The sequence below is a fragment of the Rhinolophus sinicus genome, linkage group LG04 (assembly GCF_036562045.2).
Source record: "Rhinolophus sinicus isolate RSC01 linkage group LG04, ASM3656204v1, whole genome shotgun sequence".
NCBI lineage: Eukaryota > Metazoa > Chordata > Mammalia > Chiroptera > Rhinolophidae > Rhinolophus > Rhinolophus sinicus.
The window spans coordinates 169,717,138-169,789,226 of record NC_133754.1 but is presented as its reverse complement, the minus strand read 5'-3'; the positions used below and the strand labels follow the sequence as shown (position 1 = coordinate 169,789,226).

General features: G+C 38.9%; 1 protein-coding gene across 1 annotated transcript; it reads right to left on the bottom strand.

The window, feature by feature from the left end:
- Window positions 1-24,034: 24,034 nt before the first annotated feature.
- On the bottom strand, window positions 24,035-58,740 carry UGCG (UDP-glucose ceramide glucosyltransferase). Its single transcript, XM_019749553.2, has 9 exons — window positions 58,217-58,740; window positions 40,288-40,429; window positions 33,294-33,396; window positions 32,502-32,603; window positions 30,266-30,378; window positions 28,690-28,868; window positions 27,619-27,705; window positions 27,146-27,335; window positions 24,035-26,679 (listed from the first exon to the last, which is right to left on the bottom strand). The coding sequence occupies exons 1-9, from the start codon at window positions 58,312-58,314 to the stop codon at window positions 26,509-26,511; spliced, it is 1,185 nt and encodes a 394-aa protein (XP_019605112.1). The 5' UTR covers window positions 58,315-58,740; the 3' UTR covers window positions 24,035-26,508.
- Window positions 58,741-72,089: the final 13,349 nt, after the last annotated feature.

The following is a 72,089-nucleotide window of genomic DNA, read 5'->3' as shown; positions in this document are numbered from 1 at the left end:
TGAAAAAGTGCTCAACCTCACTAATCATTAGAGAAATGCAAATGAAAACCACAATGAGATACCACCTCAGTCAAAATGGCTATCATCAATAAATCAACAAACAAGTGCTGGCAAGGATGTGGAGAAAAGGGAACCCTTGTGCACTGTTGGTGAGATTGCAGTTTGGTGCAGCCACTATGGAAAACAGTATGGAAGTATCTCAAAAGTCTGAAAATGGAACTACCTTATGACCCAGCAATTCCACTCCTAGGTGTTTATCCAGAGAAATCCAAAACTCTAATTCAAAAGAACTTATGCACCCCTATGTTTATTGCAGCACTATACACAATAGCCAAGACATGGGAACAACTGAAATGCCCATAGGTAGATGACTGGATTAAGAAACTGTGGTGCACACAATGGGATTTATAGATGATGTAATACAGAATTGTACACCTGAAATCTATGTAATTTTACTAACAATTGTCACCCCAATAAATTTAATAAAATAAAAAAAGAAAGAAACTGTGGTGCTTTTATACGATGGAGTATTACGCAGTCATAAAGAATAATGAAATCTTACCATTTGCAATGATATGGATGGACCTAGAGAACATTATGTTAAGTGAAATAAGTCAGACAGAGAAAGACAAATACCATATGATCTCACTTATATGTGGAATCTAAAGAATAGAATAAATGAATGAACTAATCAGAAACAGTCTCAGAGACATAGAGAAAAAACTGAGGGTTGCTAGATAGGAGGGGGGATGGGGATAAGGGGGAAGGTGAGGGAATTAGAAAGCGTAGTCGATAACCACAAGATTGCCATGGGGATATGAAAGTCAATTTGGGGAACGTAATCAATAATGTTGAAAGATTTTGTAGGGTATCCGATGGACACTTGTCTCATTGGGGAGACCACCTCAGGGATGATGTAGGTGCCTGATCACTGCACTGTACACCTGAAGCTGAAGCTGAACAATAATGAATGTCAACTGCAATTATATATATATTTACAAGAAGCAGAGCACAGCATTAGGAATAGAGACAGTGGAAATGTAATGGCTGTGTGCGATGTCAGAGGGGGGAGGGAGGTTATCACTGTGTGAGGGATATAAATGATAAATGTCTAACTATTACATTGTTTTGTGCACCTGAAACTAATTAAAAAAAAGTTAAATAAAATTATAAATAAATAGAAAAAGAAATCTATGTCAAGTTGGAAGAAATTTTCTAAGCATAGAATAAAGAGTTCCATTCCTTGTCCTATGAGTCTTGAGTAATCTTGTACCAATATGAAACAATTAATATGTTGTGTGATACAAAGACGTCTTCATCATCTGGAAGGATGAGCTGAAACTAGAAAGATGAAATTTCACTGGGACAAATGTAAAGTCCTGTTCTTGGATTAAGTGAGAACTGAAAGCATAAAACAAATCATACAAGTACAGCTTGGGGTAGGAGCAGAAGAACATAGCTTAGCTGTGTGAGATGTGAAAAGTGAGGCTTATTTTTCCAAACTGGTCAGACGGTGACTGAAAGCCCTGTGCTGAGATCCAGGCACTAGCCAGGTGAGCCTTCAGAGAAGAGTGACAGGAGATACAAAACTTGTCATGTGAGGCATGATAGAAAATATCTGGAGGTTTTTATTGGAGGAGAAAAGACTCAAAGGAGTATGAGATTGACATCAAATATTTGGATGACTATTATATAGACAGGGCCATCCATCACCCTGCCCAACTCCAAGGGGACACCATTTACACTGTAGTCTATGTGAACAGCAATACCCAGAGCTGTGCAGTGTATGTCCGTACAATCAGAAGTGCTACTACTGCATATGGACAAAGGGTTCCCATTGCAAATAGAAGCCCCTGTGAGTTGTATGTCAGCTCAATTTCAGCAAGAATCTGAGAACTCCTGAAGAGGACTTCTCTTGCCTTGGACAGATTCAAGGCAGAGGCTAGCTGACCATAGGTCTTGGGTGTGCAATAGTGGATTCTAGCAACAGAAAAGGAGGGTTTTAGTTGGATGACTTTTAACATCTTTCTCATTCTGAGACTCACTAATCCCAGCAATGGGAACTATCATTTATGGAGCTTCTATTTGTGCGACGCTTTGTGTTAGGTACTTTATATATCTATTTCATTTAATCTTCAGAACCACCCTACAAAGTGGATATTATTATCCTTAATTTATAGGTGAAGAAATCGAGACTAAGAGATTATTTGTTCATGGTCATCCAATTATTAAATAGCTTAGGCAGGATTTAAACCTGGGAGTATGTGACTTCTTGATTCTTCTTGGATCACTTGGGATTGAGAGGACAGCTAAGCTCTCCACCCAGTTCAGCACTATTGGGTGGCAGGGTGACCAGTGTCGATACCAATATTATGGCCAGGGGACTTGTGGTAGGGAGCTCACTGGAAGGAACATGGAACCAACTGTACCTGTGGGTACTATTGACTGACCAGTTTTGTAGGTAAGATTTCATACCTTGCCAGAGCTGACTTTGCTGGACCAGACTCTTACTTTGCTTTTTCCTTTGTGCTGTCATCATACATTTACAATGCCCTAATGAAAATGAAGATGCTCAGGGAAACACAGTCCCTGACTGAATCTTCCTCCTTGGATTAAAGGATGTGAGTCAGGAGTCCCTTTATCTTTCCTCTCTTGATGGTGACTCTGTGAATTCATAATCAGCCCCAGGATTGTTTGCATGGAGCCACTGATGGAGCAAGTTCCCAGGAACGACCAAGTAGCTGACAAACCAGGAAGGGTGATCTGTGACTCACCCATTCATTACACAACTCATAGGCACTACAGCACTTGGGTGTTTACCATGTGTCACCACATTCCAGAGCCACACCTCTCCATTGCTGGAATAGCTTGCCTGGCTGGCTCTTGAAGCCCTGGAAGATGTTTGTTGACTTGGAAGAATCCGTGCCTTTTCCATGACCTAATGAGCTATGCCAAGGCTGCCATTTCTATTTGTTAGTAATTCTGCAGTGTGAGAATTTGGTTGTGGGATGATGTTGTATCGTGGGCAATTACTTTGAATTTCTCTGGAGCCACCCTGTTGACATGACTTGTACTCACACCTAGGATTAAAGTCTACTTACTATCAGAGAGCAAACACCTGTCCTCACAATGAACACAACTAAAATTATAGTCAGGGACTCATATCTCATTCTTTTTTAGGCTCTCAAAAGCACAATTTATTTTTGGTGTTGGCTTTTTCTGTCTGAATTATCTCCTTACCATCCAGGCACTCTAGACCCTTCCATTATTCTGTCCCCTGCTCCCCAATTCTTTTTTTAAAAAATTTTTTTCAATTACAGTTGACATATAACATTATATTAATTTCAGGTGTACAATACAATGATTAGACATTTATATAACTCACAAAGTGATCACCCCAATAAATCCAGTACCCATCTGACACCATACAGAATTATTGTAATACTATTGACTGTATTCCCCATGCTATACTCGACACCCCCATGACTATTTTGCAACTACTGATTTGTACCTCTTAATCTCCCCTTCACCCCTACTCCCACCTCACCTCACCCACAATCTGGCTCCCAATTCTTTTCAGGTCAGTAAATTTACCACAGAGTCATACAAATTGGCACTGCAGGTAAGGAAATAAAGCACAGGAAGGCTCATCCTACATAAAACAGCAAGTCAAATACTCTTTCCATCCAATTACTATGCCCCTTTAAATGAAAAGTTGTCATAACATGGCAGGAACGATGGGAAAATAATTGGTAAATGGCAGTGAATATTTTTATTTTTCTAGAAGATTCTAATATTGCCTTGGACTTCACCAAGCTCAGAACTTTATGAATATGGCAAAATCAAATGTTGAGAGTGACTGAAGGGGGGCTATAGTACACACTGGGTAACAACCACTCCTCGTCAGAAGATTCCAGTGATGACCCAAATGCAGAGGGACAAGTGGGGTCTAGTGCTCTGCAGGTAGCCCACGTCTCTCCATCTCACACAGTGTGCCCTGTTCTGGGAGATCTGTCTCTTTCCCCAGGATCCAATTGCTATATGTCATCTTTCTGCACATGCTGAAGGTACAGTGTTTAGATGCTGAGTCTGGGAATAGCTGAGTGAGGCTGGCATGCTGAATCTCTAACCTAAGATCCCCAAGTGTGCACTCTGCTGAAACCCTACTCTTCTAGTCGCTGTATTATTTGCAGATTGTGGTGACTAAAAGGGGTATTAAAGGCTCCCTGTCTAGAGGAGTTCCTTCCTGCTTGAGGTCAGAAGTGAAAATGACCTCCGTTTGCACAATACTCTGGCATTTTCTGTGCAAGAGGGTACTAAATGCCTCTATGGCAATAGTAACTTGAGATATTGCTTTTTAATCATTTTTGCCCAATATCTCCTATTACATGGTCACAACCCTTTCATCCTCTGCATTCATCAGAAAGGTAGAATAGTTGGTGAACAGTTTGAATTCTTTAGCTGCAGTCTGTACGGGATATAGTGAGGTGCTATCTCTATCGTTCTATTGAGAAATCAGAGGAAAGTTTGATGGAGAGAGATGTTACCTGTCTATGTCCATGCTCGATCCAGTCAGGCATTTGGCTACAATGCTGGTTAGCTCATATCAGTGGCTGCTGAGAATTTCAAAGACTGCTTCTTCCTCATGAGAGCCATCCTGAATGGATATTCCCTGAAAGAGATGAAAAATAAAGTTTTCTGCACGTATGAGTATATCTGTAGAATTAATTCCTAGAAGTGGAACTATTAGGTAAAAAGCCATGTGAGTTATAATTTTCATACAGAAAATTGTACCAATTTATACTTCCACCAGCGATGTATGAAAGTACTTGTTTTCTTATACCCTTGTAAATAAGATGGGCTTTTAAACTTTGCCAGTTTTATAGGTGAGAAAATAAACTTTGCACTTAACTGTGAAAACAAATCCATGCTTTTGTCACCCAAGCTTTTTAGGGAGAGGGAGACTTGGATTTTATAGATGCTTCCTTGGGGTTTACTCTTACCACCCCTGTAGAAAGAAGGGGAGAGGAGAAAGAAGGAGAAAGTGGAAGGGGAAAGAAGTAAAGAGTGGCAGAGAGCAAAAAAGGGGTGAAGAGGGTGAGGAAGTAGAGTAGCAGCAGGTCGGGGCAAATCACAGTGAAGCTGGAGATTATAGTTCGTAGCTAATCAGCTGCATTCCCGTTCCCACCCCATCTACCTGCCTCCACAAAATGTGAATGAGCACATTTCCACCCAGCTGCTCCACTTCCTGTGAATAGGGAGTTAATGCTCTGGGTACCTACTCATCCTGACTGCTCCTGCCATTATCAGACTTTAGGACAGACACTAGACATGAATGCCCAAGAAGCCCCCGCTTAGAGTGCCAGAAAGAAAGGAACTGTTCAGGCAATACAGACAGGTTTCCAAAGCTGCACTACTGATTATTTGGGATGGAGGAAATGACCATAGTGAGTTCTGGGCTAATTAAAAATATCTCAGGTCTGGGGCGGATGGGTGGCTCAATTGGTTACAGTGTGATCTCTAGGCAACGGGGCTGCCGGTTCAATTCCCACATGGGCCAGCGAGCTGCGCCCTCTGCAACTAGAATGAAGTCAATGAGCTGCCGCTGAGCTCCCGCATGGCTCAGTTGGTTGGAGTGTGTCCTCTCAACCACAAAGTTGCCAGTTTGACTCCTGCAAGGGATGGTGGGCTGCGCCCCCTGCAACTAGCAACGGCAACTGGACCTGGAGCTGAGCTGCACCCTCCACAACTAAGATTGAAAGGACAACAAATTGACTTGGATGGAGCTGATGAGTCCTGGGAAAAACTGTTCCCCAATAAAAAGTCCTGGAAATACACACTGTTCCCCAATAAAGTCCTGTTTCCCTTCCCCCACAAAATCTTAAATAAAATAAAACAAAAAGATTTCAGGTCTTACTACTGGACAGGGAGGCTATTGGATCAAAAATTTTAATACGAATTTATATGTTTGTGCATCAGTGGAAAAGCTACCGTGTTTGTCTCTTTGGGTTGTAAGGTACAAGGAAGTTAATTCAGATTACCCTGATTTTTGGTGGTTCATGAAGCTACTAGTTTTAAGGAACAGTGATATCTTGCCATATAACCAGGTCTCAGGAAAACACTAAACAAACATCTCAAGAGCTAGCCTCCCCAGGGACTAGAACATAGCTTGGTAATTGGAAGGTACTACAGGATCCAACGTGGGCTTGGCAATTGGGTGATCTCTATCCATCCCTTAGCAGTAGGAGGGGTGATGACTACTCTAGAGCATCGCTGACATTTGGGTCAGATCCTGCATCTTTTCTTCTACTGTCCACATCTCTACCTATAAAATAGTCTTTACTCTCCACCTAACCTCACACTCTGCTCACTCATAGCTTCAGCTCATGTCTTTTTCCTGCCTGTTCTCTGTCATTTGCTCCTCCTATCAATTGCTCAATTTCCAATGTCCCATATTCAAAAATCTTCAAAGGACAGAATCTGATTGGTTTCCTTAGTCACTGGCGTCCCTACTGCTGAATTTACGTGTATGGACTGGCTATCCTTGCATCAGATGTCCGTTCAATTATAGCCAGGTTAGAAGGGTGAAAGGTGTCTGCATGGGGCCTAAAGTGAGGAAGCCTTAGAAGAGGGTCATGAGTTTGAGGCTGAGGTCATTAGAATTCTTCAGAATAACCAGACTATCTGGGTTCAAATCCCAAGTCCACAACTTCCTATGTGACCTTGACAAATATGCCTGTCAGGTGTACAGGCATTTGTTGTACCTGATCTCTTTGCAGCCCTGACAATCTAATTTGATGATTCTGCCAGAACCCAGTAACTCATCTGCTATTCCAGGCTACTAGTCCTACCTTGTATGTGATTGCAACATTTACCTACTATTCTAGCTAAGACAACAAAAGCTATTGTCTCTTTCCTCATCAGAATGGATTGCATTATTGCATCAACCGTTGGTCATTGATAGACTCAGGATGTTGCCATGTGGGAGGCACAGTATTGCGAGAGGGGAATGCTTGCTCCCCTTTCTTTATACTGTTGTGGAGGAGAAAGTATAGGCAGACACATTCTACCCCTCTATCCTTCATGCACTTCCCCCCAAGGGTGGGAGAGAGACTAACTGGAATAGTGAGGATAGGAAAATTCTTTTTTGGAGCAGCCTACTCTCTGCAAACTCAGGCTATCTGTTCCTCCATGCAGTGAACTTACCAGGACATGTTCTGCCCCTCAGAGAGGGAGGACTACAATTTGGGAGATAAATAGTAGGAAGTCTGGGGAACTCAAGTCATGGTCTCTTTTATTAGCCACAAAGCTTGTATTTTGATCTTTGTTTGTTTAACTTCTATGATTATATCTCTATCACTTTGGAAGTTGGCTTAAGAGGGAGGAGTATGGTTAATTAGCATCACCTCATTGCCTAATATATTGCCATTCCTGGGCCTGTATGTTTGAGAAAGCACACCACACAGGCTTTGAGTACAGAGTAGGGTGATTTGCCTTAAAGGTCCCAAAGAAACCAGAGGGAAGTTCACCCTGCAGGGATACTGGCTTCCTACCAAGGAGTCCCAGGCCCATGACTCTATCCAGAAAAATGTACCATCTTTCATTTTCCTCAGTGGCTCAATGCAGTGCACAATCTACTAGTTTTGGATCAGAGGATTTGAACTCAGACCTCAGCTCTGTTGGTTACTATTAGTTGCGTAACTATATACACATGAGTCGACCTCTGAGTCTCAGTGTCTCCATCTTTAAAATGGGCCTAATGATACCTACCTAAGAGCCTTGTGAAGACTTCATTCAATGAGAAAACAAGTGGGAACCGCGTTTGTGAACTCTACAGATGGGAGTGGTCGTCATCAACCCCACAGAGAATGAGCTGTCATGCAGGGCAGCATGTGGAGTCTATGGTCCTGCTCCCCACATAAGAACGCAGGATATGGTGAGGCCAAAAAGGAACACCCACGGAGCCATAGGTAGGGGAGTCACACCACTATAGTCTCGCTGGCGGCTGGGTTGGAGAAACAGGAAACAGGAGCCACGCGATCCGCAACCCTCACTCTGCCGCTTGCTGGCTCAGCCACCATCTTCTTACTAGCCCCCCATCTTTCTGCTAGCCTAGCCACGGCAGTTCTATTAGTGGCCAATGGCTCAATGGTTACAGCTGACGGCCAACTAGCCACAGCTGATGGCCATCCAATCACAGTTAATGGCCATTTACTACCTGAGCCAGCACCTTTCCACCTGAGGCTGAGAGCCTGGAAACTGCACACCTGGCTCTGTCCCCACATGAGCACACAGCTCTTCTCACCTCCCAATGTCTTTGCTTTTCCTATTAGGTCCCAGTGGTTCTAGGCTGGAAGTCAGAAAGACACAGTAGTTCTCTCCATGACCATAGCATGGCTAAGTTTTCTGTGAGCCCCTTGATGGGAGAAAAAGGAGAACTGGGGCCTCAGCCAGGCTAACAGGGGCTAAATTAGCCTGGCAGGTGGGAATTCTGAAAAGTGTGGGGAGTTCACTTACGAGAATCCCTGGCTACTCTCATCATCTGTAAAAGGAATATAATCCTTCCAACCTCATGAGAAATAAAGAAGCTCATGGATGTGGCACATGATAAGATAGTTAAATGTTATTTCTCTCCTTTTCCATTAAACACTAAGAAGCTGCTCTTCAGAAATGTTTCTTATAGAAACATGATTTGCAGAAGTGCAATTTTTGAGGACCTCACAACAAAGGAAGTTCCGGGAATGTCAAAATCAAACTTGAATCCACACCAAGAAGACAACTGTCATGTGACATCTTGACAGATTTGAGTTGGATAGTTCTTTCAAATACCATAAAAATGATTAGTGACTTTTATTAGATTAAAAATTGGGATTAGAAAACCATGTGAGTTCCTTGCCAACAGTTAAACCAGAAATGAGACTATTATCCACATCTACTATCCGTGATCTAGACCCCTGATCTAGTCCAAGCCTCGGCATCCCACCTAGATTAGTATGATGATTTATTTCATTAGCCTTGCCTTGGCCTTAATTGGAACTTGTCTCAAGTCCCTCCTTAATGTTTCATTTTCCTGAAGCACTGTTACAATTATATCAGTTCCCTGCTCAGAAACCTGCACTAGTTCCATAATCACACTTTCTAGACTTGCCTTCCATTCCTTCTTTTCATGTACCCTTCAACCCTTTCAGGTGGAAGTAGTACCCATATGGATTGGTTGGAATCACCAGGTGCAAGCAACAGAAACTGTCTCTGGATATTGGGTAGTTTGCAGACTAATTGATAAAACTGGAGGGAGAATCAGCCACAGCCTTACATTTCTAGGGGCCTGACGCCATGCCACAAAACAGGCTTTATGAAATAAACACCTTAGTCATTTCCTCTGAGCACTAACCAAATCTGTGATTTTTCCCTGCTGCCACTTCTGTCAGAAATTCAATATTATTGAAACTACTATTCCTGCCGGCATCTGTGTCATCTCTTCACCAAGAACTCGGTCTTGAGTGCTCTGAAAGCCAGATACTTCTACCCTATTCACAGAAAAATATATATATATACATATGTCGTGCGGGAGACCCTGCTCGCTGCGCCATTTGTCGTGCGGAGCGGCCTGTGGGGTCTCTGCTCCCGCTCCCCATACAAGAACGCAGGATATGGTGAGGCCAAAAAGGAACACCCACGGAGCCATAGGTAGGGGAGTCATACCACTATATTCTCTCTGGCGGCACTATACTCTCACTGGAGGCTGGATTCACACTGTCCGCAAACCGCCATCCACACTTGCCAGCCCAGCCACCATCTTCTTGCTAGCCCCCATTCTTTCTCTCTCCTTCTCTCTCCTCCACTCTCCTCGGCTCTCCTTCGTAGCTGCAGCAGTTATATTAGCGGCTAATTGGCTAACTGGCTACAGCTGACGGCCATCTACTACCCGAGCCAGCACTCCTCCACGTGAGGCCGAGAGCCTGTAAACTACTTTCTGGGGCTCTGTCCCCACAACATAGAGTCCTGCTTCCTGATATTGCTCACTCTGAAATTAGTGTCTCCATGGATAAGCCTTATTGACAGAGTCTGGATTACATGGTTATACCACAACTGACAAGAAAGCTAGGCTTTTACCTTAAGGGTCAGGAGTGCGTGTGTCTGTGTGTTTGTGTGTGTGTGGGGGAGACTTATCAGGTGGTAAATTCCTGAAACATAGTGTCATGCAGGGACTCAGCTCCCACTCCCCGCACTGGAACGCAGGATATGGTGAGGCCAAAAAGGAACAACAACGGAGCCATAGAGAGGGGAGTCATACCACTATATTCTCGATGGAGGCTGGTCAAGACACAAAAGCAAACATCCGCCAGTATCCCAACAGGGGTTCTTCTTGCACCCCAGTCTCGCTGGCAGCCAGACAAGACAACATGATCCGCAATCCGCCATCCTCTTCTCTGCCAACCAACCATCCAACCAACCAACCAACCAACCAACCATCCATCCAACCAACCAACCATCCAACCAACCAACCAACCAACCAACCAACCAACCAACCAACCAACCAACCAAACAACCCACCCACCCCTTGCTAACTGCAATCCGCGCTTGTTAGCTTAGCCACTGCCAATGGCTAACTGGTTACAGCTGATGGCCAACTAGTCACAGCTGATGGCCATCTACTACCTGAGCCAGCACCTTTCCACGTGAGGCCAAGAGCCTGAAAACTGCTCTGTGGGACTGTGTCCCCACACATAGTAAGGATGCTCAAAAATTGCTGGGCTGATGGAAAATGTGAGAGAGATTTACAGTATTGTCAACATTAACATACAGCCTTCTTGCGTACTTAGGCTTACCAGGAGCAACTTTCCTTCTTGGGATAATGCAATTATCCCCTAAATGAAAACAGGTTTATTCTCTGTCCAAAAAGGAGACAACTCAAGGTCTCATCAGTTAGGGCATTCAGCTTTAAGTCCAGGATCTCTGAATGATGTACATTCTTTCTCCAGTTCCATCTGGATTCTGTCTTTATAATCTGTAATCTATGGATCATATTGTAAAGATAACCATCCTCACTACAAACCTCCATATAAATTTCTAAGGGAATAGATAAAAGGGAAAAGGGCAATTAATTATGACACAGCAAGGAAAGAAATACATATTATTGCCTTTCTGACCACAATTGATTAAATGGTCACAGCTGGCATTTATATGTTTTCTGTCCTCCACCATTCATTCCATGTTCCTTGCCCTCAGTTAGCGTATTGGCTGGATGATTCTATGCATACTGTTTATTTAAAACATTACTGAACAAAGAAGTACCGGGACATTGTAAAAAAAAAAATTATATATATATGTGTGTGTGTGTGTGTGTGTATATATATATATCCCCGCCACTCCGGTTCCTGACACAGAGCTCCTGAAATCCTTGTAAATTCCTAAGTGACAAGAGCATGAAAAGTATCTTTAGTTCTAATGAGATGACTCTGGGTGGTCTCCTGAATGGCTCCTGCACAGGGGCTGGTCACCGAAAAGACTAAGCCATGATTAGAAGCTTGGACTTTTCAGCCCCACCCCTGTTCTCCAGAGAGGAGTGAGGGCCTGGAAATGGAGTTAATAATTGATCATGCCTTACATAAGGAAGCCTCCATACAATCCCAACAGTATGAGGTTTGGAGAGCTTCCGGGTTGGTGAACACATCCACGTACCAGGAAGGTGACTCACCCCAACTCAACTGGGACAGAAGTTCCTGAGCTTGAGACCTTCCCATACTTAACCTATGTATCTCTTCATCTGGCTGTTCAACTGTGTCCTTTATCATATCCTTTAAGAAACAGGTCAATGTAAGTAATGTGTTTCCCTGAGTTCTGTGAGCCACTCTAGCAAATTAGTCAAACCCGAGGTGGGGGTTGTGGGAACTTCAAATTTGTATTGATCGGTCGGAATCACAGGTGACAACCTGGGCCTGCGACTGGCATCTGAAGTGGGATGGGATCAGTCTTGTCGGACTGAACCCTTAACCTGTGGGATCTGACACTATCTCCTGGGAGATAGTGTCAGAATTGAGTTGAATTAAATTGAAGGACACCTAGCTGGTATTTCAGAGGATTGCTTGGTGGGGGGAAACTTTCACATGTCTGGTGCCAGAAGTGTTGTAAATATAAAAGGAGAAAGATACAGGAGGAAAAACTGATGGGTTGTTTTTGTTTTGTTTTTTCCTTAAGAGGTATAAGGCACATCCTGGGCTTCAGATATATTTCCTTCCTGCCTCCATTGGGTAACAGCAGCCCTATTTCTTTTTGATAATCAGGATACAACATTCTGGTCAACACCATAATCCCCTTTTGCCTGTTTTTCAAGTGCTATGAGGAGCCCCAAATGGCCAAGTAATTGTCTCAGCTTTTATTTCAGTGTCATCATTTTTGTGTCCCTGGTGGAAACAGTCCTTCTAAACTAGTAGAGTTCATAACTGTGGAAATGAGCATCAACATTTTTCTAAGTGGGTCATCAGATTTATATCTGATAGAGAAGGGTGCCTCACCTCCCATTTCATTTTTTTTCTTGCTATCCATCGTGCTCAATCCGGGAAGCATTTTAGGTCATGCAGCAATAGGGTCAAAACAGCATGCTTAAATGTGATATATATAGTGTCTCCCAAATCTAAAGAGGTCTGCCAAGCAATGTGCTTCTTTCTTAATGGTAGAAGTTGCACCTCCCTCTTCCTGTGAGGGTGATATTTAACTCCTCGGGCTTTATGAGGGATTGATACTTCAATGCGATAACAGCCCCTATATTTTCACGGGATACATCTCTCACTTTAGGCACGTATGTATGTCACCCAAGGTATCTAAAGCACCTGCTACATCCTGGCCTCCAAGTCCTATTAGTGTGATGTCATCAACATAATAGGCCAACATCATATCTGTGGAATAGGGAAAAAGTCCAGCATGGTGGCTCAGAGGCAGAGTTGATGTAAAGCCAATGCAAGACAGTGAAGGTGGACAGCTCTGCCTGCCAGGTGAAAGCCAATTGCAACTAATGCTTTCTCCTTATTTGAATGGACAAAAACAGTTACCACATCCACAGTTGCATACAAGATGTTAGGGACTGTGCTTATTTGCTACAGTAAAGAAACCACATCTGGAACAGCAGAGAGAATTTGAGTTACTACCTAATTAAGCCTATAATAATCCTCCTTATTTCTTTGAGATCTGACAGCTGCATAGGCAAAATAGGTATGTTTAAAAAAAGGATATGAAAAGAACCATACTTCTGCAACTTTCAACTCTTTTTTGATTGTGCACTCATTTCTGAAACTCTTCCAGGAATGTGGCATTGCTTTTGGCTTACTCTTATGGGAGGGAGGGGATGCTGTAGAGCTGTGCCGTCCACATGTGGCCAGAGAGCTCTTGAGATGTGGTTAATCCATGATAAGATGTTTTGTAAGTATAGAATATGCACCGTATTTTGAAGACTTAGTACAAAAATAAATATATTAATAAGTTGTGTATTGAGGGGGTGGCCGGATGGCTCAGTTGGTTGGAGCGCGTGCTCTTGACAACAGAGTTGCCAGTTCGATTCCTGCATGGGATGGTGGGCTGGGCCCCCTGCAACTAGATTGAAAATGGCGACTGGACTCGGAGCTGAGCTGCGCCCTCCACAACTAGATTGAAGCATAAAGACTTGACTTGGAGCTGATGGGTTCTGCAAAAAAACCCACATTGTTACAAAAATAAAAATAAAAATGTGTATTGATTACATCTTGAGATGATATTTTGGATTTATTGGATTAAATAAAAATACTATTAAAATTAATTTCAACTGTTTCTTTTTCACCTTTCTAAAAAAAATGGCCACTAGAAAATTTAAAACTAGGTAAGTGGCTCACATTATATTTTTGTCGAACAGTACAGCTTGAAGGCTTAATTTGCTTTTCTTGCCATAATAGCTGTCATGCCAGAGGCTAGGAAGCAAATTTGGAAACTATGCCAATTGCTGAATTTATCTAGTCTAGCTATACACTCAACCACAAGATGGGTTTGGAGTCACATAGGGTGCACATGAGGCTGATTAGAATTAAAGCACTTATATAATGTGATCCCCATAGGCTACCATGGACCAGTAATCCATAGTGACACTCTAGTTTCCCATTATTTCAAAACCAAAGGTTTGGGTTTTTCTTTTCCTTAAGTGTACGTTTACCCTGATAAATAGCTGTCTCTTTGGAGAAAACAAGGAGGAAGAGGCACAGTATAAATCTGTCACGTTATCACAGAATCTTTCATCAGGGGTCTGCACCCTTCATGCATTTAAGGAGCTCAGAGTTTGGAAATAAAGCCTGGGAATTGAGTGAGGAAATGGGATTCTCTGTTGCAGCGGTTCAAGTAAGTTGTCTTTCCACCAGACGTGGGGTTTTTTTGTTTTTTTTTTCTTTCCATAAATCAAGTAAATCCTTGTGGTAGGCTGCCCATCTGTTTCACTTCTGGATCTTCTGATTAATTAATTAGCTACCATCAAAGTCAGACCATTCAGATTACCACTGTACTACCTTTGCCAATTACCATACTTACAGATTCCATGCCTCTGACGGTTAAGTGTGATGCTTGGCCTTGCTCCTGTGCCCCACCCCCACCCCATCACCCTCATCGCATCCTTGGTCCACCTGTGCTTTATAAAGACTGGCTCTCCCTGAACCAATGTATTTCTCAATGGTTTGGTGAAACGAGTATATTCTAAATCTTTATTGGGGCTGACTCACATACAATAAATCCACTCCAAACTCCCTGTCTTGCTAAGTCTTTCTATTCCTTCCTTTCCATAATACCCAAGAATTTTTGACTTCGTTGCTTAATTTGGTGGTTCATCTTGGAGTCAGTTTCCAGTCAGCCAATTGAGAAAAACAGTGAGACTCGCTCCCAGATATTGGAGCTAGCATTTTCATCCAAAATCTCTGGAAAAAATATTACACTAAAGAAAAACATATTATACTGAAAAATGTAGCCTAATCTTTATTTGTGACCTTCTTTCCTTGGTGAAGCCCTTAATCTCATACACATTCTCCAGGGATTTGCTGATAAAAATCAGCAAAGACGTAAAAGTCTTTTGAAGTCTTTTTTCTAGTTTGGGTCCCCTGGGAACACGCTAGGATATAATTCTGGTTATAATAAGTTTGGAGACAATCAGAGATGATAAGAAGGAGGCATGAAGAGAATTGGCTTCCTTTTACAAGGAAACTCCTTACAGAGGATTGTGGGAGAGAAAGAAACTTTCGTCTACCCTCGAGGTTCTTTCAGCTGGTCTAATAATCAAATAGACATGAGACAGATTAGCAAGAGAGAATGACCAAATTTAATTACATACATATATATGGAAACTCTGCATGTATGAGAGAGTCAGAGATACCACATACATGAGAGGTTCAAAGACAGAAAGGAAAAATATGGTATATATGACATTCTGAGCTAAGGATCACCTTGGGGCTTCAGAAGGGAGGAAGGTCATTGCAGGACAATAAGAAGAGCAGATATTCAGTAATTAGAAGTTTGTCCTGCCCTATAGATAGGTCATAAAAGGTTATCTGTGATTATCTCTTATTATGGGCAAGCCCCCAATTCAAATTCTTCTAGGTAGTTGGAAGGGTAAGCACAAGTTTCTCTCGAGCCTGCAGGGTCTTGGTTGCCTTTAGCTGAAAACAATCCACATATCACAGAGGCACATCTTGGGGTGACTCATTCTGAACCCCTACAAAATCATTGTGATCTCCCCAATAGAAAAGGAAGAAGAGTAACTGCATGTGCTGGCAGAAGGCTCAGTACAAATCAGTAGGGACTCTGAGGACAGATACTACTTCCTACATTCACTTGGCAGTTTTGGTTCAATCTCATTAGTCAGCAGCGGTGCACGTCCACACATTCCCCCAGCTCCTCTTTGGGCTAACCCATGAAAACAAAGTGAAAAACTGAAGTTCCAGTTACCCTGGTGATAAAGGTAAAAATTGCAGTTTCTAAGAAAAAAAAAATTTCAAACCTGTTCTAAGGAAAAAAAATTGAAAAACTTTCCAACAAGTTTTCCTCTGCCTCCATTTCCCGTGTTATCAGACCTCTCATTTGCCAGTCCACATCTACTGTTCTGTAGGGCCTGCTTTGCACATTCCTGTGTGTTGTTGCAACCTGCGGTGGTTACATTTCTATTGGGCCACTATTTGTTTCCTGATCAAAATTCCAGCGTGTGGAGGGGGAGGATTCCCCTCATACCGCCAGGCATTGCTCACCAGTGGGGTGTCCAAGAATTCAACTCAGTCCTGATACTAATATCTATCTGGAGGTGGTGTCAGGTCCCACGGTGAAGGGCTCTGTCTGGCAAGACAGCCCCTTCCTCCCTTCCCTTCAGATGCCAATGCCAAGTCCAGGTTGTCATTGTGCTTCTGACCCTTGTGCTTCTGATTGAAGCAGCTATAGATTGAAGGTTCTCATACCCTCTCCTCGGGTTCAATCAGTTTGCTGGAGCAGCTCACGAAACTTAGAGAAACTTACTTACTAAATTACTGGCTTATTATAAAAGGGTATATATAACTCAGGAACAGTCGGATGGAAGAGATGCATGGGGCAAGGTATGGGGAAAGGGACACTGAGCTTCTATGCCCTCTCCAAGCCTGCAACTCTTCCCAAACCTCCATGTGTTCCCCAACCCAGAAGCTCTCTGAACCCTGTCCTTTTGGGTTTTCATGGAGGCTTCATTACACGGGCATGATTAAATCATCGGCCATTTGGGTGGTTGATTCACCCTCTAGTCCTTCTCTGGTCCCAGAGGTCGGGGTGTTGGCTCTCCAGACAATCAGCCACCATCTTAGGTGCTTTGTAAAAGTCAGCTCATGACATAAGACACTTTTACTGCTCTCATCACTTAGGAACTAAGGGTTTTAGGAGCTCTGTGCCAGAAACAGATGAAGACCAAATATATCTTTTTTTATCATAAATCACAATATCAAAAAATGATGTCCTAAGGGCTGAGCCTCAACCCTTCTGTCCCCAAAACCACCACCTCCACTCCACTGTCCTTGACGTGTGTAAAACGCCTCCCCTTGGTGACATAGCTTCACGGTAATGTTCCTCAAAGTACACTAGAAAGGACCTACATCCGAATCTTAGGAAAGCTTATAAACGTTTAGAATTCTTGGCTTCATTACGTGGTAATGGGGCACTGCAGTTGGCAATTAAAATAATTCTTATCCATACTACAGTTTGGGAACCATGGAAGCTACAAAGCCACAAGGAAAAATATTCCCTTTCAGATGGCCAGTTCTAGAAAGACCTTAACACTCACACTCAACTGTTCTCAGTGCCCCGAGTCACAGAACCCCTCGGGAACTGTCTCTGCATTATCCAGAACCAGTTGTCCATTAAATGAATCATATTTAGACATATACCTCTCAGGCAACAATTCTTTGAATGTCGCCCGTGCCATGGGTGCATCTCATTCCACATATGTATTCAATGTTCTGCTGTGAGCTCCAGGTTCTCCCAGCCTGCAGATTTTGTGGACTCTTCTTGTCCACAGGATTGCAGGCCTGTGCAATGGAGTCTTACAACTGCCTGCCAGGCTTTGCAACTCAATCTATTCGCCCTCACATTCTGGACTGTATTATATGGGCCACAATAGCATTATTTATAATAGTTCAAGTAAATCAGATTGATTTTCTCCTTAAATGCTAGAATATTTACTCTGAAGCACCAAGGGCTGAGGGTCAAGTCTCCTAGAAAATATGCAACCTTCTCCATCAGACTGTGATCAATTCTTTTCCTCAGGTTTTAAAGGAAGAAGAGCGACTTTGCCCACAGGGTAACCAAGCTTTCCTTTCCCCTTAGTGCCCACAGCCTAGCACTGGAGACCTTTATTATAGTAACACAAAGCTTTAATGTGGCTTTTCATATGCATTATCTCCTTTAATTCTCATCTTGACGCTGAGTAGATAACATTGGTACCCACTGAGGCACAGAGAGGTCCAGGAAGCCAGTGTTGATACTGGAAAACGCACCCAAGCAGTCTGGCTTCACAGCCTGCACTCCTAACCATGACGTGATTAGCTATAGGCATAAGATCAGTGATAAAGACACACTTATCTTTATTTGTTCATTAATTCATTCACTAAAATGGACTTTGTGTCAGGTCCTAAGCTAGGTGCTTGGGACACAAAGTCAAGTGTTACTGACCTCCCTGCCCTTGGCATTCCCAATCTAATAATGAACTAAAGGGGCCATTACAACAGTGTCACATGCTTGGGCAGTAGTGAGGGGTGAGGCTGTGAAGGCAGACACATGGGTACATAGCCGATGGGAAGATTAAGGCACGGAGGAGTTGGCATCTGCATTGAGTGCTAAGGGTGGGGTGGGTGTTAGAAGAATTGGAGGACCAGGTAAGGAAGCAACAAGTACAAAGGCCCAGAGCAGGAAAGGGCAGATGTCAGGGAAACTGCAGTAAGGTTACTGAAGCGAGTTTATGTGAGTGGGTTAGGGCGGTGGTGAGAAGAGGCTGAAGGGCTTGGCAGAGATCTAACCTAAACGGCCTCCCTGCCATGAGAAAAGTTTGGGCTTTATCCTGAAGTTAAGTAACATCAAGCCATTCAAGTGTTTTGAGAGTAACAGCGTCAGGTTTTCTTTATAGTAAGAAGATACTGGTGGCCCCGGAAGGGATAGCCTTGCCGGCAACTCTGCTCATAGGTCACAGGCGGCCAGCCAAGTTCAACTGGCACAGGGGCTGCAAACCTCCTGCCCAGCAGCACATGTGGCTAGAAAGAGTTTGTAAAGAATTATGAAAACTATGTTCAAATCTATGGTGTAAATGACTAAAACTAACTTAAGGAAATGTAGGACATATGAACTATTATCAATGAAATAAACTGAAAATGTTATTGGAGTGCCAGACCCCTAAACGTTTATGAATAAATCCTTTCAAAGTTTCAAGGAACAGGTAATTCCTAGCTACATAGATTTTTTCTATAGCATAGATTAAAAAAAAAAAAAAGCCTAATTGACTTTTCAGAGTTAACATAACCTCACTCCAAAACCTAGAAAATATTTAATCAAACACTAGCAAATAAAGTTCAGAAATGTATTGAAAAAACAGTACCCAAAGGCTAAGTAAGTTTTATGTCACAAATGTAAATAGATACAGACTCTGAAAATACTGTTAATTCAAAGCTGAATATGTTTTTTTGCTAAAAGAGGGTGGGGAATAACATTTGGCAAAACTCTTCTTTGATCTGGACACTTGTGTGGGCCATTTAGTTGTACAAATGCCAATCAATTATTTCCATGCCTACTTCATCTTACCTTGGGGGAACATTATCCTAAATGTAAAGATTTTAGCAGTGTTCTGTTTGTAATGTAACTTGTTTTATATGGTTAAAAAGAAATGTAGAATGAGCAATACGAAAGCATTAAGACCCTCACCTAGATTAAGAAATGGAAGAAATTTCAAATGGCTAAAAATCATACATACAGAAATATTCAATCTTCCCAGTCATAACAAAAATGCAAATATTGAAACAATGAGGTACAATATTTTCATCTGTCAAATTTAGAAAGATCTAGAAAATAGCAATTCTGAGTTCTACCAAGGATGCCAAGTGATGAGCAGAAGCTACACACACCCTCTCTGGAAAGTATTTCAGGAATGTGTCAGAACAATAGAAGGAAATACATTAACAGTGATTTTTATTTTTCCTTTATTTAAAAATCAAGATATAATTCACATACCATAAAATTCAGTGGTTTATAGTATGTTCATGAGGTTGCACTCCCTAATTGCAAAACATTTTTTTTTTCTTTAAGATTTTATTGGGGAAGGGGAAGAGGACTTTATTGGGGAACAGTGTGCACTTCTGGGACTTATTCCAAGTCAAGTTGTTGTCCTTTCAGTCTTAGTTGTGGACGGCACAGCTCAGCTCCAGGTCCAGTTGCCGTTGTTAGTTGCAGGGGGCGCAACCCACCATCCCTTGCGGGAGTCAAACTGGCAACCTTGTGGTTGAGCCTGCGCTCCAACGGAGCCATCTGGCCACCCAGGAGCCTAGCTGCAGCTCATTGACTTCATTCTAGTGGCAAAGGGTGCAGCTCGCTGGCTCATGTGGGAATCGAACTGGCAGCCCCATTGCCCAGAACTCGCGCTCTAACCAACTGAGCCATCCGTCTGCCTGCAAAACATTTTCATCACTCCAAACAGAAACTTTGTATCTCCCAATTCCTCATATGCTCCAGCCACTGACAATCACTAATCTACTTCCTGTCTCCACCGATTTGCCAATTCCAGACATTTTGTACAAATGGAATCATACACTATGGGGACCTTTGGATCTGGCTTCTTTCACCTAGCACGTTTTCAACGTTGTGTTGTGGCATGAATTAGTACTTCACTCCTTCTTTAGGGCCGAAGTATTCTATTGTAAGGATATGTCATGTTTTATTTATTCATCAGTTGGTAGGCATTTGGGCTGTTTCCACTTTTTTAACTATTATGAATAATGATACTATGAACATTCATGTACAAGTTTTTGTGTGGACGTATGTTCCCTATTTGCAATTCTCTTGGGTGTATACCTCGGAGTGCTTTTATTCATTTATGTTTCAGGTCTTCTATAGTAAATATGTACTATTTTTATGATTTGAAAAGCAATGTGTTACTTTATAAAAAACAACAACCCAAGAACCAATAGGGTTTAGGGTGTTGGTGAGATGATTTACCATGGTGACTTCTGAGTCCTTCCAATAACCACTGGCTTCTCAAAGTAAACAAACAAAAACCAGAACTAGAAGATTCCAGAAAAGTGAAACAAAAATTCAGTATTTCACTCATATGCAGAGGAATCATTTTATTAAGCAGAGGGTAGAAATGAAGTAGCAAATGCATTGCTCACACAATGAGCAGTTAAAGTGTTACACAACATTGGAGCCAGAGTTAATGAGTTTCTCCTAGACCATCAAAAAATGAGTGACTATTACGTGAAGACACTGGAAGGAAAAGACAGGTGAAAAGAGAAAAGGGCACACAAATGACTAACTACTAAGACATACCAAGTTCGGGGCCTTAAAAAGCTGGAAATAACTTGCAGACTGGAAGTAGAATGCCTGACAAAATGAAGCAGATGATAACATACATACACGGAGCTCTGGAGAAATCGAAGATAAAGGACAGAAACTTTCAGGAAAGTTCCAAGGAAATAGCAGGAAAGCAAGGAAGCTCTGGTTCAACTTGGAGAAAAGAATGGTCTGGTGACAGTGAAGCACAGGGGTGGGAGTGGCCTAGTGGGACAGAAGGTTGAATGAAATGAGAAAAGGAAGGACTACCTTTCACTGGGCTTTGAGTAGTGATAAGGAATGTAGGGTCAGAGAAGCCAAAGTCAGAGGTTAAGCTCTAGGTCAATACGGAGACAAAGCATTAATAAGCCAAAATAACACAATAAAAAGGTGCAGACTGTGGGCCGGGCTGTGGAACCCCAAGTTCCATATTGGATGCTGATCCTGGAGTAGGGAGATTAAGCTATGATAAAGTCACAGGACTGGAAGATGTGGATGGACAGGAACCCTTCGTCATTTCTTTCTGACATGAGAAGCTCTTTTTAACCTAAGATTACTGGGATCTTGGTTGGAAAATGCAACCCTATTGCAGTTTCCAAATATCTGTACCCATAGTTTTTATTTCTTCTTCACGTGCTCCTTAAATCCAAATAACTTGACTTCTGCTCCTTCTACTCTAGTGAACTGGCTTCCTAGGAGCAGCCATTCTTAAAAAGTTTTCCTGGCACAGAAGCCAGATGGGCATTCTCAGGGTCAGAAGCAATTTCTGGCTCTATCTGGAAGTCCCACCCCTTTCTCTCTCTTTCGTCCAAAATATACCATAATGTAAAACAAGACAGATCATTCATAAAGAAGGTATATTACTCACCTGCTGCGGCTTCACCTTCCATGATCTGAGACAATTCACAATGGACTGAGATCCAGCAACACTGGTGACACTGCAGGAAGTGTGTCTGCTTCAGAATTCACCAGCCTTTCTTATCCTTTATCGTCCATGACCCCTCTTGATCATTTCCTTCTTGAAATCTCTTTCCAAAGCAACTGTGGCACTTTTTTTTTTTTTTTTACTACTTCTTTCGAAGAGGAAGGAACTAACCACCATCACTATGCTTTATATAAATGACATCCCTGTTCCACATTGTAACAAACTTAGATTCAGAAGATTACGGAAGCTGCCCCAAGTCTCATAGCTACCAAAAGGCTCAGTCTGACCCCAGGTTTGGCAGCCTCATTTCCTGGATGTTTTTCTCCCACTGTGGAGATGATAGAAGTTTCAGAGCTGATGACAAGTGTAAAGCAACAAAGTAAAAACAAGATGACATTGGGAGGTGTGGAGGCAGCAGGGGAGGGCGGTACAGATACTTCCACATCTGGAAAGAAATGATATCCTTAAACTGTTTAGATAATTACAAGTCCATGCTGCTAGCATGAGTGTTTTGATGACTAATAGTCTAAACAGCGTAACCGCATGAAACCATTCCACACGACACCCACAGCCTCTGCCAATCTCTCCCAGAACTGGGGAGGGACCATGCAAAGGGTTTTAGCACATTTTGATTCTTAGGAAACTAGCTGATTAAGAAACTGTTCAAGATGTATCTTTATTTGTTTTTAGAAAATGTGGAGGTAGTTATTTTAAACTATCTGGCAGATATTAATATTGTTTAGGTAAGTGACTCAATTCAAAGCATATCCTAGCAGCTCTGCAGGGATAATTGTTTGCCATTTTACAATGTTTGTTTTCTTTACAACAAAATAAAGTTGACGTAGTCAAACTGTAACTTGAAATGAATAATTCAAACAATATATCCTAATCAACTTCAAAAAGAAATGTCTGAACTATTTTCATCTACGTGAATATAGTCTTGTGGTATGTACTAATTTTCTCCATCAAATGATGTATGTAAAGCATTTTACCTTACACTAGCTTTACAATAATTTACATTCTTGTTCTGCAGGTTTGCATCCGATCCAATAGAACAATTTTTAAGAGCTGGAATACAGGTGGTTATTTTTTTTTTTAAGGATTTTTTAAAATTTAGGGTTTATATAACAAGTTTTAAAGTTCCTATCGGCAGAACTTTAGACCACATGAGCTAGTGAAGTAACACACAACACTGGGACCTGATAATACTATATAAAGGGGCCACTCCCAGCTCTGCCTGCAACTGTCACCTAATTTTTGTGATCACACCTTTCACAGTGGCCGTCTCGACTTCTTTGCTCTAAAATAAGGGTGAGGGCTCTTCGAAGTTTGCTTCGCTCTAAAATTTTAAGACTTACACTCAACTGTTTATCCTTTCTTGAACTTTAAAGTTAGAAGTATACTTTACAACCCAGGAAAAATGAGCTTGTTTCCTGGGCCACGGCCAGAGACCCCCTTTACAGTCTCCTCTGCCCCCCACCCTTCCCCGGGATTGGTTCTCCAGTTAGGAATATTTTTCTCTTATAGGCTGGTGGTAAAACAGGCCCAGGAGTGTCTCTAGCTTGGGAGGAGGCCGGCGCTGGCAGTGTGTGGGGGGCAGCTTAGTCTGTCTTCTGCTAGGCCTCCAGCAACAATGCCATTCCATTCCTTTCCTTGGACCTGCCTTGCCTAGCCACTGGAGTTATAAGATCTAGACGGCTGAGTTCAGGCTGTGAGCCCAGGTGAGAGAGGGGCCAAAAGGACCAATGGGACTTCTGTAAATGTTATTATGGGCCAGTGCTTCTGAGTTCTATCTGCACAGCTCAGGCCCCACCCCAGAATAATTAAACCAGAATCACTGTGGGCAGGACCCAGGCATCTGTATTTTCAAAAAAGATCTCCAGGTGATTCTACCATGCAAAATTCTGAAAAGTCCAACTTTAAGTCATAAATCTGCCTGTAGCACACGTAAAAGGAAGATTTCAAAATTAACACTTGACAGAATTCTTCTAATAATTCTGATGCAAATAATGGAACATGTTGAGGTTATTTATAAAAATGTAAAATGAAAGACAGGAAACAAAAATATATTATTGCTAATGTTTTGATTGTATTCAAATTTTTATTTTTTGAACAAAAAACTTAAGACAATGATTTTAAATAATAAAACATGGCATATTCTAGACACTTTGAAAAGACAGTTTATTAAATTGGGACTCCTACAGTTCTGTTGTGATACTTTCTTCAACATTTATATTATTTCTTACCATTTTATTATCACTCTAAACTTGCTAAACAAAGAATCACTCTGTCTGCTTAAGTGAAGCTTCACTTGAAGGAAATACTCCACTACCACATAAGACACACAGACAGAACAGTCCTTTTATTATATTTACAAAACACAAGAAGTCTGTCCAGCCATTTTGGTTTTGTTGTTCCCTTGCCCATACTGAGATCAGCAAAAAGCTAAGTAATAAGCAAGACTTCACTTCGGCAGTGCATAGGATGGCCTCAACCAAACTTCATTAAACAAACCAACAAATTACAAAATTCAACTTGTATAACAGTGATTTAAAAACAGAAACACGGAGTGGGTCACAACTAGACTGGTTTTCACTGTGCAACTTTCCTCAGGGAACAATACTACCCATTTCACAGAGAAAGGAATATGCATCAAAGCCTTTATTCACGAAGAGGATGCCCTTCAAACAAATTCATCATAAGGCAGGGGGGAAAAAAAAAGAATGAAGCAGTTTGGCCCAGAGAAAAGCTTATATATTAATGTGTATACATAGCATATACACATTTACAGATATAGTACAATTTAAACCATGTATATAGTCATTAGACAATTAAATGAATTGGCTCAGTGAAGTGAAAAAGTGTTCATTTCCTATAAATATGTAGTTATTGCTAATATGCTACACATATGGTTTGACATGGAAACTGTAGTAACAGAATTTAAAGCTGCCATATTGCCAGAGTCAGCCCTGCAGCAGGCATTCATACGGACAACATGCCATCCAATCCTACAGAAAAAGCAAAAATTCCACTACGAAAAAAAAGAAAGGCTTATGCACTGTCCCTTACATATTTGCCTATTTTTTTTTAAAACAAAAACAAGTCCAGTTCACCACAAGTTAAGCACAACCTGACAAGCAAGTTTAGCGGCATGATGGAGCAGAGAAGAGTGAAATACAGCATGCATTTACAGCTCGCACTGATCTAGTCTATTTTGTCATACAAACTGGAATACAAAAATCCAATTTAAATAAGACTAGACTAACTATAATAGTAAAAAAAACCAAAACAAAACAAAAAACCACACACACAGTAGACTTAGTTTGATACTGATTAATTTTAAGAGTAAAACTCATCCTGTCCCCTCTTAATACTCTACTGCAATTTAATTATTGATGGCTATATATTTACTTACTTAAAAAAGATATTAAATACCTGTATCATGAAATTACATTCTTTTTAACAATAAGACATACTGTGTAAGAAAATAGCTCATGTGTGAAATGTGTCTGAAATGCATTTTTCCTCACAACTATCAAAACATCCATTCACACTAAAACAAAACCACCCCACCCCCACCCCCCAAAAAAAAGGAAAGATGAGGTGTGTCGGGTGAGGAGCAGGGAAGGAAAGGAAAGGTTTACCAGCACAGTGATTAACAATGGTTCAAGACAGAACCAACAAGAGTTGGTCAGAAAGATGCCTTCAATACACGGCTACAAATGAAAACCAAACTCAACCACTTTTGGTTCATTGCAGTGAGACCAAAAAAATATCTCTCACAGATTCATAGAAATACTAGACTCCAGCTCTTTTATTATTATTATTTTTAAAGTTTTTCTGTTTGTTTTTGCAAGGCCTAGCTACCTATTACAATTTATATCTGCTCTGCAACAACTACAAGAGGTAGGCATAAAGCTTGAAAAAGTTTCTCAGTTAGTACCTCACTGCGATTGTTCACTGCGTAACAGTTCACTTCAGACGTGAACAGTGATTACCTTCTAGTCTTTTCTAAACCCCCAAAGCTGCTGCCATCCTATAAATGTTCTAAAAGTGTACTCACAAATAAGAAACTTTTTCTACTGAAGGATACTGTCAGTGTTTGTTGCAGAGCTCATGTATATATATATATATACACACATATATATATATACACACACATATATATACATATACACACACATATATATATACATACACACACACACACACACACACACATATATATATATATATATATATATATATATATATATATATATATAAAAATTAAAAAAAATAAACAACAGAAACCAAATCTAGGTTCCTAGAACCAATTCTCTTGATTTTCTACTGCCACAAAATAAAGGGTACCATTTGGCCAAGACTACAGATGTGTTGTTGTTGTTTTTTTCACAGATGCAAGTGCCATGCAAAATAAATTACAGATACCAAAACATACATATGATAAAACTACTGAAGGTAGATCTTTAAAAGCATTTATATAAACATAATTTATAATACTTCTCTTTTTTCCTTTATGTACAGTCACAAAGCTGTAGTTATACATCTAAGATTTCTTCTGCTGTTCCTCCACAGCGTAATCTGTAGCGACCAGTTCTCCAGCTTATAGTAGGGTCCCACAATGCGGACAAAAAAATGTATATTGTCATGGATTCACGGATGAACCAAGCTACTGCATAATCAAGTTTTGAAAAACACAGTGTGCCACCCTAGGAATTAAAAAAAAAAAAAAAATTACTGTCAAACTAAAGACACAGTTAAAAAATTAAATTCTTTGAATTCACTTTTTTCAGTACACTACATAAAGTCTTGTTTCTTTAGATAATCCAATTGTTATGCTATATTGGTTAAGAAAAGTTAATTATGAGTAGATAAGAAGCATTAAAAAAACTGCTGTTATATATTCTGAATTTGACTACTTTTGATTTGCTTAACATCGGTGTTTTTTTTTTGGAGTCTTAATAAAAGTGATTGTATAATATAACCAACTGAAAGTTGAAAATCAAGTTGAGCTTTGTGTCCACATTCCACTAAGGAAAGGAATGTTTAAATCTGATATTAACCTTCAATGGGAAGCTGAAGAATGGCTCAGATAGATTTTCTTCAACCTTTTATAAATTGAAAAGTTTTAGTTCCACCAAATGTCTGCAAACCTTTTCATGCCTGTCCACATACCTGCACACCCCTGAGTTGAATGTAGTCAAATATAAACCATGCCAGGCAATGACACATGAAAAATACCATAATATCCCATCTGAATACATGGTGAGCTGCCCATCCAATAATTAAACTGGCAACAAAGCATTCTGAAATCGGCTCACAAATTATTGTAGCAGGAAGCATGTTAATTCGTAATTTGGTCCACCTTAAAAAAAACACAAAAAATGATTTTCTTTAAACAACAGCCTGGTTACAAGACTAATCAAATTTTTCCCCAAAATGAGCAAGCAGCTCTTTACCCTGTTACATAGAGGCCCTCCTCTTTACAGAGCATTTAATAATCTTTCTGTTATTTTTATTTAGTGTACCAAGAAAAAAAGTCTACAAATCCATTTGTATGATCTATACTCTGATGAATAAATACTATAAAATTCAAAGTGTAGAATGTGAGAAAATAGAGATGAACATATAAAAAAATTCTGATTCACCTGATCATTCTGGATTGAAACTGAGAAATTGAATATGAACCAGAGTTTTGCATTGCAACTTGAGTGGACATCGCAAACCTCCAACCTCTGAAAAATAAGATAATTATAAAATGAGTTATGATGAGCATGTGGCAAGTACGGCTGATTATGCATTTACTCACGACTGTAAAGGGTGAGCCTCGTCCTCAGAATTAGTACCCTATTTAGGGTGTATCATACTTATGGATTATTTAGCAATTATGCAATTACACAGGTCTGTGATAGTACCATCTAAGAGCTGGAAGGAACTACATCTCATTTTAGGTTAAGAAACTGAAAAATACAGGCATTCTGAAAGTTCTAAATGGAGTGGGCTCTGTACTTAATAGTTTAGTCTCTGTCACTATTAACCAAAAAAAAGGTGGGGGTGTAACGTGTGGATATTCAAAAAGAAATGGAAACAGAAAGTGGCATTACGTATCTCACGTGAAACACTATGAAACCATTAATCATACGAACACCATCCTAAGAGAATTTTAAAAAAACATACTTCAGTTTTTAAAATCGTATCTAAATCATCACAGTAAAATATCACACAAGGCAATAACCCCCTTTAAAAGCAAATTATCATTTTTGTGTTAGAGAAATGTTAAGTGAATTAGCTTCTTAGCAAAGCATCAAATAATATGAGAAATTTCAAAATTTGAAATCATATTTTTAAAATTTTCACCTATTGGCTTACGACTACACTGATATTTCTTAATTCTTTTAAAACACAGAAATTTACATTCATACTAATGAAAATTCACAATCACAGAGCCTCTGCTTCTTAATCACTTCAAATCTCATTAATCTGAAGACTAACAGAAGAATCAGAACACTTATTTGCTTCATTAGTATAACATGTCTATATAAATAATTTCTATTACTTTCTAAAAATATTAACCTATTCTGTACTCACTAGCAAAAAACAAAACAAAACAAAAATATTAAATAAAATAGCCCTTAATCCATGGGTTTAACGAATATAATAAACCAAGAGAAGTTAGGCACTAAAAACTACTGTAGCCTACTGTAATTTTGTTTTCTTACCGGTCAGCTATTGCTTTGGCCATAAAGTAATCTTCAGCAATGTATTGAGCAAAAGCTATAAGCCCTCCTGCTTGATCTAACACATCCTTTCTCATTAAACAAGACATTCCTGTCACACATTTGAAACCAGTTACATTGGCAGAGATATAGGACCTTGGATGAGAAGTTCCAAAATATACCTGCAAAAAAAAAAAAAAAAATTAGAATTTTATATTCCAAGTATGGGTTTATAAACTCTTATTTCTAATGAATTTCCTTTAAGTATGACTGAATCAGCACCCTAATATTCTTACATAAACTATCTGAATAAAAGCTGGTATAAAATCCTGTTTACATATAGCAGGAGTAATTTCTTCGGTTGACTTCTGTTATTATCTTGTTATTATTTCTGGAGGGGGAAAGTACATTCTACTGTCAAATAAATATTGTCTTCCCCAAAACTGCAAGAGTCAAAGATATATCCAAATAAAATTTAATTTGGATATAAGACAGGTAAAAGTATCAGTCATTGTCATATAAAATATTAACAAATATTTAATGGCCTGCTTTCAGAACGTTCATGTAACCACACATACACATCTACATATAGGTGTATGTATGTGTACACATGTGTATGTGTGAGTATACACACATGCTTACATATACAAACATCACCTATAGTTATATAAACCTATAGGATAATCGAATTCTTAATTCCTTTTCTTGTCTCCTTTCATAACTAGCTGCTTCCTGTCCCTGAGTCACTGAGCTTCTTTCCAATTTCCAATTTTATTTTTCAATGTATTTTTCATAAACAGGCCAGATATTAAAATTCTGTCTCCCATATCTACGTTTCCGTAGAGACCCTTTGAAGTCATGATATATGCAAGTTGCTAAATTAATGGTAGAATAAGATGGTCATTTCCCTACTTATTAGACATGAAGCCCTATTTATTATTTCCATCTTAGATATGCTGCCTTTTCTAACTAGCTTGAAATAGAGAGCAGTGATCTTTCTCAATGGCAGGCGTTACACACACAGCATGGAACAAGAGAATTATCAGGGCAATGAATTAAGAATATGATTCTTGCCACCGACCCTATGTCCAGACTGTAATGAAGCCCTCTGCGGTACTACATTGGACTAAACTGCAAAGACCAGAAGCACACATCTTAATTCCTTAAGCAGCTATTAAGTGAGGTCTTTAGGAATGAGAAGGGACTAAGGGCTTTGATGGTGACTCCCAAGATCTCTTTATAGAAGGGAATAATTCCTCCGGCCTGTTTCCATTCTCTCTAACTATGCAGATTAAACCTAAATTAAGGGAGTGGGTGTAATCTGGAAGATGTGTTATCATTGACATATATATATCAACTTGGATGTTTCTAAAACAAAAACACAATGTGGCATATAAGAATAAAAAGTATTTTCTTTTAAAGCAACCACCCAGAGATTCCTTTACTAAACAATAATTTGATTAGTGGACAATTGGTCCTGTCCAAAACAAAATGTTATCCCAGCTCTCAGAATAGTCTCAAGCTTCTGGGAGATTCGGGATCTGATAAGAAGAATATTATTTATGACCATCGCACTTACCTGTTCTAATGTGGCCGCAAAGCCCTGTCTGTCTGCTACATAAGGCAGCCCATGAACCAAGCCTACTTTCTCTGTCATTTGGTTGACCATGTCAGTGAGCGTGTCTGAAATTACTATAATAAAAAAGACAAACAGGTGGCAAGGGGGAGAGAGACAAAATTCTTTTTTAGTCAAATGCCTACTAACGTAAAGTATATTTTGTGAGTTGTTTATTAAATTAAGAAGAATTGTTTTTTTACATCTGGATCTAATAAAAGGAATCTCAATCACCTTTGAAAAGAATACAAAATTTCAACAAGGCATAATTTATGATGAGCTAATTCACTCTACACATTTTCAGGCCAGTATACACCTACTATGTACCAGAGGCAGGATATACCTTGAAAACATTACTCCCCCCATTTTAGAACCTCCGAAGTGGAATAATGGATAATGTGTCCTAGTCCAAAAGCTACAGGAGCAGAGGTCAAAGGTCAAACCCTGTGTTGGCTCCTCCACCCTCCAACCACAGGAAATGAGCTCCACTTTCTTGGACGGTAAAAGATAGTGCATCTCACAAAACTGCTGACAGGAATGAAACGAGATTATACCTGACAGACGTGTGCACTGCAAACATAACAAATGTACGACAGTAAATAATTCAATATAGTCAATGTGAAGAATGAACATAATCTGACCATGAATGGATAAATGTGTAATGATACTGATTAATTAGGAGTGCCACACTTCTATTAATTTTCAAATTTGCATTTTAAGCTAAAAAAAAAAAATTGTCCCCTATGCAAACAGCAAACATCTTATATCATTTTACATTACTTCATTTTTATTTCCTTCAAGTTTTTAAGAACTAAATTTATTGTATAAAGCTGCATCTGGACCTTAAATATGCATATTGTAGGGCAGTGGTTCTCAACCGGCACTACCCAGAGACACTGCTGGTTGTCACAACTGAGAGAGGGGTGTCACAGGCATCTAGTGGGTAGAGGCCAGGGATGCTGCTAAACCTCCTGCTGGATGGCCTCAACCACAAATATCCAACACAAAATGCCAATAGTGTTGAGGTTGAGAAACCTGAGGTAATCAGAGTATAACAGAATATTACAGAACACTAAAATTATTGTAAGTATAAATGTTTAAAAATGCAAATTATAATTTCAGTATATAAAAGTCTTCCTGTTAAAATCAGCTAAGTAAAAAGCGAAGCATGTATTCTAGTGAAACACCTATTAATTTCTGTCCCTTTGTGTGAGAGCGTATATTGTGTGTGCCACAAACAGATTAAAGTAAAAGATAAGTACCACATGAACAAAGGAAAATTTACACCTACGAAAAAGCTCGGGGACTGTATAATGGACCATGACTACATTTTTTTTTTGCTATTTATTTATGAAATGTATTCTTATATAAATGATGTATTTCTCTGCGCAGACAGCCTTCACCTCATTGCACTAATAGCACATCTTTAATACCAGCTATAGGACAAGTCCCAACAAAAGGTCTGTGTTTGTGGGTGTAGCACTTGTCCACCAGGCACTGTAGGGAGGAGGCGGAAAAGCCAGCCTCTGCGCAGGGTGAAGAATGGGGAGTGGGCAACATGATACCCTTCTGACAGGTGGTTTTCTCCCAGGAAGGAGAACATACAAAGCTTCCATCTGGGTTTCAGGTTTGGGGAGAGCTGGAAGGCTGAGAAGCCCAATGCAGCACTGCAGCTCAGCTCCTCTCCTTTCTGAGGGAAGCGGGAACTTGTCTTTCGCTCATTTGTAACAAATCACTCTGGCCGAGCTGAGGCTTTGGGGAAACAACAGGGATAAGGGGCATCACCAGAATTAGCAGCAATTAAGAACAGGTCATACACTGCCATAGTGTGGTTGGTGGGTGTCCTCCGGGCCCAGGAACCTGAAGCTATGTAGCCTAGCGAGAGGTGCCACTCAAGACCCAGAGCTGGCGCTGCAGTCTCGTTAATGGAGCTGGGGCTTCAAAATGCTCATTATGTTCAGACATCCCTCATGACTACATTGCTTTAATGGTTAGAATTTTCTCAAAATGAACAAGTTTTTAAACATGTAATATTCCAGGTTAGCGTGAAAAAAAGTCAAAATCTTAGCATAACTTGACGTATTACCATGAAATAATGATGAAATGAATTTATTAGGCAAACAAAAGGGATTGATAAATTTATTTTCAGGTTGCTTTTATCAAATGAATAGTTTTATAAAATAAATAAGGAAAACCTCACCTCTTATTCCACTATCACAAATCCAGATAAGATCATACTTGGCAACTTCATATCCTGGCATTAGATTATTAATTTTAGGATTAATGCCAACCTTTTTGCCACCTGAAAAGTTAAAAGTACAGCAGTGAAAAAATATTTACTATTATATAGATACATGGTAGAGAGAAGTGAAAAGTACTTGCACATTTAATAATTTAAATGAACATACTTTAACATTGTTTTCCATTCCTTATTCATAATGTATCTAGAAAAAACTGGTTATTCTCAAAAAAATAATTACATCATTTATCTTTGAAAAATTCTTAGTTTGTTTTCCAATTCTTAACTTCTTGTATTAGTTAGTAAGTATGGATCAATATTTAATGGAAAATTTACCTCTATAAAAAGTCTTCAGAATAAGCCTACAAGCTTTTGGAAAAATATTCTTTTTGCAAGAAAAAAAAAAGGGAATTCCATTGCTCACTCCCAATTACAGTGAATGAGATATAGAAAAGGCCACACAGTGAAAATATTAAAGAAACAAAAACAGACTCTCATATCTGGTTGATAAGTAAAACATAATTTGGGTAACTTTTTTGTTGTTGTTATTTTGTTACTCCCAGATACGAAACAAAAAACCTTTTGTTTTTATAACTTAAGTTTTCTCATAAGGATATAAACACCTTACACTTCTCCAACAAACCAGCCCATAGCTTCAGTGGACGGCTGACACCTTAATCGATAGTTTAATGCAAAGATCAATGCTACCTAATACCATGAAAGCAAAATGTTATTGCAGAATTTGTTACTTACCTATGAACAATCTAGCATCCACATTTGGATATTTCCCAAGAAGCTTCTTACATACATCAATGGCTGGATCATCATGATCTTGTACACAAAGGAGTACTTCATACTAGCCAAAGAATGTATTTTATATCAATTAAACTCTTTGACCAAAAAGCATTAAGAAGAACAAGCAATTATGCACACAAAGTTTAAAAGTGAAGAAGAGTATATTCATAATGGATGCAAACACTTATGATATTAAGGGTTGGCTTTAACTGAGGGCAGCTTCTCCAGAACAGGGGCTGTCTGCAAGCTGAAGAGATCATGGAGATTGGCGGCGCCTACAGCTGAAGTCTTGCCATTCCCAGAGGCATGGCCTAGTAACTAAATCAGGTCTTAAGCTTCCCCATGCCCTTCATTACTGAAGATTTACTGAATGCGCGAGAGGGTGCCTAGATGTGTAACAGCAACATGGAAAGCAAACAAAATCAACACATCCTCCATTCTCCAGCACTTTGTCTCTGAACTTAATATTATTTCATGAAGGTTCTATGAAGTACATACCATTACAAGAAATTTAAAGGGCTTTCCCTAACTCTTCACGTGAAAAGGACAAAGTGAGATTAGATTTTCATTGTATAATAGTTTTTGAAATAATGTAGAATTTGATTTGATTCAAAATGCATCATTCTGAAAAGCATGCTTACTTAGCCTTTTAAATATGAGAATACTCAGGATTTTATTTTGCCCAGTGCTATGTTTACTAACTCTGATAGTACATTAAGGAAGTCATTTCTTAGCACTTCACTGGCTGTGTCAAAGTTACCCTGGGACATTTATTTTAAAACGAGAGCACCAGGCCCCATTCTTAGACTTCTGAATCAGAATTTGATTTTGACATGTAACCCGATTTATAAAATCTTGAGCTCTAAGTTACCATTTAGTAAACCACTGAATTTTTAAAAAGTATTTGCTTTCATGTACAAAGATGCTACTCTAACATTTCGTGAGATATGTATTCAAAGTAGTATTTTTTTTTTCAAATAATTATCTTCATGAAAAAATAGCAAAGCCATGTGTTCTAAAAAATAGAAAGAGCTCAGGACACAACTTTAAGTGTCTAACATACAGGGACTAACTCAGGTAAAGGGAAGCCCTATTTTATTTACTCCTATTAATAAGCATACGCAAGTAAAAAGTGGAAATAAAATGTTTACAGTGCCCTTGAGCACAACAATTAATTACTGTTTGCCTAATACATAGCATCTCAGCAAAAACTGGCAATATAGAGATTAGTGATTGAGCACAAAAGAGCTATGACTAAGGTCCATGAAGACGTAGTAAGATTTTTTTTCAAGTGACGAAAATGTTGTCTCAGTAATTAACTAGAGGAGAAAACAATGTATACTGGCGGTGTCCAAATGGCTCAGTTAGTTAGAGCGTGAGCTCTGAACAACAGGATTGCTGGTTCGATTCCCACATGGGCCAGAGAGCTGCGCCCTCCACAACTAGATTGAAAACAACGAGCTGCCGCTGAGCTACTGGTGGGGCAGTCAGATGGCTCAGCTGGTTAGAGCAAGAGCTCTCAACAGCAATTGTGCCGATTCAATTCCCGCATAGGATGGTGGGGCTGTGCCCCCTGCAACTAAAGATTGAAAACGGCAACTGGACTTGGAGCTGAGGGACCCTGAAGAAACACACTGTCCCTCAATATTACCCAATAAAATTTATAGAAACAAAACAAAAAAAGTATACTTTCCTCCTACTTTCTACCTATTATTACATATTCTATCCGATAGCTTCTTTTAATGACTTGAACTGCCACTCAAAAGGTATTGAAACCAACTTTATAGCTACCTAGTTCCTGGAGACCAGATAAAAATCTGAGAATGGGAAGGGCACCACTCCTGCCACACCCCTGAAATTTCCCAAAGGGTTGATTCTGAGTCCCATAAAGTGTCAGCCATCCTGCCAACCTGACTGTCAAAACAATGTTTGGGTGACCCACCATAACACATTGACCTTGACAGTGAGGATTAGAAAGGTTGAGTGACTTTCCAAAGGGTAATAGTAACAATTAGCTTTCCTACTACGTAGTAAACTGCTCAGCTAGGCTTGCTTGAAGGAGTTCCTTGTTTTTCTAAATTTAACAGTTTCTTTAATGTTTTTATAATTTATGGTGTTTTGCACGTATGAGTGAGTACAGAGAAAGGAAATGTTTATAAGCAATACAATTCCATAAAACATAAAAAGCTACTCTTAACCTTTTACCTCAGCAGGAAAAAACTTTGTAAAATAGAATACTAGAAATATACTCAATGGGAAGGAAAAAAAAACTGTATTAGGTGACAGTAAAAATTTTTTGAGAAGTATATGGTGTTAATATACTGGAGGTACAGTTTACCTTTATTCAAAGTCAAAGTTTAAAGTTTTTATTTTTATTGATTACACCTCTTAAAACTTAATTTCAAATGGAAAATAAATACTTTCTGATAAGCCAGAGTGCAAATGAAACTCAATTCACAACATCTAAAAAATGTTCAGATTCCTATTAAAGACAACTTTCGCTTAATTGCTTCTGATATTGGTAGCATTCCAAGTGTTTTCTGAAGTATTAGATTTTAACCAGGAATCTTCATTTTCAGCTACGATTATCATCTCTGTGTCTTCACAGTTTGATCAAACATTTTATTTGCTAGGGCTCTCTCTCTGTATTTGAATAGTTAAATCACTTCAACTACACTGCGACTGGCAAAATACAAGATATTAAATTGGTTCAAGGTTTTCTTAGCTAACACAAAAATAATTTTTCATATTTTTTATACTATCTAAAGGGTTAGGCAAAGGTACATATGTTCAAAAATATGGTGTTTATAAAAATACTATAAGAAAACATTTACTTCATAAATCTGAAAGGGACGTGAGGTATATAGTAAATTCCACTATAAATGGACCCAGTGTGAATATGAGTACATAAAATCTAGAAATAAACCCGGGAGTACTTTAGATGAGGTTAGCCTCCATCAAATCTTTAGTAAAGGTTGCTATATAAATAGCTAAAATGACTATTTTTTCCTTTTTCTTTTTAAACACTGAGATGACTAAAAGTCTGAGAACAAGAGAGTTATAGAAAAATCCACAAACCAGGATTCAGCCCTTTGATATTTAAGAACTGAATAACTATCTGAAACTGCAATAATCATGAATGCTACTTTCCTGCTTTATGGATAAAAAGTAGTATTAATAAAAACACTAGATTTAGACATATAAATAATATTAGAAAAATCTCGTTGATTTAGCCCTACAGACATTAGGAATGTAAAGTTTTTAGTATAGTACACAACATAAAAATATCCTTTAAAAATAGAAAAATGTTTTAAAATATTACTCAATTATATTGCCTATTAAGTAGGAGTACCTTGAATTATTTCTAAATACCTACACATCATGTTTACAGACAAATTTTATGACATTTGGATTACAGTGGAATATAAATTCTATGCCAGAATGGACTTAGACACCAATGCCTAGAACATTCTCTGGCACAGAGTAGGTGACGAATATATTTATTAAGCTAATACATATGTCCTAGGGTAGCTTTTGAGTGAAAGATAGATGCCAGGCAGGAAATGTTTTGTAAGAAAACTGTTCTGAATTCAACGTTTTGACAGATAATATTAAATACTTATCTATTTTCAAGAACTAGGTAGTTTATACTATTTTTCAAATTTATTTGGTAAATCCCTAATCTTTCACACTTAGTAGTTTTATGACATGTATTGTGTTTTATCTTTAGATAACCGATGTGATTTTCGATTGTTTTTAATTCTTTGTTAGAAGACTATTTGGTTAGAAAACAATTTCTCTTCAGGATAGCTACACTGCTAACAATGAAGAATCCAAACATGCATGCACTGAACTTGTAATGTTTTATGCCAAGACTGTATTTGCAAAAAAGAAAAAGAAAAATCACAATTAGAGTGGCCTCACTCTGTTAATAACTCTGTTCATTAATTTTAAACATTCTTCATGTGGCCAGAATTTGCTAAAGTAAAGCCATCGCGCCACGTTAGATGTAGATTCCTGAGTTTTCCTGTTACTGCTGAATTTCTCCCCAAATGCCTTCTTCTATGCTGACACTCAATTTTGTGAAAAATACTTTTTCATTCTTGTAATTTTTTCCAAGAACTAATTTTTTCCCCAAGGAATAAGTGTCAATATTAGGTGGATTTATAAGACACTTAAAGCATAAAAATCTTTCAGGGCAATCTAGTATAGTAAGTCTCACCAAAATTTAGACCTAGAAATTCAGAACAAGTACCAGGATTAAATCTTTCACATACCCAAAATTATATAAAATTTTAGAATTTCAACATGCTCTGTTTTTACCCCCCCAAATGGTCTATAATGTTCCAAATCAAATAACAGTGGAAAAAGTTGCATCCAGAATGAAAACACTTCCTTACTTTTGTAAAACAATATTCACATTTGACAAAAAGCAAATAATTAAAGTTGACTGGGCCTGGCAGTCATATGAATGTTAATTTCATGACTACATGCCTCTTTGGTGACACAAAGGACTCATCTGTTCGCACTCGAATTTGTGTGATTTCAGTGGTTTAACTTCAGTCTCTTGTGGAACATTTTGCCATTGCTTTTGGTCTTTTAAAAAATCAAGTAAAATGCCGAGATCAGAATTCTCCTTTAGATTGCAAGTATTACGTGCTTTTCCTCTGCTTTCTAAATTTTCTATTTACACAGCTAACAATACTTTTATAATTAGAAAATAAATTGTGAACTAAAAACTAAAAACAAGCTCTTGCATATACTGTTACTCATTTAATAGTAAGTACCAAAATAGCTTTCCCCTTGATCAATTTAAATGCCTTGATGACATAATTTAAGTAGAAAAAGAACTAAGTGAAACTAGAGTTCTTGAGATAATCCCAAATTGTAATTAAAAAACAAATAAATCTTCATTCATAAGAAGAAATCAATTATTGATTCATCCCAAATGTTCATAATTAATGGTTACATATGTTCCTGGGGTTATTTTTAAAACCTTTCTATAAATAAAGTCCACACTAACTTCCGCAACCATTTAAATTCCATGACTATCATGTCACAAAAGCTGGAACATAAAAATTTTGTAAATAGGTTTTAAAAGTGGTTGAGTGAGAAAGGGGGAAAGCGTAGGATAATGGTTAAAAAACTTGAAATGTGAGACTGTCACAAGGATAAGTGCATATGAGTCTAAGCTATGTTTTGAGATTCATTTATAATCAATGAAATAAATCTTTCATTCATAAAAATTAATTCTCCTTTCCATTTACTTATGTAATGGGGGGCTTGAAAAACTTCCATTTTTCTCATTGCAAAGCTCATTTTACAATTAATTTTATTTATATAATTCTTCCTGAATTATATGGCCACTTTTTAGTTTGAAAAAAAATCAAGAACTCCGCCATAAAAAAAAAAAAAAATACTGCCATTTGTGACAACATGGATGGGTCTTAGGACTATTACGCTAAGTGAAATAAGTTAGATGGAAAAGTGTAAGAATTATGACTTCACTCTTTTATGGAACGTAAAACAAAAAGCAACAGACGAACAAACAAAACAAACTTATAGACAAAGACAACAGTATGGTGGTTACCAGAGGGGGAGGGGGTTGTAGGGGAAAATGAAGAGGGTAAAGGGGGATCAAACATATGATGATGGAAGGAGATTAGCCTTTGGTGGTGAACACACAGTGGAATATACAGATGATGTATGACAGAATTATAGACCTGAAACACATAATGGTATTAACTAATGTTACCCCAATAAATTTAATTAAAAAAATTAAAATAAAATAAAAAATTTTAAAAGTACATCTTGTTTTTTAAAAATTACATAGTTATTGGATAGATTTATACATGCCTAATTTAGCTCTCTTTAAATTTATTCAATACATATATAAACACACACAAACTAGAAATATTTAATTTTTTGCTTCAAATACTTGGACTCCGAAACTCTGAAAATGATAATATAACACTAAAAAATAACTGAATGATACTCATGTCTACATACTTAGTAAGAGCTGCATTAAGGCTATCATGCCTGTGTCTTCTTTATTCTTTTCATTGGTGCTACCGAAAAAAATAAGGGCTAACACAAAAAAAGTAAGAGAATGAAAACTGGTCATCACGAGAAGTGTGGTGTATATATCATCTTCCTTCTCACTACTTGAGCTACATTGTCCTAAAGAAATAAGAGGGACAGTGTTTCCAAGTGGCAAAAACTATGAAAAAACTGAGGCAAGTGAATAGAGACCACAAAGGGAAAACTAACGGGACTGAAAATCAAGCAGGTAGAAATTAAAGGACACATCCTTCTCACAAGTAGTCTACCCCCAGAACGCCTTTTCAAAAGCAGTGTCTCAAATAGCTGCAGTAAAGGTAACTACAAAAATCAAGGAATATTAAGTTCTCCTAAGAAACTGAAGGGAAGAGATAAAAAGAATGCTCTCATCTCAAGAAAACTGGACGTTCTCCAATGAAGGGAGTACACTGAGTTTATGAATATACAGATTATATAGTTATGATACGAGCAGTACAATTAGATATTAAAACCCTGAAAAATAAAGAAATTAGAAATTAGGTGTGATGAAGCTCTACCTTATCACTAATTTTCTTGGCTCGAAGCCAGATTCTCAGGGGGAGTTCGGTTTAGTTCTAGCTGACCCGCGTCCCATTTCAGACCCCTGCGCACTGCTCTTTCACTCTCTCTCACTGCCTCCTCTTCCTATTGTTCACAAGCGACTCTCCTGGAACAAGACTTTTTTTTATTCAAACCACCAGGCACTTAACACTGTCTGAGTTCCTGGGACTACTGCTATTACAGCATAAATTTTATGAGGTTGACAACCTGACTTTTTAATACCTTCTGTCAAAACGCCTCTGTAAGTATTTACCATGGGAGGGGAGAAAAGCATGGTCTAGCCCATTTCCAACGAGGACAACAGTGTACTTACTTTGGGATAATCCAATTCAAAGAATGTTTCCAAGTTGTTGATGAGGTTAGGATCCACTCCTTTCAGTGGTTTCAGAAGAGACACACCTGGGAGCTTGCTATATGGCTGTTTGTCCGTTGCCTTCTTGTTGAGGTGTAATCGGCTAAAAAGCAAATGACCATATACATTATTACTGGAGAATACATTAGTGCCAAATCTATATGTAGTCTGTACCAAGTTATCAACAAATTTCTAAGTTAAAATATCTCTAAACTGACATCTTTCTAAAGGGATACAGTATCTGAAAATGAAGAAAAGTAGAAGCAGGTAAGCTTCCAGATTAAGAAAACCAGAACTAAGCAGAAGGAGTATTCCCACGAAGGCCAGAACTGAAGACTATTGTCAACTGCTGTACTCTCAGTGCCCAGAACTATACTGGGCACAGAGTCGGCATTCAATAAATACATGGTGAAAGAATGCATGACAGAGTTAGAGCCCATACATTAACTGTCATCAAACTGGCCAAAGAACTATAAAAACCATGGTGGGGAAAATCCCTATCTGAACCAGGAAAATCTGGAAGGGTAACCAGAAAAATTTGAAAAATTTCTATAACAAATATTCCAGATAACCTATGACTGAAAGAAGTACCAAGCCGCCTGCATGGCAAGCAAGAAAATGGGGTAACTAGCAGAACTCCCAATATTCAAAAGCAGGGGTGGAACAGCGGGATGATGAAAGTATGGGGGAAAAAATCTCAATGATGAGAAAAATGTCTATTAATGACACTGCGAAAATAACCAGTGCCACCAATTCACAGATAAGTTAGGTGGCCAAGGTCTCAGTGCTGGTTCATCCCAAGGGTGCTGCAGCACAGAGCGCCTAATGTGGAAAGTCATGCCCCTTAGAGATGAGAGAATGCGCCCGTTAATGTCAGGCTGCCACAACAAAGAGATGAGATGTCATTCAGCAGAGTAGTGAAGTTTCTAAAGGAAGTCACCAAAAGCTTCCTCCCCCTCTTCTCATAAGCAAGTCTCCAAGCACTCAACAGAGGCTAGGACAATCACGGGGCCACCTGCGAGGTATCTTCAGACACACGTCCTTCCACATTTTAACATCTCTGAAATCGATGGCATCTTACAATTGCTGGCAGCCAGATGGCAGTCCTGACTTCGCAGCATGAAAACCAACCAATAAGACCTTGTAGAAGATCTAGAAGATACCAGCATCAGTGCATCTTAGGTTTGAGAAATAAACTATTAATCTCTGAAGGACTTCTGAAGTACACCAGTACCCTCATCCAGAGCAGCCAGCCACAGGCTGGCTCCCAGCGAATTCAGGCAGAGTTGTACTGTAGTGAACGCCTAATGTTTCAGGGATGGCCATCCAGACATCTTTACAGAGAGAAGACAGGTTACCCACAATGGAAAACATTTGAAACCAACAAGAAGTTTAAAAGACAGTGTATCAATTTCTGATCCACACACAAAAGGCTAGAAAACAATGGAGCATGCTCAATGGAGTGCTGCTCAGTGTGGTCTAGTCCACGAGTTGCTTTTTATTGGTCTGTGATGAGACGAAATCAAGAGAAAACATTTAGAAACTTTTATAGCAAGTTGACATTGCCATGCCATCCAAGCATGTGATCAGTAATTTATTTTTATTGTAGTTTTATCAAAGTATCAGTCCATGACAGATTGGAAAAGTTTAAAGGACTAATCCTTTGTCACACATATAGGTTGGAACATACTGATCTACAGAGTTCATCTAAAGGGCTGGACAGGGGTTTCAATCATGATCTAAAATTTCTATAACCACAAAAATGACCACCATTCCATTTCCAACAAAATAGTAGACTAGAGGTCTAGAGAAACCCACCCAATACAGGACATCTAGATTATTAGGGGTGTGTCGGGGGGCAGTTTTAGTATATACTTGACTGAACAGCTAATATGGTTCAAATCACAAAAAATACTAAGAGGTTTATATAAGTCTCCCTGTCCCCCACCTGCCTCATTCCTATCACCCCTCCCCAGCATTATTAGTGTCTTGCTTATCCTTCCAGAGATTTTTTTTTAAATGTATATACAAGCCAAAACATATTATACATACACCAAGGGTGCCAAAAAATTGTATACACATGACGTATATTCATCTTTTGTTATCAGTATATCTTGAGTATCACAATTTTAATACACTTTTTTCCTTTCTTAAAATGTGTATACATATTTTTTTTGGCACCCTCTGTATAAATCCTTATATAATATTTATAATTTTCTTACCTTCCTTTTCCATACAAATGCACTAAAAGCATGCATGTTTTAAATATATGACTAAACTGTTAGGAAAATAAAGGAAAACATCCCAGGACAGAAATGAGAAATTTCTGAGTGAGTGAGTGCTGGAGGTCTTGCTTGCCCCAGGGCCACCTGCTGGTCACTGATGACCTAGAGATGGTGACAAACCTGAGACAAGAATCATAGGAGATCCATTCAGAGAACCTTGTATAAATGTGGAATCCCTGAAAGGCAAAGTTAAAAAATCTTGGCCCACAGAGCTTGGAAGATGGGATGTTGCCTATGTTGGATTCAGTCCTGAGTGAAGTGGAATAAAAGGAAAAAGTTTCCCTGGAGAACACCTAACCACGTGGGTTTGGAACCCAGAATGCAAGCTACGAGTGTTAGTAGAACAAAACCCAAGAGATGGAATGAGACCATCACATGTGACCACGAATACATAAGAAGAATCACACAATGTCTAGAAATGAACATTACAATCACTGACATTAAAACTCAATACACAGGTAAAACAGAAAATTGCATATACACAGTTTAAAAGAGAACTGAAGAATGGAACTAGGTTTGAGGAAATTATCTAGAATGCAGTGCAGACAGGATGAGAGGCAATCACACTGAAATTGTGAAAGAGTATGAGACATGAAGGACAGAATGAGAAGGCCTACAATCCCAGGAATCTTTATCTCTTGGTCCCACTGTATGATCATTAAACAGTATCAAAACACGCACATGAGGTTGATGACCCATCACAGAGAAACCCAGCTCACGGACACACTGCATTTGGCACAGCCTTAGATTAAAAACAAGAACAATTTCAACAGTGCGAAAACACTCAAGTGCTGATCCTATTTCTCCCTTCTTCCCCTTCTTCGTTAAGACATTTTACTTTAAATGCTAATACAGATATGCCTCCTATCTTTTGAAGAGCTTTTCATATCAAGAATGCAGTATTTTGGGGCTGTCAGTTGGCTCAGTCGGTTAGAGCACAGTGCTCATAACACCCAAGTTGCTGGTTCAATTCCCACATGGGCCAGTGAGCTGTGCCCTCCACAACTAGATTGAAGGACAACGACTTGGAGCTGATGGGCCCTGGAGAAACACACTGTTCCCCAATAAAAATAAAAATAAATAAATAAAAAAAGAATGCAGTATTTTATCAAAGACTCATTCTGACTCATTCTGACTCACCTGAAGTCCACTCCAGGTTTATGGTGAAGAGAACTGATGATATAGTAGCATGTCTGGTGGCTCAAAAGTGGCTTAAGAGGTAGAGTCCTCAGAGTGGGCCAGGGTCCTACCTACCAGGTGTACTGGTTTCGAGACTGTTTCTAATTTAAATATCTCAGGTCATGATTTTCTGCATTATATAAACAGTGTGAACTTGAGCTGACTGCATGCACACATTGCACAGGATTTCTCATGGGTGCCCATTTCTACCCTTAGCCTGGTGACTTGCTTTCTTCTAGAATACTGGGAACAGAAGTTTCTCAGTTTTGGGTTCTAGACTGGGAATCTAGTTCTATCTTCCTATCAGGCATTTGACTTACAGACCTGATTTTTTTTTTTTTTTTGAGGCGAGGGAGTACTTTTAGTTGATGGGTAACATACCTATAGTAAAGTTACATATAAGTGTACAGCTCAGTGAATTTTCTCAAAGAGAAACACTTATGTAACCAGTACCCAGATCTAAAAACAGTTATCACCAGAACCCCTGCATGTCTCCTTCTACTTACTCCCCCCAAGGGTAACCACTATCCTGGCTTAACACCATGCAGTAGTTTTGCCGGTTTTAAAATTTGATCTAAATGGAATTTCATAGGATGTACTTTTTTAAGTCTGGTTTCTTTTACTTCACATCATGTTTGAGATTCATCTATGTGGTTACATTTAGCTATAGCTCATTCACTCTCATTACAGCACAGTATTCCTTGTATTAATATGCCACCCTTTATCTCCTTTCTGTTGATAGACACTTGGGTTGTTTCCAGGGTTTGGCCATTACAAACAGTCTGCTGTCTTGTCTCTGTCCCTACATAAGTATCAAAACCCCTGGCTTCTCCTCTCCCCTCCAACCCCACCCCCCACCCCCAGGACTTCAACTTTTGGACAAGATGAAGAGACAGGGACTGGATTTAATCTCACACCTGAAACATTTTTAAACGTCATACAAAATATAGGAAATGATGGTTTTTAAGACACTGAACATCTGGTAAAGAGGGGCAGTGATTCCTGAAACTTGGAAAACAAGTGAGGTGAGTCCTCCAATTGCTGCAGCTTACTGCTTTGAGACACTTTCCAGGCCATGGCACAGGGAAGAGAAACCCAGGCAGTACCCAGCAGAATCCCCTGAATTGAAGAGATGGAGTTGAAAGTCCAGAAATACAAAAATATCCAGCACACAGCAAAGGTAAATGCAAAATGTCTGGTACCTAATAGAAAATTACCAGGCATGTAAAGAACCAGGAAAACATAACCAATAACGAGGACAAAAATCAACAATTGGAAACCAACCTAGAACTGTCACTGGGATTAAAATTAGCAGCCAAGGCCAACTCACTGCTCTGCACTCCCTCTTCATTTCTGGGACCTGGAGATTTTCCTTTATTATTTTCATGCCATGGGCACATGTGCGTGTGTAATAATTACGGCATTTCCATGTGTTTAGACTAGGAGAAGTGGTTCTCACACGTGTACAGGACACCCGATTCACAAGCAACTTGTATAAGCCTCTGCAAACGCAATGTGATACAAACTATAATGAAACTGTTTATGTAACATTTCCTAGGAGGTGTTCCTCTAAGACTCTCATACTCCAAGTGTGGTCCACTGCCCAGCAGCATGGCATCACCTGGAAGCTTGCTAGAAATTCAGAATCTTGGGCCCCAGCCCCACAACTACTGAAACAGAATCTGCATTTTAAAACGATCTCCAGGTGATTCATAGGCACATCCAAGCTTGAGAGGCACTGCTTTTTAAGACTCATCTCTGCTATAAACTCTTCCTTGACTTCACTGACAAGGTTGAAAAGGCTCGTAGCTCATCCCGTAGGCAAGAAACCACCATGAAAGACTATAAGGAAGGGACGAGGTTCACCTTTGTATTTATAGAAGTTAGGAGAATAAAGTAGAGGCAGGGAGATGGAAGGTAAAGGAAAATATTATAAAGGTGCAAAAGAAAAAGGCGCACAAACTAAAGAGTTAGCAGAAGTTAGCAAAGGAAATGAAAAGAAGAAAGTAAGAATTCAGAATTCATGGGGTTTGGCCAATGGGCAATGAGGGGGGTGGAGAATGGGAGGGCACATGGCTGACTCCTAGGTTAGGGTTCAGGTGACCAGTGGAGCCTTTCCTAAAACCTGGGCACAAGAGATGGGAGAGAGCGATGAGCTTTATTTGTAACATACTAACTTTAAAGTTACTCGTAAGACCTCAAGTAGCAATGTCTTTTATCCAGCAGACTACTGTTTTGCAACATTTGGTATACATAATGCCCATAGGTAGAAACCATAACTTAATGGACCAGTTGCAGAGCCTACGAATATGCATTTTTATAAACCTCCCAAATGATTCTGACGCTGGCTCGCAGTGAACCACACTTGAAGACACACTACAGACTATAAATTCCCCAGGGTCCAGCAAAACAATGGTACATAATATGTCCTTAGTTTTTTAAAACATTGAGTAAATGAAGAGTAAATAAACAAAGGGTTAGACACATAGAGCTCAGAAGGTATGGTTAGTCTAGGGATAAAAATACGGGAGCCATCTAGTTTGGTAAATACATGAGCTCTCCCGGGTAGAACATGCCATCAGCAAGTGGCCACAAATCAATGTAATTAGTATTACAGAACCAGTAACGCACGAAGGAGACTAAGAGCGAGTGAATGACCAGAGAAGTGGGAAGATAGCCAGGAAGAAAGTAAAGTCACAGAAGGTGTATCTGGCTGTGCTGTTAACTTTTTTGAAAGGGTTCAAGAAAGAACGTTGAATGCTATCAAGAGGTCAAGATGAGAACTGAAATGCCCACTAGACTGAAATGTCCACTAGAATGTGTACTTGGTGACCGCAAGAGCACTTTAGGCAGCAGTAAAAAGATATGAACAGGCTAAGAAGTACATGAATGGAGGTAAGATGTGATAACAATGAATAAACAGTAGTTTCTCCTAAAACCTGACAGTGCGTGAAAAGACCAAAGACTAACCAGATGGAGAATGGGTTTTCAGTTTCATTTTGAATTATTTTCAACGTTTAATACTTGAGTGTATATGGTTAAGGGAAAAGAGCTAGTGAAAGGGTATAGCCAGAGAAGATTAAAAATAATTAACGACATATTAGGATCCATAGTGTGAAGTAGGCGTTACGGTAATCTGACAAGCATGAGGGTAGAGTGGTGAAAGTTTGGAAGAGGTTCTGCCAGGAAGGGTGACAGAGCTAAATATAGAAACTAAGAACTGCCAGATAGTACTGTGGGCTTAGCTGAGATCTGAGACCATGAATGCGTACTAGTCCTAATCCACATGGCTGTGTGATTACCCTTTGCAGGATTTTGAAAGTTGAAAAGCTATTAATTATGAGAGGGGTTCAGGATAACAGGGCAGACAGAGATGAGGGAAGGCACGGGGCAAGATAATGAAGTGATGAACTGTGAGTTCTGGGTTAGATGGAAAATTAAATGAGGCCACGAGGTAGAGAAGGTAGTGGCCACAACTATGGATAAACAGCCTAAGGAGGTTGTTCTCAACCTTGACTGCACAGGAAAATCGCTTGGGGAGTTAAAAAAAAACACAAAAAAATCAGGATGCCCAGACCAAGTCAATCAGAATCTCTACGGTAGAGACTCAGGCAGCGGTATTTTTTTATTTTTTTTTAAATCCCTCCCGTTAATTCCAAACTGCAGTCAAAGTTGAGAACCTTGGATTTAGGAAGACTAGATTACTGTAAAAACAGAAAAGGACTGAGGTGGAAACTCGTAGAAAGATCAGCAGTTATGGGCTGAATTGAAAACCAAGAAGCCTGTGAAGGAGCAATACAAGCGGTGTGAGAATGGGGAGAGTTGTATTAATAGGAGAGAATGAGCAGGGGCTCCTCTCCATAGTAATGTAAATGTTGCTAATGATCAGAAACTTAAGAGTCATAGCAACTGGAGTGATCCCCATACTGATTGAAGAGCCTGGGCTGGCTGCAGGCTGCCTGGATTTCTATACCAGCTTCCCAGCTATGCTATTCACGACCAAGTCATTTCTTCATCTCAAGTTTTTTTTTCTTTTTCTTTTTCTTCTTTTTTTTTTTTCCTTTTTCTTTTCTTTTTATAAAGTGTGGATAACAGTACCTATGTCATAAAGTAGTTGTGAAAAATAGATGACTTTCGGCCACAAAGTGAACATTCAAATGATACCTTTTATTGGTAATTTTAAAAACTCTGCTAATTTAAGGACATCTTCCACCAAATGTAACTTCACTGAATTACCATGGTTCTGATAAGAGATTTAGAGGTGTTGAACTTTAATGAGACTTATACACCAAAATGAAAGAACTAGAAATTTGGGCCAGCCCTTTGGCTCAGGCTGGAGCGCTGTGTTCCTAACGCCAAGGTTGCCGGTTTGATTCCCACTTGGGCCAGTGAGCTGCGCCCTCTACAGCCAAGACTGTCAACAACAGCTCTCCCTGGAGCTGGGCTGCCGTGAGCAGCTGGAAGTCGGCCAGTGGGCTGCCGTGTCTGCCACGGGCTACCATGTGCGGCCAGCAGCAGGCGGCGAGAGCTGCCGTGAGCGGCCAACCCACTGCCTCAGCTGGGGGTAGCGCAAGGCTCATAATACCAGCATGGGCCAGGGAGCTGTGTCTTACACAACAAGACTGAGAAATAATGGCTTGAACCAGAGTTGGAGGGGAGCGGAACAAGGGTGGGGGGGAGAAAGAACTAGAAATTCATATATTTAAAGATTCATATATATATTTAAATATTAGGCCATTATTTAAATGGCCTAATATTTGGTTAAATGGCCTAATATGTTTGGTTAAAAAATAAAAAACAAAAAAAGTCATGTGTTAAAAAGGGTTTAAGGGTGGAAGGGGAATAATCAAAAGTCCCAAATCATAGTAAAAACAGTAAAAACATGCCATAAACCCATTTAATACAAAGTTTAAATTATATCCAATATTTAGGATAAAATTATATTCAAAGTTAAAATTACACCCAATATTTAGGAACAAATTTAAAGTTCTAAAGACATCATCCAAAATGTAAAAACAATGCAAGTATGGGCCGGACCGTTGGCTCAGGTGGTTAGAGCTCCGTGCTTCTAACTCCAAAGACTGCCGGTTCGATTCCCACATGAGCCAGTGGGCTCTCCACCACAAGGTTGCCGGTTCAACGTCTCGAGTCCCCGCAAGGGATGGTGGGCAGCGCCCCCTGCAACTAAGATTGAACACGGCACCTTGAGCTGAGCTGCCTCCCGAATGGCTCAGTTGGTTGGAGCACGGGCTCTCAACCACAAGGTTGCCAGTTCGATTCCTCAACTCCCACAAGGGATGGTGGACTCCACCCCCTGCAACTAGCAACGGCAATTAGACCTGGAGCTGAGCTGTGCCCTCCACAACTAAGACTGAAAGGACCACAACTTGACTTGGGGAAAACGCCTGGAAGTGCACACTGTTCCCCAATGAAGTCCTGTTCCCCTTCCCCAATAAAATCTTTAAAAAAAAAAAAAAAGCAAGTATGAGAGTGCACAACATTAAATATCACAGCTTATCATCCACTGAAAATGACCTCTTATTGTTTTTCAGCTGAACTTTCCTTTTAAACTATGAGATGGGCTCTCAGTTGGGCAGAGCCACTGCATAGTCCTGGCTTCTCTTACTTAATTCCTCTATCTGCAGAGCCTGACTCAAAATGTTAGCTTCTGCAGCCACAAGAATTCCCCCTTCACTTGGCTCTGCTAGAGGGCGAGGCCGTCACCCCCAGAGCTGAGAGGCAAAGGTAAGATAATTTCCACAGGTCAATGTACGAAATAATAGATACAGTGTACAAAGTAACAGGGACAATGTACAAAGTACCTACTGGTTACTATGTAATCCAAATGATATCACTTTCTAAAATGAAGATGTTTTGAGGGATCCCAGGAAAGACTCTATTCTGTTGTGCTGACCATGAAGTCACCATACCTAGCGGTCTCCAGAGCCGATCACAAGGCCCTCTATCCACTTCCCTTGCCACTCTAGCCAGAGGGAAGGCCCCACCCCACAATCCCTAACACCTGAGAAGCTCTTCATCAGTGGCAGCATGTCCCAAGCGTCAGGACCAGCAGGAGCCCATAATTTGGGATTTTAATAAGACCCTTAGTTCTCTTGAAACAGAACCTCCCACTGAACAGGTACGTCCACTGGATTTTTAGAAATGTGATTTTGTCACATTTTCAGGAACACAGCGGGTATAAAAGGAATGAACCTCCTATTTGGCTACTCAATGGTTTTGGTTTGTTTCCTTTTTAAAGAGTAAAATGATCCTGAAACGTAAATGAGCAATTATGGGAAGGTAGAAAACAACAGTAAAATTTCAACATGTGTCATTTTCCTGAGGAATTATTTCTTCTAAATTAAACTTTAAATCAGGAGCTAGAGTCACGGGGGGGGGGTGGGTCCTATTCATATAATTAAGGCATGTCACCGTCATGGACAGGGAGGGGGAGGTGTTCACAGCACATTGCTGCAGAGCTGTACCTGCCAGCAGCAGGGACAGGGAACACGAGTGCAGGTATGCCATCTGGGGTGCTTTCTCCGAGTAATGTAAGTCCAAAAGGTCAGAAAGGATGAATCACAACACAGGCAAGAGACAGAGGCCTTCAGGGTCCTGCTTTCTGTGGTGAGCTAGAAGGACATCTATTCAGGGAACAGTTCAAAGAACTCCACGTGATGGTAAGAAATGATGCAGGGGTTCTGCTGGACTTCATAGCTGCTTTAGCTTGAGGAATCCTTGTTGCCTCTCATCATGAGGGTTTTCAAGTTTTGAACTGATGGGATGGTCTTTTTTTTTCTTAGCTGATTTCTTTATTTAACATCTCGGTCTCTAAAACTTATTGTCTATTTCATCATTTTAGCTTGTTTTATCCTTCTAACCTTTTAGCACAACCCCCACTCACTCCGTTTATTTAATGGTTGTACAGTTTTTAAATGTATTCTAGCTGAGTTTTTAGCAGGAAGGAAGTCTGGCATGAAGGGAAACCCCTCAGAAAGAGGGCGGGCGATACTCTTCCCCTCCAGTCAGAGGCAGCAGCCTTTGCAGCAACCTTAACACAGTGCTACATCTCCCAGAAGTGAGGCACAGGAATCTCGCTCCAGGCTTCTAGGGGAGACTATGGATTCCTTGAGGGCAAAGATCACCTTGTTTAACAGCCCCAGGTTGTGCTGTGTGATTATAGTTCTGCTGTGTGATTCAGTAGAACCAACTTATCTGACTCTAGGAATTTATCTCTGCTGCATGCCACCAAGCTTGTTAATATTTCATGTAAAATTAGGTTGACTGCTATAGCAGCAGGCCCTTTACTTCACATAGTCCACTCCAACAGTTTCCAACGATTCAAGGCTTCTATTGTTGTTACTTATGATTATGCCCTGGAAGGCTGTTACTGTGTGTTTATGATCAGTCTGCCTCATATTAATGTGACTTCCATATATCACGTATCTTTTACAAAATGGGACTGCATCACGAGGGGCTTCATCAGAACACAAAGCATACCTTCTGGTGCAACGTGAACTCTGCAGACACAAGATTCCCCAGAGAACACACAATAACCAATAGTGAGCTGACTTTGTAGGAAAACACAAACTACTTCCACTGGACAACAGACTACTTATATACTACAGAATATAAAAGATTCCATCACCATAGAAAACAAATAGGAGATCTTTATTAATTTTGTCCCACCCACCCCCAAAAAAAACCTCACCCCAACTCATTAACCCTTTGATAATAATAGGTAGCCCTAGTGTATGGAAAAATAGAGCATTCTACACAATTCCCTAAGGCTACCCTTTTAAAGCCAAATGTAATGTTTAAATTATACTATTTTGTATATAAAATAAAATTCTGTGGATGAAAGAAAAGTAGGGGACACATGTTATGATTTGTATGTCAACCAACTCAGGATAGCACTGGGTTCTGGGACAGATTTAAGTGTAAAGATTATTGATAGTAAGACAGGCATTCCCTTCGGAACGCCTTGAGGGGAAAATTCATATTTTGAGGTAAACATGTTACTGATACAGCCCTTTCTATTTGAACTGGCAATTAATAGGAAAGTGAGATAAAGATTCCATTTGGTCCAATAAAATTCATTCAAGTCCAGAGCATCCCAAATTCTGACCATTTACCGCAAATCACAATAGGTAACTGACACTGAATTAATGAATAAGCAAAAATCCACCATTACTACTGAAAAAAAATCAAAGATCATTTATTCAACAATCAATAACTGAGTGCCTAGTGGACACTGGAGCTACAACAATAAATAAGATTAACCTTACCCTCAAAAGCTTACGATCTAATTGGGAAAAAAGAGAAAACTGAACATACATTTATAATTTAGATGGGTAAATTCAAGGTACTATGGGGAAGAACACAAGAGGAGGGGGGCCTAACCCAGTAAGGAGCTTAATTCTAAAATTAACTTGAATGAGTAGGAGTTAAACAAAAAGGAAGGGAGAGAAGGAGAGAGGGAAAGTAAAAAGAAAAGGAAGGAAACAATTCTAAAAGTACACTGCATATTCGATGGAATGCCAGTAATTCAATGTTGCCGAAGATACAGGTACAAGGGGATGGCTCAGCATCTAGAGAAAGATACCTATCTTGTTAAGGAGTTTGAATTTTAACCTGAAGGCAATGGGGAACCATGGTAAGATTTTAAGCACATGATCTAAGATTAGTGCTCCAGCAGGATAAGGCTACAATAAGCAAAATAAAGTAGAAAGGGAACAAGGCTGTAGGCAGGGTTACCAGTGCTTAGAGATAGTTTCAGCCCTCTGGGGTAGAGATAAGTTATACTAAACAAGTGATGTAGGAAAAGAGAGGGATGATGAAGCCACATCCTGAATATTAACCCTGAATTTCGATTTTCATTTTGCTTTTTAAAGCTGTCACACTATAGTCCAACTCGGTAGCTCCTCAGGCTCAGGGTAAAGGGGTCAGCTGCCTCCTTCATTCACCAAAGAGTGGTCCTGGCAGCAATGACCTGGACAGATTAACATCCGACCAAAGTCCACCAAGTGCATCCTCAGAACTAAACCCAGAAAAGAATCTCTCAATTTACATTCCACTAAGGCTCAGAACACCAATGTGTTAATGAAGTTAAGGCAAAAATCATACTATCTAAAAACAATATTCAAAATGCTGAAGTTTACATTAAAAACAATTATTTTCTGACAGGTAGTTTATCACAGCCTGCTACTATGAGTACTTAAATTCCATTCAAAAGCTGTGCAGCAGGTATAAACATTGCTATACTAGAAAAGTTAGATAAAACAGAATTAAATTGAAAAAATTTCTAGGAAATGGACCTCTGGTTTACTAGAGGGTAGTTAATATTCAGACAGAAAATGAATTTCCACACAGGCCTGGCAGCTTCAGTTAATTAATAAAAAAGATAGTGCCTAATACTAAACATTAGGACATTATGTACAGAGGGGGAAAATACGATCATCTGAGGGGAAAAACGGGGAAGAGAGGAGAAAAAGAATGAAGATGGAGGAGAAAAATGGAAAGTGTATTGTTTAGATACCCTTATCATCCAGCAATATGGCTCCTTAAGGGCTAAAAAGGGAAGAAAACTGGTTCCAGGCTCTTACATGATTTCACTGCAGCCCCCAAGCTATCAAACCACACTAGCTCTCAAAAAAGAAAAACTCAAAAAGATCACTTAACCAAATCTGCCTACTGAGGCTATAATCATTAGTTATTTTTAGGAAATAAGAAATCTTGGGAATAAGAGCCTTGACTTTCAAATGCTCTAATCTGAGTATTTCCTTTAACATTATAGGCAGAAATCCCACAAATGTCTATCACCTAAAATATGTTATGAAATGACTAAGCATCAGTTCAATGTTAAAATTAGAAAGGAGCAAAGTAGTCGGTAGACACACCAATGAATAAAATTAGAACGGAGCAAAGTAGTCGGTAGACACACCAATGAATAGAGATAGTTTCAAAATATTGAAAATGATTTTCTAGTTTATAAATTACCTCATTAAAAAAATGCAGGCTTATAGGAATTATAAGACATTTGTGATATCAGAACAAATAATTTCACTGCATAAGAATCGTTCATCGTATTAATCACATTCAGCTCCATTTTTCAATACAGGTCAACACTTAGTTAGATCTTCATCTCATTTTAAGAAGAGATAATAAGTTAACTACATACTATTACATTCTGCATTTAATTTTAAAAAATAGGTTTAAAATTTTTTTTAGTTTTTCTCAGCAATTTTACTACAATATTTGTATTTCTTAAACATTTTTTACCAATTAGGCGCTCACAGATTATGCTCCATTATCTGAAAACCAGATATGGAGCCATCTAAGTTTTTGAAAATAGGCTTCATTTCAACCAGCTGCAAACACAAGATTTGGAGAGTATTGATTTATTTCAATTTATTGATACTTTCTTTATCTTATTTCAAAAGAATTTGACAGGACATAGAACACGTGTTCAGAAAATATATTCTTCAGTAAAATACAGAATGCTTAACACAGTATTTTAACCAAAATATTGTTGCCAATGTTCTTTAACCTTGCTTGTCAAAATGTTGAGATATCAAATTTGCAATTTTACTAAATACAGCAAAGAGAGGGAGAGGGGAAAAAACTTAGCTCTCTGCTTAAGAACAACTCAAATTAAACTGGGAAGTGTCTTTACTTCCATAAGAAAGAAATCAAATCAAACATGTAAATAATTTTGAATGTGGGACCAGAAGAAAGAACTTAACCAAAAAAAAAAAGGTAAGATAATTGATACAAAAATGAAGCTGTTGATTATTTGCTTTATGTTCAGTTATCCATTTGAGAAAGGTTATTTACAAGATTCCTTTAATTGGCTAGTCATTATAATCTGTTATAAACGAATTGCATTTTCTTTATTCTATTTCCACATAACTTTACCGGATCCTGTTACTATCAATAAAAAAAAGTAACTCCGTGGGGCATTAGAAAACAGAGCCTCTCTATAGCATCTTAACTAAATGTTTGCATTATTCTCAGAAACAAGTGTTCTAAGAAAACTTTGCTGTTTATCATTAAGCACAAACTAAGTAACTTAAAACAATTCTGGACTTGTTTCAAGTCTAAATACTCCCAGATGGTTACTCGGAATATTAGGCTACATCACTGGTGTTAATTTTAATTAAAGAAGTGTGACTTTACCATTATATATAGGTATATAAAATAGAGAGAAGCAGATATATCACGGTCTTATGCTGAAAGAAGTCAATTTTCTCCAAATTGAACCATAAATTTAAAAATGGCAATTAAAAAAACACACCCCAGGGCCGGCCCGGTGGCTCAGGCGGTTGAAGCTCTGTGCTGCTAACGCCGAAGGCTGCCAGTTCGATTCCCACATGGGCCAGTGGGCTCTCAACCACAAGGTTGCCAGTTCATTCCTCAACTCCCGCAAGGGATGGTGGGCTCCGCCCCCTGCAACTAAGATTGAACACAGCACCTTGAGCTGAGCTGCCTACCAGATGGCTCAGTTGGTTGGAGCGCGGGCTCTCAACCACAAGGTTGCCGGTTCGAATCCCTCAAGGGATGGTGGGCTGCGCCCCCTGCAACTAGCAATGGCAACTGGACCTGGAGCTGAGCTGCGCCCTCCACAACTAAGATTGAAAGCACAACTTGAAGCTGAATGGAACCCTCCACAACCAAGACTGAAAGGACAACAACTTGACTTGGAAAAAAGTCCTGGAAGTACACCCTGTTCCCCAATAAAGTCCTGTTCCCCTTCCCCAATAAAATCTTTAAAAACAAACAAACAAAAAAACCCCACAAGATTAATCTGAGTAAAAAGATTCTAAGTTCATCTTTCAGTAAAAATGTGCAAAAAGCCAAAAAAGTTTGCAAAATAATGAGAGGCTTGCCTCACCAGTAATTAGGTAAATAAAACTTCATTAATTAAAATAGTGTATACCGGATGAGAACAATGAAACAGTATTGGGAGCCTTGAAACATACCCCCAAGTATATAGAAAAATTCAGTCTATAATGTAGTATTTCAAAACTGTGCAATAATCAAATAACCATTCAATAGATGATTTTGGAAAAAGTGGCTATTTAGGTGAACCTAAAATTAAGACTCTAGATCTCATCACATAACAAAATAAAATATTGAGTACAGTAAAGGGTAAAATGTGAAAACAAAGCTAAGAAAACTAAAAATACTAAAAAACAAAAAAAAACCCAAACTGGGAAAAAAATTGTGTCACACAAAAAATCTTCATATCAAAAAGATCAATGCTGCAATAGATTGCAGCACAGGCAAATGATATGAGTATGTAATTTACAATGAAATGCAATTAACATATAAATATATGAAAAGTGTTCAATGGAACTAGTAATTAAAGCAATGGAAAAAAAACCAACAACCCAGAAAACAGTAAAAATCCTGATACTTAGAGGAAAATGGGACCATCATACCATGTTACTAGGACTATGAATAGATACAACCTTCCTATAGAGCAGTATGTATCAAAGTTTAAAATGTGCACCACTTCCTGCCCAATAATACCTTTCATAAACGTAAACTAAGGAGGTCATCTCTTAAAGATATATGCATATGAATTCATCAGTGTTGTTTGTAATCTTGATAAACTGGGAACAACCTAAATGCTCATCAATAACAATGAACATGTATTAGTATCTTAAAAATGAAAATGCCAAGCATCTATTAAAAGTGATGCAGAAATCACACAATAACATGAAAAAATAGTCATGATATTTTACATGGAAGCTCCACTGTGAGCAGGGGCCCTGGATGCCTTGCTCTTCAATCTTATTTCCAGCACCTAGAACAGTGCCTTGTACAAAAGAGCTTCTCAAAAAGCATTTATTAAATAGATGAATTTTAAAAGCAGGTTACAGAACAATAATCACAAGATCCGTTTCTCTTTCCTTCCTTCCTCCTCCCCTCCCCTCTCACACTTACACATAAATATAATTGGAAGGATAGTCACAAAAGGTTGACATGTAATGGAGTTTCTTCCTTATTCCTCTGTATTATTTAAATTCCTTATATGGGAAGCATTTCTTATTTTATGATTGGAGAAAGTAACAAAATTATTTTTTAAGAACTCACATATTTAAAATAAACTCCAGAAATGTGTTCAGTGACTACAGCTCACAAACTCCAAAAACTAATATCAACAATATCCAAGTGGCATGTTTTCTTTCATCTTCAAAGAATTATCAGTGTGTCTTGTACAATGTAATAACATCTTTCTCCAGTACCAGGAAATGCCACATTATACTAATAAAATGCAACATTTTCAAAAGGAAAAGCACACTTTCTCTGGAGTAAAAAGTGAAAAAAACTTTTTAAATAAAATAAAAAGAAATAATTAATTTCTTAAAGTTCTTCTCTTCTCCTCTACTAACGTATAAGCTATTCTAGATGGTGGTGGTAAAGATTAGCATGTAGCACTTTTTTTTAAGGCTAAAAAACCAGTGAATCCCGATCAGTTAAGTGCTCTACGTAATTTCTTTCATTTCTTTATGAAGGCTGATTTCACTTCAAATACGTTTAAACAACTGAACTATCAAAACTAGCCACATACCCCGTGTCATTACTCATCCCGTCATCCTGTTTAATTTTATTCATGGACTTTATCACTATCGGTATAACCTTATTCGGATATCTATCTGTCTCTCCCTTCTGGAATGTAAGGACTCTGAGGACAGGAATTGTCCTGCTCACCACGGTCCCCAGTGAATGGCACTAGGCGACCTCAAGAAGTATTTGTTAAATTAATAATGAAAAGGGGGAGGGGAAACGCAACACAAATTCAAACTAGACAATAAATAAGAAATTAGGAAAACAAGGAAAGAAAACCACACTGGAATGTACAAGCGACAGAACTCAAGGCTGTAAGACCTCGGAGGTTTGGTGGACATTTTTCAAAGCGGACAGGTGCTTCACACCTATCTAAAGGGCATAGAGCATTTCCAGGAAGAAAATCCACAGAGAGGTTTCCAGGTCGCGGTGTGCACCTCTTAGAAGAGTGGAAACGATTATCATCACAATAGAAACGTGGCCCAGGTCAAGAGTAAAGAGAGAAAAATACATCATACATCGTGGCCCAGATGAGAAATCACACGAATTCCCCCAACACAATCAAACCAAGAAAGCAACCTTCCGCGCGACACATAAAAAGAGCGTAGTCCCCGATCCCCGGCTGTGCAGTCACCCGCAGCCCAGAAACCCCCTCACTCGCCACTTTTCCCACCCAAGGACCCCCGCCCCAGTTGGTCCAAGGGGAGAGGGAATGGGGGAAACAGCCTGCGAATTAGCTTTCTCCACCCCCACCCGAGCCCAATCCCCTCCAAAGCGCAATCCCTCCCATCCTCGCTTATCCCTGAGGCCCCAACTCCCGCTACGGGCACCGCCAGCTGCCCCTCACTCACGTGTAGATGATGGCCATGAAATGCATCAGCCACAGCACCAAGAAGAGGACGAACCCGAAGACGGCCATTCCCTCCAGGGCCAGGTCCAGCAGCGCCATCCCCCGGCCCGGCCCGCTCCGGCCGCCGCCACGGACAGCGCTCCCGCCGGGGAACAGGGTAGGCGCCCGGCGCGGGGGCGCAGGAGGGGAGAGGAAGGTGGGGAGAGGAAGGGGCGGAGTGGGGTGGGGACGGAAGGGGCGGGCAGGGCCTGCGCGCCCCCGCCCGCGCGCAGTCCTGGGCGCGCTCGCGACTGCAGGCGCTGCGGTGGCCGGGCTGGGTGGTCTGGGCGGCCGTGGCTCCGCGTTCGGGCTCGCCTCTCCACACCTTTGCGGCCGCCAGCCGGACTTTGAGCGCCCGCGCCCCCGCCGCCCCACCACCTCGCTGCGGGGCTCTGCGCCGCGTAGCTCAGCTCCCTGCTCCGCCGCCGCAGCTCCGCGCACTAATCGAAACCGGCGGCTTGCGCCCCGAGTCCCCGGCGCGCCCCGCCCCTGTCGGTCCCCGCCCTCCGCAACTGCGGCGTCCGCCCCTCTGAGAGGTGGGGCGCGCCGCTCCTCTCCGCCCACTCTGCCGCCCTCGCGCCCGCTGCGTCACCGTCGCGCGCCCCTGGGCAGCTTCGCTTGTTGGACGCCCGCCGGGTGTTAACCCAGGCTCCGGTGTCCCGCCGCCGCCTACCTCTCGGCGTCGGGCCGAGGCGCCCGGGCAGCCAGCATTGCAGCCCTGGTGGCAGCGGCTGCGGGACGTGACCTTGTGTCCGACTCGGAGGCCGCTTTCCTTCTGTCCGGCTCTGGGGTTCCACAGCGCTCCAGAAAGACATGGGGTGCCAGACAGCTGCCGGATTTGTCTGTAATCCACCTTCCCATGCTGTGTCCGCAGCCTCTCCGCGGGGCATTGCCCCAAGCGGCTTAGGCCCTCCTCCAGGCCACGTTCTTGGGCGCAAGGGTTTCCCATCGCCTAACCCCCTCATTGGATTTAGTGTTGTGGAATCCTGGATCACAACGGATTTGGCAGTAAAATAACCTCCGGTGCCTCGCAGATCTCTAAGCGCGTTAGAGACTGCATGTAATACAAAAAATTCTCAAACTCAGCATGTAAAGAATCAGTTACTATTGAACTCCCCTAAGACTACTTCCTAATAGGGTAGCCATACGTGGCTATTGAGCGCTTGAAATGTGACCGTACTGACATGTGCTGGGAGTGTATACCATATACTGGAGGTCTAAGGCCATCTCGGTAATCAATTTTATATTGATTACATGTTGAAACAATATTTTTGTTATGTTGGGTTAAATTAAATAAGTTATTCAATTAATTTCACTGTTCTTTTGTTCCTTTTTAAATGTGTCTTGCTACTAGAAAATATTTAATTACACAAGTGCATGGTAACAGTGCTCTAAAAAGGAAAGAAGTGGCACATTGGATAGTAAGGTAACTTAGTGTTTGTCTTAATTTAAAATCAGTCTAGAGAGATGTTTTATTCTAGTACTAAATGTTTCTGTTTTTTCTTTAGCCTGGATGAGTTTGTATTGTTTCTCGATTGTTTTATGTTGAAACAATGTTTATTATTTCAAATGATTTCCTTTTAAATAATCCATGACCCTTTGAGAGATTTTAGAATTGAATGCAGTTTTGAAAAGTTGTTTATTTTATCATTGCAATTTATTATAGTTAATATTGATAGAATGAGAATACCTCAATCTGCGGTTAAATTATAAACTACAATCAGGAAAGAGTTTAATGTCCGCATTGAGAACCAATCCTGGATTTGCTGTACGGTTTGTTTTGTCTGCTTTAATGTCAGTGAGAAAGAACAGTGCTTAGAAACCAAACTTCATTGTTGAGAGTTACTGGTTAAAGTTATAGCAGGATAATTTATTAACATAGAAATAACATTACAAATGGAAATTTTAAAACATCACTGTTGTAGTTAATCAATTCTAAGACATACTTTTAAAAAACTTTAACACATTTTAAGATTTCTGAAATGGAAATGAATTTCACACAGTCAGTGACATCTTACAATTAATTGGTAGGTGGTTTTTCTTAATCACATATAAATAATGTATTTTACAATTAACATCCTCTTAGATTTGATGAACTACATTAATTGGTCAATTGAAGCATTTTGTTATATTCTGCATTTCCCCAAAATGTTTTTTGAGCCTTCCAACAAAGGATTTTTTGCAGTTTGACTGAGGCCATAGAAAGGTGAAGAAACAGATATTTTTAAAAAGATCAGTGGTTTCCAGTAGGGAAAGGGGAGGGATGAATAGGCAAATCACAGAGGATTTTTAAGGCAGTGAAACTATTCTGTGTTGTACTATAATGGTGGATACATGTATTATACATTTGTCAAAACCTATAGAATGTACACCACCAAGAGTGAACCCTAATGTAAATTATGGACTTTGGGTCATAATGATGTTTCAATGTAGGTTCATCAACTGTAACAAAAGTACCACTCGTGCAGGATGTTGATAGTTGTGGGGAGGCTGTGCATGGGTTGGGGCAAGGGGTATATATAGGAATTCTCTGTACTTGCTGCTCGATTTTGCTGTGAACCGACAACTGCTCTAAAAAATAAAGTCTATTTAAAAAAATAGTGTGTGCTCTGCTAAAAGAAACATTACTGGAAATGTTATGTGTCTGAATAAGTGAGAGCAACTAGTTTGTCATTAAATCCCAGGGGTTTGCACCTTCTAGGCACTCAAATAGTAATATTTGTTGAACGAGTGAATAAATAATCTACATTGAGAAGAGTCACTGGAAAAATGGCTCAACCTTCTCCTTTGTTTGCACATACTTAAAAAAGGGTTTCTCTTGTGGAAAAAATACACATTAACTATCATACCCCCTCTTTCATCTTACAAAATTAGATCACAGAGTGAGAGTAACTATGTATTAGTTCACCTAATCACAACCTGAAGACCTACTGCAAAGCTGATGCTCTGCTTGACAGTCAACAGCAAATTTTTATGTCAACATAGGACATAGTGTCCATTTTTGTCATTGTTATAAAGAATCTTTCATATATTAATGTTTTAAAGATCACAATTCAGTTCCCTATGGTTAATGTGTTGTTATTTTTAGAAGACAGGCATATTGTAAATGTTTAGCACTAGGAAAACTTTTGTAAAACGAAGGTTTTTTAAAAAAAAAGGAGATCTTCCAGAAATTGGGTGAATTTGGAATTTCAAAAACAAAGTTAGAACTGATCTGAAATTTGTAGTGTTAATGCCAAAAGAAGCTATTTAATACTTGTCCTATTTTCCCGTAATCATGTTTGAAATGAGTAGAAAAATGCCTTACCTACTTACCAGATCAGATGCTTAAATTTATGTTAGTTTTGTTACCCATGAAATGATAACTTTGTAAAGAACCTTCAGATCCTCAGATACTATGTTACTGTTAATAGCCTTCAAATGCACAAAGGTTCCAGGCAAATTGTCAGTTCAGCTCATCTTGATAAACCTTTACTGGTATAGTGTGTATAGGTGTGGTCCAGAGGAGTGCCCAGAGTTCACTAGAGTTCATTTCATTCTCAGCTGTCTTGCTAACTCATATCCAAATGACTAATTAAAATGTTTTACTTCATGCTCATTTTTCTTTTCAAATTTCATATTTAATTTTGTTTTACTCCATAGTGTGCTAAGTTGAACCATTAATGTTCATTCTTAAAGGAAGCTAAATTTAAAATATGTCCAAATATGTATGGCCCGTGTAAATATTTTTTTCAAATGTTTTTGAAATTCTTTCTTTTTACATATTTATGACTCAATTTAATTTATTACAGTTTATAATGTTAAAACTTTCACCTAGGCTGTATGTGTAAACAAACTTGGTAAGTTTATTGGAGAGAGAGAGAGAGACTGAGACTCTAATATCTATTGAACACAAGGACATAAGCTTTGTACCAGGCAAATTTTTAAAATATTGATTTTCACAAAAGTCATGAAATATATCATTGGAAGCCAAAAAGATTAACTTAACTACCCAGGTGATACATCTGATAAGTGAGGGAGGTGGAGTTTGGACCCAGGTCTGTCGGACTCCAAAGCCAATGCTCTTTATACAAGTAAGTACAATATTAAGTTAATTTAAACGAAACATAGAAGAAATCAAAGTTTAGATTGCAAAGTAAACTTGCTTTAGTGTTAAGATTGGTAACCAATGTTCTGTATAAGTCTATTTCACCATCTGAGACATAGAATAATATGTTAAAATGAGACCATATGTTTTATGCTAAGATGCACTGGCAATTTAAACACCTTCCTCTTTCCTTTTACATCTTTTGCTTCAGTTAAGAGGAATTCCATAAAATATAGAGTCACTTCAGAATAATTCATCTAAGAGAGTAAACAACAAGTAGAAGACTTTTTTAAAAATAGGAGAATGTCAATGTAATCTGTTTCTTTTTTGTATTATTTCACAGTAATAATGACACTCTAATTAAAGTGTGAATTTCACTTTTACTAAGGAACAAAGGCTGTTGAGATAACCTGGATCTCCTGAATTTAGGATCTCTACAGAATACTTTCTATCTTAAGAAGGCTTTGTTTTAAGATACAGTGTAGACTATTGGTTAAGCACAGACACTGCGAACATCAAACAGGCTGGGTTTGAATCCCAGTTGTACCATTTACTAGCTATATGACCTGTGTTGTGAGGACTACAGTTAACATACGTAAACTACTTAGAACAGTTCTAGGTAAATGAAAATTCAATCAAAGTTTTATCATTATTCCATAATTGAGAGAGGTCATCCATTTTAATTTCATCTAGATCACTAATTTTTGTTTCCTCCATTTCTCCCTGCACTGCTTTTATCTATAAAAATAAAATTAACTATACTTATAAGGATTGTTTAGAAAATCAGTCTGAGGCAGAAACATGGCATTTTACAATTTTTGTTTATTACATAAATCAGAGTATCCTATAGAAATCATCTTCTTGCTAACATAACTGGTTTAGTCAATTAGAAACAAATGCAGTTAGATTACAATTGTATAAAATATAAAGAATATAATTAAATAGTAAAGGACAATCAAAGATACTTTTATTCCATGAGAAAAATTAATGTCAGGCCTTGAAATAAAATATTCTACACAAGCAAAGAATGTGATTAAAAAGGTATTTAGATACACATGGAGGCTCTGACATGTAAGAAACAGTGATATTGGATAAGTGCTAATATTATTTTTGGTAATAAACACTTTTTAAAATACTCAGAATAAAATGCACCAGGATATCAGGATTAACAAAGGGCAAAGTTTTCAAGAGTCTAGTTTAGATGACAATATTTTTTTTTAGCTCAGAATTGGTTTTAAAAAAAAGTAATATTTGCATGATTAAGTAGCAAACTAACAATAAATTGAAGAAGATGAGTCCTCCATCCAGTCTAGTACTTTTATGGTTCAGAAATCATATCAGATTATTTTCAAGCCTTTATTTAATTACAGGTATAAATTTGAAGTGTTATCTCAAATGTGAAGAAACATAAAACAGTCCATTGTGTAATTCAAGGAAACAACTATTGGGACTTTTCCTATACTAAGCTCATCCCTAAATTCTATTGCCTATTTTAATTATTTTGAGATCATTTGATGTTGGAAGCCATCATTAATGGTTAGTCACTATACAATGGAAAATACTGAGCAAAATTATTTGAACAGACTGTCAAGATAACAAAGGAAACGAATGAGTGGCTTTCCTATCCAGTTATTTCTTTTCCTTTACTCCTCAAAAAATATCAAAAGAAACCATCTTCCAGGAGCACATTGTTCTCGTGCTTTGGATACAGAGACAACATGATATAATCTTTTTTCAGGAGAAGTTCACGGTTGGCTATGAAAGATAAACACAAAAACAGATCATTGTGATGCAATGTTATGTTCAAGAGGTTTGAAGAGAATTGTTTGGGAGTTGGGAATGATTACTTTTCTTTAGGAAAGCTGAGAAAGACTTCATGGAGAAGTGCTGGGTCCTGAAGCAAGAGGAAGAGATTACCAGGTAAAGGGTGAGAGGAAAGCAGGATGTCTTCTGTGGTTACTTTTTGAATCTAAGTATTTTAAACAACCGAGCAATCTGCGGGAGCATGCTGGGAGAGTCAGAAAAGTCTGAATGGACACAATTTGAGAAACAGTGGCCTTGGTTCACTGTTAAGTTAAGGGATATGTAATTGAAAATCCAGTTATAGGGAGTGTGACCATATAAATGATTATCTAAATCAGGACACTTTTGAGAAAGAAAGGGGGCACTATTAACACGGTAGGAGAACTGTTATAAATGGAGGCTGTCCTAGGCAAATGAGTCAGATGGTCACACACTATTTAAAGGACACAGGAATCAGGCAAGTTTCAATCAGGGCTCTTGCTCCATTTTTCTGAAATCATCTCGGCTCTTTCCTTTTCTATGTGTCAGTTTTGTCTTCAAGCTGGTTTCTGTCATGGTTGTAAGACGGCTGCTAACGGTTACCCGTACCTCATGGTTTTCCCTTCACATGCAGGAAGAGAGAACATGTGTTAGTTATTCACGACCACCTAACAAAAATCTTAAGCTTTTTTTTCCTAATTGGAATACCCTTGATGCCATTCGTTAACTGGCTTAGGGCATGGCAAGGAAGACTAGAATGGTCAAATCATGACCCAGTGAAGCTGGGAGCAAGGATACTCACACGCAAACGTCACGGCAGCTATACAATGGATGGGGGAGATAGAATTGGAGAGATAAGCACATACCCATTACACTGACGTTTTCCAAAACAATGGAAAATTTCTAGACAGTCTTAACTGTGAAAGATCCCAGTTAACCTCTTTCAGCTTTTGTGATTTTTTTTTAAATAACAGCTTTATTGAGGTATAATCACCATAAAATTCACTCTTTTAAAGTACACAATTCAGTGAGTGTATACTTGTTGAGCAACTATTACCACTTACCTTCATAACATTCTCATCACTGCAAAAAGAAATCCCACACCCATTAGCAGTCATTCCCCACCTCCACCTCTCCCTCCCAGCCCATGGCAACTACTAATTTAATTTCTGTCTCTACAGATTTACTATCCTGGGCATTTCACAAAAATAGAATTACACAATATGTGGCCTCCTGTGATTACCTTCTTTCACAGCCTAATGTGTTCAAGGTTCATCCACGTTGTAGAATGTATCAGTACCATTCCTTTTTTATGGCCAAACAATATTTCATTGTATAAGATATACTACATTTTGTTTATCCATTCATCAATTGAGTTGGATTTGGATTGTTTCCATTCTTTACATATTATGAATAACGCTCTTATGAGAATCCACATACAGATTTTATGTAGACATATATTTTTATTTCTCGAGTATAAACCTACAAGAGCTGAGTTGTATGGTAACTTTATTATAACCTTTTGAGGAACTACCAGACTCTTCTCTAAAGTGGTTGCACCATTTCACAACCCCACCAGCAATGTATGTGGGTTCCCGTTTCTCCACATCCATACCAAAACTTGTTATAGCCATCCTAGTAAGTGTGAAGTGGTAGCTCATGATTTTGATTTCATTTGTTTCATGGCTAATGATGTTGCTATGGTTTGAATGTTTGTGACCCCCCAAAAAAAAATTTCATATGTTGGAAATTCCTAACACCCAAATGTGATGTTATTAGGAAGTGGGGTCTTTGGGAGGTAAGCAGGGGTTAGTGTTCTTATAAAGGAAACCCCACATGCCCCCTAGCCCCTTCTACCATGTGAGGTCACAGTCAGAGAGTACCAGTCATGAACCCTGAAGAAGGTTCTCACCAGAACACAACCATGCTGGCACCTTGATCTTGAACTTCCCAGCCTCTAGAACTGTGAGAAATAAATTTCTATTGTGTATAAGCCCCCTAGTCTGTGACATTTTGTTTTAGCAGCCTGAATGGATTAAGGCACATGTTGAGCATATTTTCATGAGCTTAGTGGCCATATATTTGTACATGTTCTTTGGAGAGATGTCTATTAAAATCTCTTGTTGGTTTAAAATTTTTTTTTTATTAGTTTCAGGTATACAAAACAATGTAATAGTTATATTTAACCCCCTCACAAAGTGATAACCCCCCAATCTACTACCACTCTGACGTCATATACAGCTGTTACAATTCCATTGACTATATTCCCTATGCTGTACTCCACATCCTGTGAATATATATGTATATATATTCTCTATACATATATATAGAGAGAGAGCGAGAGAGAGAGACAGAGACAGAGAGAGAGACAGAGAGAGAGAGCCAAAAAATGTATACACATTTTAAGAAAGGAAAAAACTGTATTAAAATTGTAACACTCAATATATACCAATAACAAAAGAGGAATACAAGTCATGTGTATACATTTTTTGGCACCCCCAGTGTGTGTGTGTGTGTGTGTGTGTGTGTGTGTATTTAGTTATAGTCAATATTCAATATTATTCAACTGCAGCTTCAGGTGAACAGTGCAGTGGTCAGGCATCTACACAGTCTATGAAAAGTTCTCCCTAATAAGTCCAGTGCCCATTTGGCATCCTATATAATCTATACGACATTATTGATTATATTCCCCACACTGTATTTCACATCCCCGTGGCTATATTGTAACTAATTTGTGCTTCATAATCCCTTTACATTCTACCCCCATCCGCATCCCCTTTTGGGTTTTAATCTTTTTATTACTGAGTTGTAAGAGTTCTTTATATATTCTAGCTACAAGTCCCTTATTAGGTACATGATTTGCAAATAATGTCTCCCATTTTGTAGGCTGTTTTTTTTCCTTTTCTTGACATTGTCCTTTGAAACACAAAGTTTTTCAATTTAATGGTCCAATTTTTATCTTTATTTTTTTTTTTTTGTCACTTGTGCTTCAGTGTCATATCAAAGAAACCACTGCCTGATTCAAGGTCACAAGGTTCACTCCTATGTTTTCTTCTAAGAGTTTTATAGTTTTAGCTCCTATATGTAGGTCTTTGATCCAATTTGAATTAATGTTTATATATGGTGTGAGATAGGGATCCAACTTTATTTTTTTTCATGTGGATATCCAGTTGTCCTGGCATCATTTGTTCAAAAGACTATTCTGTCTTCACTGAATGGTCTTGGCACCCTTGTCAAAAATCATTTGACCATAAATGTATGGATCTATTTTTAGACTCTCAATTCTATTCCATTGATCTATATGTTTATCCATTTTCCAGAACCATATAGTCTTGGTTACCATAGATTTGTGCTAAGTTTGAAATTGAGAAGTATGAGTTCTCCAACTTTGTTCTTTTCTAAAGATTATTTTGGTTCTTGTGGGTCTCTATGAATTTTAGAATCAGGTTGTTAATTTCTGCAAAAAAAGACAGCTGAGATTTTGATAGGGGTTGCACTAGATCTATAGATCAATTTGGGTAGTACTGTCATCTTAATAATATTGTCTTCTTTAATATCATTCAACAATGCTTTCTAGTTTTCAATGTACAGGTGTTACATTTAGTTTCCTCAAATTTATTCCCAAGTATATCATTCTTTTTGATGGTATTATAAATAGATTTTCTTAATTTCATTTATGAATTGCTCATTGCTAGTGTATAGAAATAAAATTGATTTTTGTACATTGATCTAGTACACTAAAGCCTTACTGAATTTATTAGTTCTAATAGCTTCTTTGGATTCATTAAGATTTTCTATATATAGGATTATAATCTTTTAATAGAAATAGTTTTAGTTCTTTGTTTTCAGTCGGGGTGCCTTTTATTTTTTTTCCTTGCCTAAATGCCCCAGCTCGGACCTCCAGCATAATGTGAATAGAAATGGCAAAATCAGACACCATTGTCTTGTTCCTGATTATAGAGGCGAAGCTTTCGGTTCATCATCATTATGATGTTAGCTGTGGATTTTATTAGGATGAGGAAGTTCCTTTATATTTCCAGATTGTTGAATTTTTTTTCATAAAAGGTTATTGAATTTTGTCACATACTTTTTCGACATCTAACGAGATGATCATGTGGTTTCCACCCATCATTCTATTAATATGGTGTATTGTATTGTTGGATTTTCAGATGTTAAACCAACTTTGTATTTCTGGAATAAATCCCTCTTGATCATGTTGTATCATCCTCTTTATATCTTGCTGGATTCAGTTCACTAATGTATTGTTAAAGATTTTTATGCCTATGTTTGTAAGGGATGTTTGTGTTTTTTATTTTCTTTCAATGTCTTTGGTTTTGGTATTGGCAATACTGACATCATAGAATAATAGGTGGGACATTCCCTCTTCTAAGTTTTGGAGAGTTTTTGAGGGATTTTGTTAATTTTTCTTTAAATATTTGGTGGACTTCACCACTGAAGCCATCTGGGCTTGGGCTTTCCTTGTGGGTAAGTTTGTTTTGTTTTTAATAATTATCTTATTGTCTTGTTATAGGTCTATTCACATATTGTATTTCTTCTTGAATCAGTTTCAGTAGTTTGTATCTTTACAGGAAGTTTTCCATTTCATCTAGGTTATCTAATCTGTTGACTAATATTATCTAATCTGTTCGTATTATACCCTTGTAATAATTTTTATTGTTGTAAACTTGGTAGTAATGTCCCCTTTGTCATAGCTGATTTTAGTAATTTGAGTCTTCTCTTGGTCAGTCTACCTAAATGTTGTCAATTTTGTTGATCTTTTCAAAGCACCAACTTCTGGTTTCATTGACTTTTCTCTTTTTTACTTTCCATTTCATTTATTTCTACTTTAATTTTTATAATTTTCCTACTTCTGCTTACATTAGGTGTAGTTTGATCTTTTTTCCAGTTTCTTAAGGTGGAAGTTTAGATTATTGATTTGAGATCTTCCTTCTTTTTTAATATAGTTGTTTGCAACTATAAATTTCTTTCTGCACTGCTTTAGCTGTATCCCATAAGTTTCCGTATGTTTTGTTTCCATTCACTTCAAAGTATCCAAATAAGGCACACGAAAATGTCAGTAAGCTAATTGTTCTTACCTAGATTCAGCCATTTTTTCTTAAATAAAGGCTCTTCAGATGATACATCATTGGTTAATTTCCAGAGTTATGAAAAAGTTAATTTTGACAGTTTTTGCTAGTGTTCACATTGCTTTCAGTGTTTCGGAAAGATAGAATTTAATATTTTTATGTTAACTTGGGATACGTTACTAATCAAAAGACTTCAGTGTCATAGAAGCCCAATAAAGAAAGGGGTAAAAGGGAAGAACATGATTAATTATATCAATTTTTGCAGAGAGGTCCAATAAAATAAATCTTGAGAATTAAGCATTGGAGTTCGCAATAAGAAGGTCATTGATGACCTGGAACAGAGTGGTTTCACCTTTTCTGGCATGGATATAGTAGACGATATTTTGAGTGCTATAAGGGGGAACAAGAGAAAGTACTAAATTAGAGGTGAGTGTATGGAATCCAGGTAGCAAATGGCAGGATTGACCCTAAACTGTGTTTAGGGCTCTGGAAAAATGGGGTTCCAAAATAAGAACAATTAATTTTGAAATATTTGATGTTTAATATTTCTTTGAAGACTCAATGTGGTCATCATGGGGGAAATATGCAATTTGTTGAACTTCCTTAAATATAGCTCAGGGTTTGGTATTGTCTCTTATTTAGAATTTCATTTGGTAAGAAGGGGACTTATCGTTCTAATATTAAGGGTTTCCAAATATCTTAATAAAATTTGGGAGCTTCCCAAATCTGGGACAAGCTATATTGTCCACCAGAAATTCTTAGAATACCTGTGACATGGAAGATCCATTTTAACCAAGTACACAATGGGAATGGTGAGATGTGGACATTAGGAAGCTAAAGTGGAACAAGCATCTTTCAGCTGCATGTCCAGCTATTGAAAATGGAAATATAATAGAACTGTATTTTATTGCTTTGGAAGCAGCTTCCTCCTGTTTAACTTTCTAGCTATACCTTGACTGACCCATATCAAAGAAACAACAAATAGAATATTTGTCATCTTGTCTCTTAGTGTGAAGGGGGCTTTTGGTAAATAAAAAAAAATAAAGTCTAGTGAATAGAGTTCAAAGAGGGAAAGTTTTAAAATTTTACCATAATTTTATCTTTGAATGTGTGGCCAGGTAAAGAGGGCTCTACTTTTTTTTAAGATTTTTTATTGGGGAAGGAGAGCAGGACTTTATTGGGGAACAGTGTGTACTTCCAGGACTTTTTTCCAAGTCAAGTTGTTGTCCTTTCAATCTTAGTTGTGGAGGGCGCAGCTCAGCTCCAGGTCCAGTTGCCGTTTTCTAGTTGCAGGGGGCGCAGCCCACCATCCCTTGTGGGAGTCGAACCCGGCAACCTTGTGGTTGAGAGGACGCGCTCCAACCAACTGAGCCATCTGGGAGGCAGCTCAGCTCAAGGTGCTGTGTTCAATCTTAGTTGCAGGGGGCAGAACCCGCCCACCATCCCTTGTGGGACTCGAGGAATTGAACTGGCAACCTTGTGCTTGAGAGCCTACTGGCCCATGTGGGAATCGAACCAGCAGCCTTCGGAGTTAGGAGCATGGAGCTCTAACTGCCTGAGCCACCGGGCAAGCTGGAGGCCTCAAGATAATTTATTTATATTTTGAAATAATTGATTTGGATTTTTTTTAATAATAAAAGATTAAAGTCTAGTGAATAGAGTTCTTTTGGGAACACACATCAGAAACTATACCAGACAAAACATGATCTCAAATATAAACACATCTCAGTTCCTTACAAGCAGAAGTGCCTCCCCACCCCTCCAGCGCCACCAAAAAAGTCTTCTTGATAGTGTCTAACAGTCATTCTAAAGCATATAATCTTTTTAAAGGGCTACCACATGTAATTATGCTCAAGGTGGCCCAGAATTAATGTCATTAATATTAATACTCCATGGACAGTGAAAACAAATAGTGATTTGTAAAATGAGCTCCAACTCAATTGCACTAAAGAATTGTTATGTTGGTTCAATGTTAACTCTGTGATCACTTTTGAGCCCTGAAATGGAAAAGCCTAAAGAAATGTGCTGTTCCCATTGGAGCTTATTACCACGTCGCCAGAGTTGCTATTTTTATCATGTAAGCAGTGTTCAGAATCCACACGAAAACTAATACTGTAGGGGCCCAAACAGCGTATTTCCAAGAAGTACAGTAAAGGGGAATCAGTATTTATCACCAGGGTAACACCGATTCTCTGGTACTAGATCCTTTGGTGTCAACTTTCCCAGCCAACTTTTGTTTCATTCTGGCAGGAATTCCAAAGTTATAAATGATGATTTGAAATTAAGTTGCTTCTCACCGGAGCAAGTCTATCTAATACATTCTCAGTGGCAGGCTATGCTCTGGAGAGGGGAAATGAAAGACAACATCTTGAATGTAAGAGGATGTGCTGCTCTGAAAGGGGAACAGAGTGACACAGCGGCCACACCATTTACACATATTAAATCTGGTTATGTATATGCTTGTGCCACCTGGTTTTCACCTACAGTTAAAAAGGAAAGACAGGGAATATCGCTTAGACACTAAGTTAACAGAAAACAGAACTTAACTGTATTCCCACCCGAAGAGGATCATGTGTGTACGTGTGAGGGGCTTACTGTTGGAGTGAGGTAAGAATTACATCATCTGATCATACACAAAATACATGATCTTTAAGTCAGTGAAATTATTTTTTTGATTATAGCTGTGGCATGACTCATAAACTTACATTTTCCTCTTTTTGCTTCAGATTTTATTGTTTAGGTCTCAGCTTAAACATCACCTCCTCAGAGAGGCCTGCTCATACTACCAAGTCCAAAGTCACTCGGCTTTTATTTTCTTCCAAGTATTTATTATATCTGATTTTTGCTTAACTTGTCGATTTATCCCTTTATTTTCGGCC

Bases quoted from the DNA above. Each gene is read 5' to 3' on its own strand.
- UGCG (XM_019749553.2), bottom strand. From the start codon at position 58,314: ATGGCGCTGCTGGACCTGGCCCTGGAGGGAATGGCCGTCTTCGGGTTC. The intron at 33,397-40,287 runs GTAAGTACACTG...TTCTTTGGCTAG, and splicing joins TTGAATTGGATTATCCCAAA to TATGAAGTACTCCTTTGTGT. The intron at 28,869-30,265 runs GTAAGTGCGATG...TTTTTTTTGCAG, and splicing joins TTGCGGCCACATTAGAACAG to GTATATTTTGGAACTTCTCA.